Source organism: Triticum aestivum, chromosome 2D, assembly GCF_018294505.1.
Source record: "Triticum aestivum cultivar Chinese Spring chromosome 2D, IWGSC CS RefSeq v2.1, whole genome shotgun sequence".
NCBI lineage: Eukaryota > Viridiplantae > Streptophyta > Magnoliopsida > Poales > Poaceae > Triticum > Triticum aestivum.
Window position 1 is genome coordinate 537,066,385 of NC_057799.1, and position 69,459 is coordinate 537,135,843.

The 69,459-nt window shown below is 47.1% G+C and overlaps 7 protein-coding genes, 2 long non-coding RNA genes and 1 pseudogene across 10 annotated transcripts; 5 read left to right on the forward strand and 5 right to left on the reverse strand.

Annotated features, from left to right (window-relative positions):
* The first annotated feature begins 7,145 nt into the window (after window positions 1-7,145).
* On the forward strand, window positions 7,146-8,232 carry LOC123055899 (uncharacterized). The gene has a single exon (XM_044479712.1). It carries the CDS (start codon window positions 7,146-7,148, stop codon window positions 8,088-8,090), a length of 945 nt encoding a protein of 314 aa, XP_044335647.1. The 3' UTR covers window positions 8,091-8,232.
* A 6,193-nt stretch (window positions 8,233-14,425) lies between these two features.
* Window positions 14,426-16,553, forward strand: LOC123049841 (uncharacterized; annotated as a pseudogene).
* A 1,593-nt stretch (window positions 16,554-18,146) lies between these two features.
* Window positions 18,147-19,987, reverse strand: LOC123049842 (uncharacterized). Its single transcript, XR_006423660.1, has 2 exons — window positions 19,447-19,987; window positions 18,147-18,535 (listed from the first exon to the last, which is right to left on the reverse strand). It is a non-coding gene; the product is annotated as an uncharacterized lncRNA (long non-coding RNA).
* A 1,421-nt stretch (window positions 19,988-21,408) lies between these two features.
* On the reverse strand, window positions 21,409-23,517 carry LOC123054296 (protein CELLULOSE SYNTHASE INTERACTIVE 1). The gene has a single exon (XM_044478029.1). It carries the CDS (start codon window positions 23,257-23,259, stop codon window positions 21,658-21,660), a length of 1,602 nt encoding a protein of 533 aa, XP_044333964.1. The 5' UTR covers window positions 23,260-23,517; the 3' UTR covers window positions 21,409-21,657.
* Window positions 23,518-26,931: 3,414 nt separating this feature from the next.
* LOC123049843 (uncharacterized) lies at window positions 26,932-27,930 on the forward strand. Its single transcript, XM_044472710.1, has 2 exons — window positions 26,932-27,249; window positions 27,366-27,930. The coding sequence occupies exons 1-2, from the start codon at window positions 27,160-27,162 to the stop codon at window positions 27,750-27,752; spliced, it is 477 nt and encodes a 158-aa protein (XP_044328645.1). The 5' UTR covers window positions 26,932-27,159; the 3' UTR covers window positions 27,753-27,930.
* Window positions 27,931-28,253: 323 nt separating this feature from the next.
* LOC123054298 (uncharacterized) lies at window positions 28,254-31,903 on the forward strand. 2 transcript variants are annotated; one of them, XM_044478032.1, is made up of 10 exons: window positions 28,254-28,425; window positions 28,536-29,330; window positions 29,450-29,602; window positions 29,709-29,954; window positions 30,056-30,269; window positions 30,367-30,453; window positions 30,577-30,925; window positions 31,087-31,282; window positions 31,399-31,497; window positions 31,648-31,903. In XM_044478032.1, the coding sequence occupies exons 1-6, from the start codon at window positions 28,423-28,425 to the stop codon at window positions 30,420-30,422; spliced, it is 1,467 nt and encodes a 488-aa protein (XP_044333967.1). In that variant the 5' UTR covers window positions 28,254-28,422; the 3' UTR covers window positions 30,423-30,453; window positions 30,577-30,925; window positions 31,087-31,282; window positions 31,399-31,497; window positions 31,648-31,903. The 2 variants fall into 2 exon arrangements, with proteins under 2 accessions (XP_044333967.1, XP_044333968.1); XM_044478033.1 differs by having other exon boundaries at window positions 31,685-31,897.
* A 132-nt stretch (window positions 31,904-32,035) lies between these two features.
* On the forward strand, window positions 32,036-38,465 carry LOC123054299 (uncharacterized). The gene is made up of 6 exons (XR_006426100.1): window positions 32,036-32,114; window positions 32,246-32,382; window positions 35,225-36,045; window positions 36,288-36,353; window positions 36,440-36,493; window positions 38,193-38,465. It is a non-coding gene; the product is annotated as an uncharacterized lncRNA (long non-coding RNA).
* Window positions 33,532-40,117, reverse strand: LOC123054297 (uncharacterized). The gene is made up of 21 exons (XM_044478031.1): window positions 39,976-40,117; window positions 39,657-39,828; window positions 38,664-39,503; window positions 38,387-38,521; window positions 38,180-38,264; window positions 37,803-38,075; window positions 37,638-37,712; window positions 37,366-37,554; window positions 37,089-37,259; window positions 36,955-37,014; window positions 36,573-36,839; window positions 36,407-36,481; window positions 36,172-36,333; window positions 35,802-36,023; window positions 35,401-35,706; window positions 35,007-35,313; window positions 34,728-34,920; window positions 34,529-34,627; window positions 34,192-34,444; window positions 34,029-34,104; window positions 33,532-33,902 (listed from the first exon to the last, which is right to left on the reverse strand). The coding sequence occupies exons 6-19, from the start codon at window positions 37,993-37,995 to the stop codon at window positions 34,253-34,255; spliced, it is 2,511 nt and encodes an 836-aa protein (XP_044333966.1). The 5' UTR covers window positions 37,996-38,075; window positions 38,180-38,264; window positions 38,387-38,521; window positions 38,664-39,503; window positions 39,657-39,828; window positions 39,976-40,117; the 3' UTR covers window positions 33,532-33,902; window positions 34,029-34,104; window positions 34,192-34,252.
* A 2,138-nt stretch (window positions 40,118-42,255) lies between these two features.
* On the reverse strand, window positions 42,256-47,585 carry LOC123054300 (protein FAR1-RELATED SEQUENCE 5). The gene is made up of 7 exons (XM_044478034.1): window positions 46,071-47,585; window positions 45,714-45,968; window positions 45,063-45,327; window positions 44,258-44,948; window positions 43,629-44,086; window positions 43,242-43,529; window positions 42,256-43,143 (listed from the first exon to the last, which is right to left on the reverse strand). The coding sequence occupies exons 1-7, from the start codon at window positions 46,118-46,120 to the stop codon at window positions 42,481-42,483; spliced, it is 2,670 nt and encodes an 889-aa protein (XP_044333969.1). The 5' UTR covers window positions 46,121-47,585; the 3' UTR covers window positions 42,256-42,480.
* An 8,658-nt stretch (window positions 47,586-56,243) lies between these two features.
* LOC123049844 (uncharacterized) lies at window positions 56,244-57,693 on the reverse strand. The gene has a single exon (XM_044472711.1). It carries the CDS (start codon window positions 57,635-57,637, stop codon window positions 56,273-56,275), a length of 1,365 nt encoding a protein of 454 aa, XP_044328646.1. The 5' UTR covers window positions 57,638-57,693; the 3' UTR covers window positions 56,244-56,272.
* Window positions 57,694-69,459: the final 11,766 nt, after the last annotated feature.

Here is a 69,459-nt window from a genome sequence, read left to right on the forward strand (position 1 = left end):
GTCGACGCCCCGGCCCGTCGTCGCCGTCTCGCCGCCGCACCGTCGCCGTCGCCGCCCCCATCGCCTCGTCGTGCCCCGGCCCGTCACCCCGCTGTAAGAACCCCAGCCGCCATGCATATGGCCGGCCGACCCCAAGCCCGGCCACGCGCGCACACACACACACACACTTAGATGTGTTTTTCTGTTTTTAGTTTTTTGTTTCTAGTTTTAGTTTTTTTTGTTTTTCTGTTTTTTATATATAAAGGTTTTAGATGAATTAATTATTTAGATTAGATTAATGTCTAATGTCGAAGGTTTTAAATGAATTAATTAATTAGATTAATGTCAAATGTTAGATGAAATTAGCTAGATATATTATTGTTAGATGAATTATTGTTTTATACTTTTAGTTCGATAAATTAGATATATTAATTAATGTTAGATGAATTAGCTAGCTAGATATATATAAGAAATCACAATCCAATCATTTAAAAAATGTTATGTTTGCATATAGTATTTGTTCTCGATGATGCCCGGCCCGCATCCTCACCGTCGACCCGTTCGTGACGACGTCCTGCTTCAGAGGACCCATGTCCGGGACTGGGCTCCGCCGGGCTGGCACTGGGAGGTGCTACCTTCAGGGGCTCGCCGCTTGGTGAGGAACCCGGCCCCGGGTCCCGTCGTCGACCCTGAGCTCCTTTGGTGGCGTTCGCATGGGCCACGTTCGGTGCAGAGGGAGCCGGCCCCGCCGGAGGTGGTGCGTCGCCGTGTCAGGGAGGAGGACGAGCACGTCCATCGCTACATGGCTGCTATGGACGTCAGGTTCTCCAATACCTGGCAGGTTCTTTGGGGAGATGGTCGGAGCTATGATCCTGTGATGGTTCCTTCTCTTTGGATGTCCACCGCCCACGCCTCAGGAACCGTGAGTGTCCTAGATTCTTCTGTAGTATTCGATATTTATTAGCTAGCTAGCTAGTGATGTATTCGATATATAATATTCGAGACAATGTATTTGAGATTATATATATTATTCGAGACGATGTATTCGAGATTATGTACTATGATTCAGTTTTTACTTATTGATTGCATGCATGCATTGTAATTTGAATACTAAATTGTTTTATATTTCTTCTGGATTAGTTAAATAAAAGCTATGGTGGACAATACCGGCAGAGAGGGAGAAGAGGCCCTGTTCGAGATCATACGCTCCCCTCGCGGGCCAGATGATCAGAATGAAGAAGATGACGGCTCCCAATATCTGAACAATACCGGGGAGGGTGATGATATGATATTCGATCGCGACGACCGAATTGATGAAGTCATGAACTATGATTATGATAACGCCGAAAATGTTGATCTTGAAATAACAAAGACCGGCCATTGCATTCAACAACCATAAGAAAACTGTATGGGCCAACTACGTCAAAGGAGGAAAGAAGACTCCAGAATTCAAGGGAACACTGGAGAAGCAAAGAGAACATTGGCCCGCTTTCATGAAATTCAAGGAATCATAATTATCTAAGGAACGGTTGAGAAAAAACAAGGCCAATGCCGCAAAAAAGGAGTAGTTCCATAGGCTGGGGCCAGGTGGCTACGCGGTGGCAATGCCTAAGTGGGATAAGTCTGAGCAAGAGATGCTGGATGCAGAGGTCACTCCAGTTACTAAGAGCTGGCCCCCCAGATGCAGAACTTGGTTCTATGCGCATGGGGGGGCGTTGGACCCGAAGACAGGCCAGGTTTCGAAGAAGGCATGTCTTAAAGGAGCCGAAGATAAGTTACTTGATGCAATAGAAGATGCTCTAAAGGGGGTGTTCACGCCCAGCAGAGAGAACAACGAGCTTACGCGCGCCCTGGGAAATCCTGAACACCCGGGAAGAACACGAGGCAAGGGCGTTGTTCCGTGGTATGAGGGCTTTTCGGACTGGAACGCTGACTACAGAAGCCGTGCGAGAAGGAAGAAGCTGGAGGAGGAGCAGAGGAAGCAGGAAGCACAACGCCTTCAAGGCCTAGAATCAGCGCAGGCGGACTTGGCACTAACATTCCAGCGGCGGCAGCAGCAGATCGACTCCCTTAGCCAGGAAATGGGGTCTCAGCAGCGGCAGCAGCTAGCGGATGATCCAGCATTGGATAGCACCGTCCCATCCTTGCCGAGAAGCAGCGTGGGTTCCGCCCCGGGCGACGCACTGCTGGATAGATACCCTGTGGATGACAGCATGGAGAACACTAACTGTGAGCTACACTTCAAAATGAAGAACATGTCCATGAAGGTGGCGGGTGCCATTGCTTATACAAATCCCCCCGAAGCAACCTTCCATTGCAACCCGATTCCAAACGGCTATGCTCCTGTCATGGTTGATGAGGTGGTGGACCAATATTCGGGGCTAGAGCTTGACATTCCTGGAGGTGACGAGGAGCACACACTGGGAGAGGCCAAACATCATATCATCCTATGGAGAAAGGATTGCATCATCTTTTGAAGGCCACCGACACCGCGTTAGCCGACTCCTCCTCGAAGTCCGCCACCGCGTCAGCAGACTCCCGCTCCTCCAAGTCCACCAACGCGTCAGGCCACTCCTCTTCCTCCAAGTCCGGCACAGCGTCAGGCCACTCCTCCTGCTTCAAGTCCGGCACAGCGTCAGGCCACTCCTCCTCCTTCAAGTCCGACACCGCGTCAGGCCACTCCTCCTGCTTCAAGTCCGGCACAGCGTCAGGCCACTCTTCCTGCTCCAACTCAGCCACGTCAGCCGTCTCCGCCGCCTCAGCAATTGCGGAAGAGAGCCGCCGCAGCTATGGTGCGTAGCGGTACGAGTCGAGGTAGTACAGGAGGTACGGGCGGAGACAAGCGATATCAATATGGTCCAAGCCTCACTCCTCGTCCTCAGAGGCCTTACGACATGACCGAGGAGCAAAGCACAACCATAGTGCAGGCCCAAGTGGACGCCCATTTTGGACCGAAACCGGTACCGCCGCCCAAGGAGAAAGTGCCTGAGAAAGTCGTTGACCACTTTATTCATATGGAAAGAAAACCAGCTCCCAAGCCTGTTGACTCAGACTATGAGCGCCAAATCGGGAAGGCACATCGAGCACGACTACAGAAGGATTCGAGCTCGAGCTCGAGCCAAGCAGCTGGCAAAAAATGCGGGAAAACCGTTCCCCAGCTGGGAGAATAGGCGGCGCAATCGACCCCCCGCTTGTTGTACCAACACATGAGAGTACCGACGCCGGTCAGCTGGTAATTACGGACGAGCATAGAAGGCGGGCTGAAATGCTCGGTATCACTGTTGGACAACTCCTCGAGATCGAGCCCATGTCTCCGCTTAGAGAGGAGGACATAAAAAGGAAATATGTCTGCGGCAAACCTTTGGTCAAGCCTGAGGAGGTCAAGAACCTCCTAACAAGAACGTATGAATTGCATCAATGGTACATGGAAATTTGCAAGACCCACAATCGAGAGTCCCTCATGGTGAAAGTCAAGGAAGAGGATTACTTCCATGAGACAGCTCTGTCTATTGACTATACAGAACTGTTTCAGTTATTCAATTATGACGCAATCGACAAATCTATCGTCAGTTGTTATTGTCTGTAAGTGATTTCTTTCTGTAATTTAAGTCTCAAGCGAGCTGTAGTGCTCTCGTTGGTCATTACCTGTAATTATCCTCACTATATTCTTTTCTATGGTATTATGTAGGATGAAGATGTCCGAAATGAGAAAAGTTGTACGCTATGGCATTGGATTCATTGACCCAAATACCATTAATGAAGAGACATTGTCATATGAATATTATAAACGAGAAGTAGAGAGAAACATGCTAGAGTTCTTGAAGCGCCTCAATACCAATGCAGATATACTACTTCCTTACAACTTCTAGTGAGTCACATTGTCTTGCACTACAAATTCTGTTTTTGCTTACTAGCTAGATGTTAATAAGTGTATAGGGTTTTGGGTTAGTTGATGAGTGTTATGCACATGCCCGCTTAATTTATACATGCAAACGTATGCGCATGCAGGTACCACTGGATCTTGTTAGACATTCAAGTTGAAGAAGAAAAAGTTGAAGTACTGGACTCACTGCTTAAAAAACCTAAAGAGTACTTAATCGTGAAGGGGATAGTCAACAAGTAATTTCAATCATTATATATATGTCCTGATATCAACTAATTAATAACTCATTTATTCATTTTTTTTGCCGACGGGCCGGCAGGGCTTGGCAAAAGTTCATCAAAGACGTTTCAGGCCCGTTCAGAGAAAATCTGTATTGGTATCGACCCACGGTAATTAATTAAGTAGTACTAGCTAGCTAGCTACCAATCTCTTTAATTCTAGTTTCAATACCGTTAATTATATATCATGCTTGATTAATTATTATCTGATTGAACTCTATTCTCGTACAGGCCATGAAGCAGGAGCTGGGGAATGATTTATGTGCATACTACGTTTGCGAGAACATTCGCATGATGACGTCCGAAAGGAGCACATCTGCTAGACAGCTATGGGTACGTTTGCCAGAACACTATACACAATTTTTACATCATCATCGATATCTAGTCACACGACTAATGCATATTGATTTCCTTCTTAACAGTTCAATGAGGTGCGGGAGAAGCTCCTACCGATGGATCGTATACGAGCAATTGCAGAGGAAATAGCGGGATTTTTGCTCGACCAGGTCATAGATCCCACAGGAGAATTCCATTACTCGCTACCGCAGTAATGCCTCCATGTAGGAGGAATTGTATATACCAAATTGTATATATATACGTACATGTGTATGTGTGAATGGTGGTGTGAGACATTCGATGATATATATATAGTACAATGATTCCTACAAGCAGTGGTAGTTATCACCATTTGCGTTTTGTATGTTGTATGTAGTATCTGTCGAAATCGAGAGTATGTACGTGTAGTATGTAGTATATAACAATGATCAGGTAGTATATATACTAACTTTTATGTAGTATGTACCATGTTTTGAGTATGCTCTTTTTTACGTACAAATATGTACGTATTTCACAAATATAACAAAAACTATGGGCTCATATGTAATTTTTTTCATGTAACTTGTTTTGAAATATCTTAGATATAGTATATGAAAATATTTAAAATAATAAAATAGTATGTATAGTACCACATGGTAGTATATGAGACATGTGGGGTAACTACCACCGGGTGGTAGGATGGATTTTCCCTATATATATATATATATATATATATATATATATATATATATATATATATATATATATATATATATATATATATATATATGATCGGTTCTATGAGAAATTCTATATATATATATATATATATGCATAACGTGTATAATATGTAGTATCGTAAAATACCAGCAAAAGAAAAAGAATTAAATGAAAAACACAAAATTAAAGGAAAAAGAAATCATGAATCCAAAACCCCACAAACATTTTACTACCGGTTGGTGTTACCAACCGGTACTAAAGGGCTCCCCGCCCCCGGCGCTGGCTCGTGCCACGTGGTGGCCCTTTAGCGGCGGTTCGTGCAGAACCGGTACTAAAGGGGGAGACCTCTAGTCTCCACCCTTTAGTGCCGGTTACAGAACCGGCACTAAAGCCCCTTACAAACCGGTGCTATAGCCCGGTTCTGCACTAGTGTTGTTGCAAACGACAATGGGCTTTTCAACCACGCGAGACCGATGGCATCACGCCGCGGCCTCCTCCTTGTGCGGGTCTTCCTCCCTCAACCCGTAGGTGACTACCGTGAGCTTCATCTTGTTGTATGCCACCCACCGATTGATAGGTGGGACACACGTCTTCTTCCACCACCTCCCTTCAATATGATTGGACGATGGAGCCGTGCCCAAAATCTAACTGGCTATGCAATTCTCACTGACGCTGATCATGACGTTGGTGGTAACATGGATCAGCAACACCAGAAGCCAACATTTCAAGTGATCTTGACTTATAGGGGGGATTGTGGATACGTGCGTGCGTGCGTGCACATACTCCTCTGTCACTAATAGTTGGAACACGCCCATCAAGTATTGTGAGGCTTCTGAGTTCCATAAATGTGGACCGCTCGCCGGTGTCGTTGTTGGCGACACCGCATACTGGTTGTACAAAGACAGACATAACTTCTACACCCTCGGCATAAGTTGCTCCACATCACATGAGTTATTTACTAGGATTCCAATCAAAATTAACAAGAGCGAGCACTGGCCTCGGCCGCGACCGCCATTCCCATGCATTGCCGGAGAAGGAAGGCTTTCATTTCTTAATTTCCAACACCACGGCGTGCTAGAGCTTTGGACCAAGAAACAACATGATGGCGGTGATCTTGACTATGAGTGTGATGATGGATGGCTACACTCTCAGCTCGCGGACCTTGGGAGCGAGGAAAAGATAGATCTTATTTTCTTTGCTGAGAGCAAGGGTGCTTTGCTCATCAAGCAAGGCAATGCCTTCTTCACCATCAACCTCAAGAGTAAGGAAAAATCGTCGACAAACCTCGATGAAGAGGAAATAGAACATGTCATGGGCACAGAGGTGTTTAAAAAAGGGCATTGTAGTAGTAGTACTACTAGTTGTTGTGGTTGGGGTGTACACTCGAGCATGGAATGCCTATACAATCCGCCGGTGCTCTACGAGATGGATTTTGTATTTAATTAGTTGTTGTATGTTTTCACATCTCATCTTCGAGGTATAAGATAAGAGGAGTTAATTCAGGGCCTTCTAATGATTTCATAGTACATGCATAATATATCTAAAGTTCTACTGTTTATAGAACAAATCTTACCTCGAATGAGCCTTGTACATGTGTTGCTATTTTACTAGTATCTTTTTTCAGGGGAAGGATACCATTTTTTCCACAATGTGAGCTTTGTTGACTTGTGCACCGAAACCGCTAGATCAAAGGGCGAGGTGGGTTTTGCCAAAACACATCATGTCCAATGAGCTTTGTTGACTTGTTGTAATGTTTTACAGTATTCCCCTGCCCAATCTCTCGTACACGGGACAGACAAGCCAAGCAAACCAGGGGATGGAACCGATACGTACCGACTGAGATTAGAACGCGTAGAGCCATTGAGGAGCCGTACGTGCCGGCCCACGACACACGCGATTCTACGTAGGATGGGCCGATCGGTCGGGTGTACGTCGTGATCTGCAGATCCAGATCTACCTAGCGGATCAGCATGGCCAGGCCACGCGTACGCCACGCCGGCGGCGGCATCGCCGACGACGTCCTCCGCGAAGTCTTCGCGCGCCTGCCGGGCTACCAGGACCTTCTCCGGTGCGCGGCGACCTGCAAGCGATGGTACCGACTCATCACGGACCGGGCCTTTCTTCGGCAGGTCGGCCTCTGGCCGGAGACGGCGCGCCGCCCGTCCGTCCTCGTCGGGATCTTCTCCCAGAGAACAGAGCCCGGAACACCGATCCAGCCCTTGAAGAGAAAACCGTCTACCCCTCCGGAGTTCTTAAGCCTTGTGGCCGGCGGCGCGCACCTGACGTTCAACTCGTTCGTCGACGACGACGACGGGCTCTTCAACCTCGCGAGGCCACTGGCGTCGCGCCGCGGTTTCCTCCTCGTGCGCGTCTTGCTGCCTGACCGTGAGAAGCTCCATCTAGCGGTGTGCCGCCCTCTGATCGACACGCGGGGCACACATCTTCTCCCGGAGCCGCCCTTCCACCCAAGCCCTACGTCCCTGGATAGAGATGCAGTTGGCTGGGCGCTTCTCACAAGCGCAGACAATGGCGACGATGGCTATGCAAATTCAGACGACCGGCTCCAATCTACTTTCCAAGTTCTTCTGATTTACACGGATGACGACGGACTTATGTACACATGCTCCTACTCCTCGTCCTTGCGTGTTTGGAGCGTGCCTACCGAGTGTTGCCGAGCTCCAGATCTCACTAGGTGTGGGCCGCGCGCTGGCGTTGTCACCCACGGCGACGGCGGCACTGCGCATTGGTTGTACAGAGACGGTACAAGCTTCTACGCAGTCGGTGTAAGCAGCGCCACGGCACGTGCCTCTTTGACCAAGATACCAATCGAATTCCGCCATGGCCGTCTAAAGCCGCCATTACTATGCACTGTCGAGGAAGGCGGAAGTATCTCGTTTGTCAATAGACCCAGTTGAAAGAATTCGTGCGTGAGGAGGGGATCGACGTAGTTGGCTTGCAGGAAACCATCAAGACAGATTTTTCCCATCGGGACCTGCTAGCCGTCGATCCGCTCGAGCGCTTTGCATGGCACTGGGTGCCTGCGGTGGGTCACTCGGGGGGCCTGCTACTTGGCATCAACCAAGTTTGCTGCAAGGTGGTGGCGTGGGATGCCGGTAGATTCTTTCTGTCGGCACATGTTCGTCAGCGTGCAGACTCTAAACGAGTGGGAGGTCATTGTGGTGTATGGCCCGGCCGACCACTCGCCCTCGCAAGAGTTTTTGGGTGAACTACAGGCAAAGGTTGCGGCCCTGAGCGTGCGTAACCTACCCGTGCTGGTGGGCGGCGATTTTAACTTAATCCGCTCGGGAGCGGATAAGAACAATGGTATCATTAACTGGACAAGGGTGTCCCTGTTTAATAACGCGATAGCTTCTATGGCCCTTAGGAAAGTGGCCCGCGTGGGCGCACGCTACACTTGGACCAACAAATAGTTAACGCCGGTGCGGTCTGTGCTGGATCGGATTTTCATGTCCGCGGAGTGGGAAATGCTTTTCCCATGTGCTCACTCCATGCGGAAACAAAGATTGGTTCGGATCATATTCCCTTAATCCTGTCCTCAGGGGAGGACAAGTTAAAGCGTAGCCCTCATTTCTATTTTGAAACGGCGTGGTTTGAGGTCCTGGATTTTGAGCAAATTTTCCTCTCCAAATGGGAGACATGTGTAGCTCGGATCAGACAACCACGCGAGCCAATAGAGTTTTGGATTGCCGCAGGAGCGGGAATGCGTGCGGCCCTCAAAGGCTGGGGGGCCAACCAAGGCCGAGAGGATAAGCAGCTCCGAGTGCGTCTGACCGCGGACCTCGCCCGTATGGACGCGGTTGCGGATACGCAGGGCTTCTCGGAACTTGAATGGGTCCAGCGCTATGCGGTTGAAGCACAAGTTGAGTCCCTCCTAAGGGCCGAGGAGGAGTACTGGCGTAGACGCGGGGGCATTAAGTGGACGCTCAAGGGTGACGCGAACAGTAAGTACTTCCACGCGTACGCTAACGGTAGACGCCGTAAGTGCGCCATCCTGCGTCTGCAATCCGAGCAGGGGCTCCTTTTGCGCCAATAGGACATCGTTCGTCACATTTACGACTTCTATATCCAGCTGATGGGCTCCAGGGAGGAGTCGCGTGCCCGGCTGAGGGCGGACGTATGGGACCCTGCGCTGCGGGTCACGGACGTGGAGAATGAGGGCCTGGGGCTGGCCTTCCTCCCCCAGGAGATTAGATTGACACTGCTCCGGGTCCGGATGGGTGGCCGGTGGCGATGTTCAAACGCTTTTGGCAAGTGCTTAAAGGGCCAATTTTCGATGTCTGCAATGGGTTCATGCGCGGTACTGTAGATATCTCTCGCCTAAACTTTGGGGTTCTATCTTTGATCCCCAAAGTACGGGGAGCGGACCGTATTAGTTTATTTCGTCCGATCGCCCTCATTAATATCCCTTTTAAAATTTGCGCTAAGGCTTGTTCCACTCGTTTGTCTCCGATAACTCAACGAATTATTAGTAGGAACCAATCGGCCTTCATTCGTGGTCGAAACATTCTGGAGGGGCCGTTGGCCCTTCAGGAGATCATTCACTCGCTTAAACGCTCTCGACAACCTGCCATTCTTTTGAAATTAGACTTTGAGAAGGCGTACGATAGAGTGAACTGGGAGTTTCTCCGACAAGTCCTTCTGGACAGAGGATTTTCGTCGGTCTGGGTTCACCGCATGATGCAATTGGTCTCGGGGGGCCAAACGGCGATTGCGGTGAATGGAAAAGTAGGGAACTTCTTCCGCAACAAGCGTGGGCTGCGTCAAGGGGACCCGGCTTCGCCGTTGCTTTTTAACTTTGTGGCAGACGCCCTAGGCGCCATGCTAGACAAAGCTCGGATTGCGGGCCATATCAGGGGAGTGGTTGGTAATCTGATCCCGGGAGGCGTGTCACACCTTCAGTACGCTGATGACACCCTTCTCCTCTTCGAGCCGGACCTTCACAGCATCGCCACAATAAAGGCCATTCTGCTTTGTTTCGAGCTCATGTCCGGGCTAAAAATAAATTTTCACAAGTGTGAAGTGGTGTCCATAGGGATGGATGCGGCCGAAAGCGTGCGGGTAGCCAATTTGCTTAACTGCAAATTGGGAAAACTGCCTTTCACCTACCTTGGCCTCCTGATCGCTGAGAAAAAATGCTCGATTGCCGATTGGGAACCTCTCAGCACTAAGGTGGCGGGCAGGGTTTGCCCGTGGAGAGGTCGGTTTATGTCTTCTGGGGCTAGACTCATCCTAACTAATTCCAGCCTATCGTCCCTGCCCATGTTTGCCATGGGCCTGTTCCTGCTGGCTGACGGGGTCCACACCAAAATGGACACCCCGCGGGCCCATTTCTTTTGGGAAGGAGCGGGACCAAAGCGTAAATATCACATGGTTAAATGGCAGGCCGTGTGTAGACCTAAAGCCCGGGGGGGCTCGGGATCATCAACTCTAAGTTGATGAATATTGCACTTATGTGCAAGTGGATTTGGAAGCTGTCTCAGGGAGAGACCGGCCTCTGGATGGATCTCCTGCGTGCCAAATACTTCCCGGAGGGGAATTTCTTCGAGGCGGCGGCACACGGATCGCCATTCTGGAACTCCATCCAATCCCTAAAACCGTTCTTCGCCAGGGGTGCGAGGTTTTCGGTAAATAATGGACGCTCCACGCGTTTCTGGCTCGACACTTGGATAGGCCAACAACCTCTTTGGTCGGAATTCCGCCAACTATACTCCATCGTTGTCTAGCCCAACCAATTGGTTGCTTCGGCTCTTTGCTCCTCCCCGCCCCTTATCCACTTTAGACGGGAGCTCTCGGGGCCAGAGCGGGAGGATTGGGACCGCCTTTGGGCTATGATAGCCGACGTTCGCTTGTCGAACAGCGCGGACACGGTGTCCTGGAGACTTTCGGGCTCAGGCAAATTTACTGTCAAGTCCCTTTACAGTGAGTTATCCCGGGGCCATGTCCCTATGGCTGCCGCGGGGCTTTGGAAGGCTCGAATTCCTCTCAAGATCAAGGTGTTCCTCTGGCAACTTTGTCAAGACCGCCTTCCTACTTCCATCAATATTGCCAAACGCAATGGCCCGGCCGCTGGGCCTTGTGCGTTGTGTGGCGTTCCGGAAGACGCTGACCATGTGTTCTTCCGTTGCTCCTTGGCGCGCTTTGCCTGGAGCGCGGTCCGGGAGGCCGCGGGGGTGGATTGGGATCCACACTCCCGCCCAGAGCTAGTGTCGTCTTTGTCCTCAGTCCAGGGTTCTTCGCGTCGTGTTATGTGGACAAGTGCGGCAGCCATGTTGTGGGCTTTGTGGCACATTCGTAACAAGTTTACTATTGAGGGTGTGTTCCCCTCTCACCCTGCTGACGTAATCTACAAATGCATCTTGTTCTTGCAGCAATGGGCCCCGCTGGGAAGGCAACAGGACTCTGATCTACATCTTCTGGCTCTAGCTCGCCTGCGTTCCGTCTACTCCACATCGCGAGCCCCGACGCCTCCTTCCGCTGTCTCATAGGGATGGGTGGCCCTTTTGGAAGTGTTTCCTCCGAGCCTGCGTGCTCTTAAGTTGGTTGGACATGCCATGTAATGCTCCTTTCGTTTCGTTTCGGGTATGTCTAAGACTCCGGGAGACTAGGTCTCTTTTTGTTCGCTTGGTTGTTTGGTTGTGCACGCTGCCTGAGTTGAGGGCTTTATTAATTTAAAGCCGGACGTCCCTGACGTCTATGTTCTATATATACGGCAACATGGCATGCTAGAGCTTTGGACCAAGCAAGAACATGATGCTAGGAGCCGTGATCATGGCCGTGAGGGTGACTGGCTACACTCCGACTTGGCGAATCTGGGTGACGAGAGAGTAGACTTCGTCTTCTTTGCAGAGAAAAGAGGCGCTTTACTTGTGCGGCAGGGTGGCGATTTCTTCACTATCGACCTCAGGAGTAAGGAGAAGATGTCGGTTGAGCTCAAGGACAAGAAATCGAGACGTGACGCGACCAAGTATGTGAGATGGACTTTTTGTACTAGTACTTGGTGCAGTAGTATATTTCAAACACTATGTAATTTTACCACCCCTGTGCTGTACGAGATGGACTGCCTATTTGACCCATGCCTTTTCTCGCTAGGCGGGGTCCAAGGCGGGAGAAGAGCAAGAGATTAATAAACAGTTTTTGCTAAAGCATATCATGATGTGCTTTACGTATTGTACATCTAAATTCTATGTCATAGATTTTACGCTTAGATTCGCGCATGTATTTTCTTTTGTCTTTCTTTTTTTTTAGTTTGTTTGAGTCACTTAGATGTGCAATAATTAGGGTACATCTAGATGTGATGTGCCCTAGACATACCCTAATTTAATTTACACACATCGAGAAAATAGCAAAGAACAATCATTCTACCTTCTACGGTCCTTAGGTAAGAGAAAAAACAGTTGACGAACATCAAACAGATTTAACCCAATGGGAATTAAGCTATGGTTTCCATGAGCATTACCCCGAACAGTTAAGCCAAATAAAACACATGCACCAATGCACTCACAAAGGAGTCTACCGAAGGATCGGATGCAAAACAAGCGATCAAATGAAAATAAGTATGTCATCCAAAATATATATACAAAGATCAGATTTCACGTCCATGAGCATCAAATTTTGAAGCTAAGATTAAGAAAGCAAATCGGGTTGTACTACTAGATCAAGTCAACCTCATTAGTCTAAGGTAAAGAAAACAATTTACCAAAGCTCAGCCTGAAAACATCGAGGTGTCCTGCATGCAAAAGATCAAACAACTTATCAGAACGTTCTTCATGACAATACAAAAGTTGTGGTAAAATTTTGCTCGGAAGCCACTAATCCAGGAGTTTTGTTGTGCTCGCCTCCTCTTCGGAGAAAGGGGGTGTTGGTTTTCAATGCCTAAAACCTGGGGAATATCCTCTATGCAAGACTCATCAGGAGAGAGAAGTTACCTTCTCATGGAGCCATGAAAACACTTCTATAGTACTCCATAAAGAAATATAAAAGCAGAGTGATCTAAACGCTCTTATTGAGAGTATTTTGCTATGTACATCTTGAGCTGCGCTTGATTCTCAATCATGCCCTCTCGTCTGGTTGGAGACGGTACATGCTCAGTGCCCTAGGCAAAACAATCAATCGCATTAGTATCAACCAACCTTCAGATGTTGGTTGAGATGTACTCCAATCAGGGTCATTTAGAAAACAGTTTGTCTAATTCACATCTATATGTTTTTTAAGGATGTCACATCTAAGCTCCCATAAATATATAATGCAGCAAAAAAACAAAAAAAAACTAAGACAAAAAATAGACCACAAACAGAGTGGACATCAGTTTAGATGTGACAAAACTATGTCACATCTAGATGTGTCCTAGACAGACCCGAAAACAGTTTGTCTAATTCACATCTATATACCTTTAATATATATACCTTCAATATATCAGTACACCGCAGAGCGGACAACCTACCTGTGCATTTTGAAACCGAACCGGAAGACATATTTACCTTACCGAACTATGCATGTCGTAGTTACCGAAAAAACGTATTTATCAAACCGAATGCTGCAATATAAGAGGATGACGAGCGCAGCTCAGGAACCAAGTTGCTAGGTCCATCACGAAGTTTCAATTATTCTGAGAAAATAGAACCATACGTTGGAATGCGAACAGAATTGATAAAACATCATATGAGGTTTCAGCTATTCTGAGGCAAACATAACCCCTAGAAACTCAGATGGAATCGACACACGTAGCCAAAGAGCAATGGAATGATCTTCCGCTACATTCTTTTGGCGATGACCCAACATTGAATGATTCATCGGCACATCTCAAAATTAGCTACGTGGATATATACCATTAAATCATGCATGTCATCCATGAATAATTCTTGATATGCTTTAGCAAAACTGATTAAATTATGTACAAGAAATGAATAAAAGGAAATATTCCTGTGATAAAGGACTAACTGGTTTCATGACAACGTACTAGCACTGTCTATCTCTGGTTAGTGATTAGGTCATTGTTCAATACTGTTGTTGATAACTTGCTATCGCTCTCGGTTGGACTTGCCATATACACCCTAGGTCATTGTTCAATATTAGTGTCATTGTTCAATACTATAGTAGATAGATAACCTTATATACGCTTCAAATCTCAGTCCATGATTGATACGGGCCACCGTAAGCCGATTGTTTCTGTGGAAGTTACCCGCCGCCTCGACAAACAAACACACAGATCGATCCGTCACCAAGCAGATCGATGGCGCGCGCACGATTACGCCTCGCCGGCGGCGAGATCGCGGACGACGACATCCTCCGCGAAGTCTTCGCGCGCCTGCCAGGCTTCCAGGACCTTCTCCGGTGCGCCGCGACGTGCAAGCGATGATTCCGCCTCATCATGGATCGGGCCTTTCTTCGGCAGGTCGGCCTCTGGCCGAAGACGGCGCGCCGCCCGTCAGTCCTCGTCGGGATCTTCTCCCAGAACGCGTACCCAACCAGCAAGCACCTGCCTCTGAACGACAGCCCTCCGAGCTTCCTGAGCCTTCAGGCCGGCGGCGCCCATCTCACCTTCGACTCCTTCGTCCCCACCGGCGATGGGCTCTTCAACCTGGCAAGACCACTCGCGTCGCGACGCGGCCTTCTCCTCGTGCGCATCATGCCGCCTACCCAGGTCGACTGCTACAGCCATGAAGTCCGTGAAAAGCTCCATCTGGTGGTATGCCGCCCTCTGATCGACAAGCAGCGCAGGCTTCTACCGCCGATTTCCTTCCACACGAACCATGGATATGGGTACTTCGACAGAGACTTGGACTTAGACTTGGACTGGCATCTAACCGGCTGCGCGCTTCTTACCGACGAGGATCATGGTGCCATTGACGATTTGGATCAGCGACGACGACGACGACAACCGGCGTTTCATGTGCTCTTGACTTACACCGGCAGCAGCGGCATCTTGTATGTCTACACGTACTCCTCTGCCACAGACAGTTGGAGCGCGCCCACCGTGTGTCGACCGGCTTCATACCTCACCAGGTGCGGACCGTTTGCTGGTGTCGTCGCCCGTGGCACCGTGCACTGGTTGTACATGGACGAGACAAGTTTCTACACGCTCAATGTCTGCGCTGCCACGACACATCTTTCTTTCACCAAGATCCCCATCAATATCCACGCCGGTGAGCAGCGGCGGCCACCGTTTTCCATGTGTCACCGAAGAAGGAAGGCTTTCGTTTGTTAGTATACGAGACCATGGCGTGCTAGAGCTTTGGACCAAGCAAGGACAAGACGATGACAATAGTGGTTTCAAGAATGGCAGGGGAGGGTGGTTGCGCTCCGACCTGATAAATCTCGGAAGCGAGGAGAGAATAAACCTGGTCTTCTTTGCGGAGAGGAGAGCTACGCTGCTCGTTGAGCAGCGCGGTGCGTTTTTCATCATCGATCTCAAGAATAAGAAAAAGGCATCCATTGATCTCAAGGGCAAGGAAACGGAGCATTTCAAAGGCACATACAGGTTTCCAGCGAATCTGTGTAGTAGTAGCTGGTGTAGTGGATTACACCACGGCCTGAAAATGTGCGGGTATAACAAGCCTGTCTTGTACGAGGTGGATTGGTCCATTCCTGTCGTCGGGGAGGCGAGATGAGGACAGGTTTATGCATGAATTTGTGAAGGACATGTACTGATGTTTGTTGATGGATCGCGGGCACAGGATTCGATGCAAAAGGATGCACCGGAAGAACATTCCGTAGTTTCTTTCTGGGTACATGCGTTAATTTATCTGTATTCATTCACTCTGATGGTTCTATTTGGTGCAGTGAAACTGAAAATGTCTACTGTAAATCCCGTGCAGCAGCGTTGCGTTGTCAGAACATAATAACTAAGAACCACATGTCTTCAGGTTAGAATGATGTGTGAGCGTGCACGTATGCTGTTTTCGGCGGTGATGTGCATTAGATCTACTATAAGGCTAAAAATATGACAATAGTTCTGATGCTTCAGTTAATATCGAAGGCGATCGTGTGTTCCGCTACAGTCAGGTTGGCAAGGATGCAGAGGACGTATGAGAGGAGAAACGGGATTGCAGCACGGCCCTTCAGTCTGATGAAGCGGAGGAAGAAGAAAGGGCTGATGAAATGGTGCATCGCGAAGAAGGTTGCTGCTGAAAAGTCGCCGTAAAGGTTGCTCGGGGCTTTGAAAACAGGGGTCATTTCTACACTTCTGTATGAAGGCTGTTAGAGACATTAGACAGGTCGGCCGGAGTACCTGGAGCTCTGAATTCCATAAAGCAATCCGGTGCGGTTAGACACATGGCCATATAAAATCTGCATGTTCTTTAGTGAATTTATGCATGAATTTTGTAAAGGACATGTAGAGATGTTCGTTGATGGATCGTGGGCGCTGTATTTTCAATACAAAAGGATGCACCGGAAGAACATTCCGTTGTTTCTTTCTTTCTGGGCACATGTGTTGATTTATCTGTATTCACTCTGATGGTTCTATTTGGTGCAGTAAGACTGAAAATTTCTACTTGAAATCCCGTGCAGCGTTCGTTGTCAACTCAGAATAGAATAACTAAGAACCAAATGTCTTCAGTAGTGAATGATGTGTGAGTGTGCGCATATGCTGTTTTCAGTAGTGTTGAAAATGATCATGTGTTTCAGTATTGTCAGGTTGACAAAGATGAAGAGGACGTATGACAGAAGATACGGTTGCGGCTCGGCCCTTCAGAGCGTCTCTAGCAGATCCCTTAAAAACTCGCCGGTCCGTTATTTTCCGGCGGATTTACAGTTCATGTTAAAAAACAGGTCCGAATATACCTTGTAAAAACGGCCCGGCGCGGGCGGCCTATAAACCGCCCTCGATTCCCGCATATATATACCGGAGCTCACTCGTTTTAGGGTTCGCGTCTGGCATTTCCCCTAGCCCCCTCCGCCGCAAGTCGACATCTCTAGCGACAAATCTCCTTTCCTCTGGCAGCTTTTTGCAGCGCTTGTAGCCACCCAAATCCCGCCCCTATGTCGAGCGCGGGTCGCGGGAGGGGTGGCCGAGGGGAGCTCGGCGGCCACCGCGGCTCGCCGCCTAGCAAGCCCTGCAACGATGATGAGGCTGGGAGCTCCTCCCTCCGCCCGCCAGTGGAGGAGTGGCGCAAGGAGAAGGCGCGGAAACCCGACGCGCAGTCCCGCAGCTCCGGCCGACGGGCGTAGAGCATCTTCAACCGCCTCGACCGGACATTGTCGCTTGCGCTCCAGCGACTCCGGGCGGCGGAGGGTGCGTGGTTCCACACGAAGGAGGCGGCCGCCGCCGAAGACGAAGCTGCAACGGCGCGGGTGGCGGCGCTGAAGGAGGAATACGACATGGCGTTCATCCTCTCCAACTCGCTGATGGAGTACCACCTCCACGTCAAGAAGCCCGATGATGATGATTAGTCGATCTAGGTTTAATTTCGTTTATGCTAGTATGAACTCGGTTTTCGTATGAACTCCGGTGATATAATATGTGGCGCGAACCACTAGTTTAAATTGTGCCGTATGTATTTGAATTTGTTTTCGGTTCTTTTCTTTCTAACGGTCCGTGGTACCGCAAATTTCGTTTACGGTCGCGGACCGTAAATTCCGTTTACGGGATACCGTAAACAAATTTTGCAGGACCACGGTTTGCCAGACCTGCTAGAGATGCTCTCAGTCTGATGAATGGAAGGAAGAAATGACTGATGAAACGGTGCATCGCCAAGTTGTCTGAAATTAGCGTTGCCCGTGAAAAGACGCCGTAAAGTTTGCCCAGGGTCCTGAAAGGACGCGGCCTGCCTGCGGCCTTGGCGTGCGACCATCGGTGCAACGCAGCCATCGCACGGCTGTGCGTGAGCCCCCTCCCGCTGCGGATTTTCTCTCGAAAAAAAAACAGAATACAGATCGTGATACCGGACGTCCCGTGATACCTATTTGGTTCCGTAATACTCTCGCATCATTAAGACTAAACAAAAATCAAGTGAAAAAAACTAATCGCTTGTGAAACATATCCACAAAATGCCCACGAAACAGATCCGCATATGCAGAAAAGCGCGCCAAAATATACTCCTGGAGGCGAGAGAGACCTACAACCTCGGCAGAACAATCAATGGCGGCTTGACCAGGGAAGCACAGGTAAATTCTCCTCTTAAATTGGGCAGCCAAGGAATCCCGTCCCTGATGTCTTCTTCGAGTCTCACGTCCCCGGTGGCTTCTCCAAGAAGTGGTCCGGGGAACCAGGATGCTCCAGATGATTCTCAGTCACCAAAAGTAAGAAATCGCACTCTGTTCTTCATGATGAATCACTGGCAAATTCTCCTACTGTACCGTTTTAGAACTTGTACAGGAAACCATGACTAGTGACCACAATCTGCAGATGTGAAACAACGACAAGAAGTTAGTTCTGTTGCATTTGGAAAAACAAAGTAGGAGCATGTACAGTACCCCGATTTCACATTTAGTTGGATGAGAAGACGTTCTTGCACAAACCGTATAAAATAGAACAAGGATTGCAGAGTCCATCTTGATCTCTCCTCTAAACCTTAAGACTACTACAGTATTGATCCCTCAATGCACTGCATGTTTCCCAAGACAAATATGATTGCAAGACAGATAAATATGATTCGTGAATCGGTTGATCAAAACTTGTGGTAGGAAAATATGATTGCCATTTGCCATGTATGTGGATTAACTAAATTGAATCCTAATTGATACAGGATTCGCAAAACATGATCTATTTTGTTGTCGCGAGTTTTATCTCATGTGTGTTTTGACTTCAAAGTTGCAAATAATTTTTGTTAGAACTTGTATGTACCATCAACTGAATGCTACTAAATGTCCCCAATCAAATATACTAGTTCACATATATTTTTTGAATTGTGTACTAATTCATAGAATTAGCTATGAACAATTTTCCACAAGCATCGTGCTCATATGAGCCTCTAAGCTATCCTTCTCTCGTTTTAAGTTAAGATGACCGGGATCCCAATGATCCATTTCAATTATGCATAATATATGTAACTGAACCATCTATCTGAATGTCATGCTTAGAGGCATAGAGCGAGGATAAAACAAATTGACAATCAGTCCGAATTTAGCATGTAAGGAATCTTAATTTAACTGAATGAAAGCAAAGTACTGGAATTGCTATTAGCTCTCCCTTCTCTGAATTTAACATGCATCTTAACTGAATGAAAGCAGATTAATGGAATTGCTAATAGCTCTCCTTCTCTGAATTTAACACGCATGAGACTGAATGGCACAAGAAGAAGAGGAAATTACCTGTGTGTATGCGGAGATAATACTGCATGTATGAGCTGCAGTCCCTTTCTTCTTCCTCTCTGACTACCAAATTGCTGGCGCTGATGCTGATTCTCGACGTCCTTCCCCTCGATACTCGGCCCCTCCTCCACAAGCCCGAGCACCCGCCAAGGACACGCCAACCTCTTGCGTGGCCGTCCCACATGCTCCCGCTAGGCTCCGCATCTCAGACCAGCAAGGACGGCGCCGCGGAGGATCCCGTCCCCACCGAACTGATGTGCGACTAGGTCGAGCAGGCGGACCACGACGGCGGCCAGCCGGGCTAGGGATGCTGATTCAGCAGGCGGACCACGGCGGCGGTCAGCCGAGCCGGGGATGCTGATTCAGCAGGCGCACGCGGGTGGCGGCCAGCCGGGATGGGGTGAGATGCGTGAGTGCGCACGCCCGAGTAGAAGCTGCACGGCAGCGCGACGAGATCCGGTCGATGGGCAGGAAGTGCTTGGAGGCTCGAGGTGCAGGAGAAGGACATGGGAAGCTTCAGCTGAGCTTAAGTTCCGACCAAGGAAAGGGATGTGGATAAGGGATGTATCCATACAGACGGCAATCAGTATTAGGATCTATATTCTGTTTTTTTCCGAGAGAAAATCCGCAGCGGGAGGGGGCTCACGCACAGCCGTGCGATGGCTGCGTCGCACCGATGGTCGCACGCCAAGGCCGCAGGCAAGCCGTGAAAACAGGGGCCGTTTCTGCACTTTTGTATGAAGCAGTTAGAGAGACATTTAGACATGTCGGCCGGAGTACCTGGAGCTCTGAACACCATAAAGCAATCCGGTGCTGTTAGACAGACAACACGGCCATATAAAATCTGCATGTTCTTTATCGAAATAAAGAAAAATCGATACCTGTTGAGGGCACGGCACATGATTGTGCGCCAAAAGGCAACAGCGAACGGCGACGGCGAGGTCGATCCGAGGGAAGGTTCGGTGGCATCATTCTCTAATCTACAGGAGGGAGAGAACATGCCATGTTCTCCTCTCCCCGGAGCCCCTGCTGTCCCGCACTGTGGATCATTCCCCTCGCAGCCAGCAATGACCTGCCCCTACCACCCCACCGAACCATGGCCAGGTCCATCCATGTGACCACCCAACTGCGCGTCATGCAGCAATACCTATTGCGTTGTTGTCAACAGTTGAGCAGCATGGAGACCAGGATTATGCATGCATGCATGCATGGATCATAATGCAGATTCTTTCCTGCATGATTAGTCGCTGCAAGCAAGAAATGCTCCTCAGACGGTACGCCCAAATCTGAATCTGACATGTTCATGAATGAACCAGCCAGACTGTTTGTGTGTTTATCCCACCAGGCCCCATCTTTCCTCTCTTTTTGTTTACTTTTGTTACCCTGGAACGACGATTATCTGGCATGGTTAAAGGCTTGTTTATTTACTGGTAGAGCAGAAAGTTACAGCAAGGGAGAACAGTTGTGGTACCGGCGATCACGGTCAGGAAAGGGGGACATGAGGGAGTGGGTAGGGGTACTGAAGAACCGTGCACGCATCTACTCCCATCTTTACAAGTTATTGCAGCCTCTGCCAACCTGTAGCTAATGTGTATGCACAACTACAAGCTTGACCCATTTCCTTTCCTCCTCTCAGTAGTCAGTAGGTAGCAGGTACCATATCAGTCTACACACTCCATTGAATTATCAGTGATGAGCCTGTCCACTAGCGTACACCTCCCTAGCAATCAGCTCGTAATAACCACCAAAAACAACCTACTGCGGTACTGCTGACTGCTGACCAGACCTCCAACACGCAACAGCCAACAGGATGGATGAGCTTAACCACAATCGTTAGCAACAAATACTGATTATAATTCGTGATGTCGCAGTTGCCGGCTGGTATTATACACTTGGTTTAATTGGACAATGACAGTGTTCAGAGATCAGAATCGTGTGCTCCAGAGGTGTTTTGTTCGTCAGTTGGTCACAAAACAACAACTGATTCGATTCATTTCTTCAGAAGCTCACATCAGAGATTAGTTACAATCTTGGCCGTGTTCTTATTGGGTTTAACCACACTCACTAAAGCACTCCTCGTCGTCGTCTCAATCTAAGCTATGAATTATGAAACACAACAACATATACAGAGATTCCTTCATACAGAGAAGGAGAACCGTGGGTTGAAGCGCATAGGTACAAGGCTCAGCCAATGATCGCCGGCATGTCATGTCATGTCCGGGGGAACACGCCGAGCATCTTGCCCCGGCCGAGGCACTCGGAGAGCTTCTTGGCGCCGTCCACCTCCGCGGCCAGGAGCCCCTGCAGGAACCCGCACGCGCCGGCGGCCACCATCTGCTTCCGGCACCGCCGGGACTGCGCCACGGCCAGCAAAAGGGAAACGGGGAACCGCTTGTCGGCGCCCCGGACGGCCGGGTCCAGCAGCTGGACCGCGTTCACGATGCCCATCTCGTCCTTCTTGAACGCCTTCCGGTGGCTGCTCGCCGCCACCACCAGCGTCGCCAGCGCCCTCGCCGCGGCGTCCCTCTCGGCCACGGCCTTGGCCTCCAGCATCCAGATCAGCCTCGGCATCGCGCCCCCGGCCTCCTTCCTCGCCTTGCTGCTGCTGCTCACGCTGCAGAGTTCTGCTAGCGCCATGGCGGCCTCTGTGCGGGTGCTGGCCCTGTCGCTGCCCAGCGCGGCCAGGACGTGGCTGACGAAGCCGGCGGACACGGCTATCTCCGCGATGTAGCGGAAGGTGGCCATGTTGCGGAGGAGCCCGAATGCCGGCGCGAGGCCCGGCGCGTCGCCGCGGCAGGACTCCAGGAAGTCCTTGACGCAGCCGAGCGCGCCTTCTTGGAAAGCCTCGACCTTGAGCCTCTGCCCCTCGTCGCCGTCGCTGGCCGTCAGGTTCTGGAGGCAGCCAAGCGCGAGCTCCTGCGTCCGCGGCGTGCCGAGTGAGACGAGCTGCACGATCAGCGGGAGCGCGCCCTCGTCGCGGAACGCGGGGAGCAGGTCCGGGAACGCGGCGATGTTCCGGAGCACGCCCGCGGCGGCGGCCTGCGACGCCGGGGTGCCGGCGGCGCAGGCCACGAGGAGCGCGGCCACGCCGCCGCGCGCCGAGACGGCGGCCGCCGCGTCCCGCGACGAGGCGGTGAGCGGCTCCAGCGCGACGCACGCCTGCTCTGCGCTGGCACCGCCGGACTCCAGCGCGCGGCAGAGGTGGGGCACGACGGTGCCCGACTCCTGGGCCAGGAACAGGCAGCCGGCGTCGGAGGACGCGAAGGCGGCGAGCACGGACACGGCCTTGTCGCGGGAGGCCGGGAGGAGGTCGCCGTTGTCGAGCATCGCGGCGACCGCGGAGACGGCGGCGGCGGAGTGCGACGCCGGGAGGGACCCGACGGACTCGGCGAGCGAGTCCAGCGCCGCGGCGCGGGAGACGGCCGACCCGAGCCGGAGGCGGGGGAGCAGGCTGTCGGACCCGCCGCCTTCGCCCCCGGCGGGGGACGGGGAGACGAGCAGGCGCGCGTCGGCCGCGAGCTGGGAGAGCGAGGCGGCGGAGGAGGAGAGGAGCGAGACGGTGTGGAGGTGGCCGAGGGGAGGGCCGCCGCAGACGGAGAGGAGGGCCCCGAGGGCGGAGAAGAGGGGGGAGAGCAGCGGCGCGGAGGGCGGGAAGGCGGGGTGGGAGAGGGAGGCGGAGAGCGAGGAGACGGAGGCGGAGAGCGAGGGCCAGTGGCGGCGGAAGGCCGGGGAGGAGGCGGCCGCGGCGGGGAGCTCGGCCAGGAGGCGGAGGCACTCGGCGAGCGCGTCGCCGGTGGCCGGCGGCGGTTGCATGGTGTGGTGGACTGGAGGGGAATGGGAGGGGGGAGGGAACTGAAATGCCGAAATGCTGGGCGCGTGTAGTGCGAAACTGCGCTGGATCTGCGCGCCACTAGCGGAGCCAACCACTCTATACTGTATAGTACTTCTAGAAGCCTACACGACTGCTAAGCCATCGTCCAATATTGCATTCAGACATTGAGCTGAAGGTCTGTCTACTCTGCAGTATGTCAGTACGTGGGTCCTAACCGAATTATGTAAACTCTTTTATCTTCGTTTTTTTTTTTTTGCAAGTTTGATGATGACTTTGAATTCACAAGCTCACGAACTAAAAATGTTCCCGCCAAACAAGTTCATGGACCTCCGGTGCAATTGCCTCTTGAGATGCATATGGTAGTTGCAGTCGCATTTTTTAATACTCACGGTCAGGTGATTGTTTTTGTGGAATTAACCATTGGAAAATTGCTCTCGCATGTAGAAACTATGATTCTGACACCAGAATATATATCATTTTTTTGCATTAGGGTGTCCAACCATATACGTTGCTAGGTAGCCCATGAACTATTGTAAATTTTGATAATTCTAGTGTTCTTTTGATTGTCATGACAAATAATAAATAGATTGAAAGTTTTCTTCACGAAAAAAAAGCATGAATCCATACGTAAGAATCCTTCCTCGTGTACAACACTAGCTGTCAATACTCCGACTCGAAGGTTACCCTTGTTCATATCGCCCCAAGCGCGTCATCTCTATTCTCGCATCAGATGGGTCACCTTTCACTGTTGATTTTCTACCGCATTCCTTATTGTTCCCCTTCCCCACGTGTCCTCGAGCTATCATTTGGAGATCGTCTAACTATCACATAGGCTTAAAAAGCAAACATCGTTTCATGTTGCTTAATTATTCTTGTTTTGCGTTGAAATTTCAATAACCATCTCGGAAAGATTGCCTTCCTGGCCTACAATTCAAAATCAGACATCAACATGTCCAGCTTAGAGGTATGTGTAAGTTGAGTAAGTCGAGTGATACATTGAAAAGGAAATCGGTTGAAATCCAACAACGGATTGACTTAAGGGTGCGGCGGCATGTTGATAATTGAAACCTTCTAATTCACAGTTTGAAAGTTGTGTCTCATGAGCTCGAACAGAAAATACAATATTTTGAGTTTGAAGTGGGAGAACAATGACCAGAGATGCGAGATCACAAATCGGATCTATGGATGTTCAGAGAGGGTGGATTTGCAGGACCGGTGATGTAGTATGCCATTTCTTACAATCTCCTATACTTGAGAAAAAAAACACAAGGTTCTGTTGCCCGGTTGTTCTTCGTCCAACCTTACATATGTTTTTCATCTCTTTCCCTTCCCTCTCTTCCTTTTGAATTTTTCTTTTCATCTCCAGTTTTTTCCATTGGTGAAAATCGCATCAACTGCCCATCTTTATTGACTTAGCAAACAAAAATTTGTTTCCTTAGGTAAACCAATAAATATTTATGTTTTTTTTACAAAATCGTACTAATGGTAAGGTGAAAAAAAACTAATGGTAAGGTAGGTAATCACTGGCTAAGCTACTAGAATAGATTACCCTGTAGTACTATAGATGACTGGCGTGCACAGTTTTGCTTGTGAAGCAATACAAGCTTGGCTCGTTGCAATACAGTGCTGCTTCACTGTCATCAAGCGGACAGCAACCAGCACTCCACGTATTCTACAGTATCCTGACATGCAACAGCTCCCGCCATTACTGGCCCCACAAGCAACGCGGCAAACTTGACAAATTTGACTTGTGGACGAAATCAAATCACAGAATGAACTGCCCGTGAAATTATTTCACGCGGCTGACCTTTTTGTGTGACGCCCGACACAAAGGCGCCACACTATATTGTGCAACGCCTCACAGATAGGCGCTACACGCCTGGCCAGCGTTGCACCCCAGACTGCCTAAAAATTGCTAAGTCATTGTGCAGAGCCTAAGAGCTAGGCGCTGCACTGTATAGTGTGGCGCCTAACTCTCAGGCGCTGCACTAGTGGTTGCACTACAAAATGAAGCAACCACTAGTGCAACGCCTAGAAGCTAGAAGCTACACTGTATAGTGTGGCGCCTAGCTCTCAGGGGCTGCACACTGACTTAGTAATTTTCGGATCACACGGGTGCGACGCTGGCCAGGCATGTAGCGCCTATCTATGAGGCGTTGCACAGTGTAGTGTGGCGCCTTCGTGTCGGGCGTCACACAAAAAGGTCAGCCGTGTGAAATAGTTTCACGAACAGTTCATTCTGTGATTTGATTTCGTCCATAGGTCAAATTTGTCAATTTTGCGAAGCAACGCTGCTTCCTCCTTTTCATGGGCGAACATGCATGCCCTCCGTATTTTAATCTCCTGAAGACATGATAGAGGGGGTAGGCCAACTGCTTGCCATACGGACAGAAAGATGGCGAGGTGAGGTGAGGACAAGAGAAAGACAGGAGAAAGTCGGGAGCTGCAAAGATTTCAGCTTTGAAGCTGTTTCCTTGGATGTGTGGTTCACGTGTCTTTTCTTTTGCGAAATAACTCTTTATTACTCATAATTAGGGATTACACTCTCGTAAGACAATATCTAAGACCTCACTAGGAGCCGAACCAAGCCAAACCATGGTACGACCCTGGCCTCTACCAAAATTTGCCATAGCATGACTAGCACCATTGCCTGTACGATGAATATGAGTAATAGAAGAGTCACGTTCCCTCATACGTTGCTTTATCTCTTTGATCAAAAAGGAATATTTAGAAAAGTTGCTCCCAATACTTTTCACCATGGATACCGCTTCCAAACAGTCAGATTCAACATCAAATGGCAGAAGACTCCATTGCAGTGCCAAACTAACTCCCTCTCGAATCGCAAGGATTTCTGATTCCAGAACATCTGTACAGACATCAAGATATCTGCAGGCACTAAAAATGATATTTCCCAGGTGGTCCCGAAGCACCATACCGACTCCCGCCTTTCCATTAAGTACCAATCCGTCTGTATTTAATTTCACCCGCCCTTGACATGGAGGATGCCACGGGGTGCTAGCAATTGCAGTACTATCACAAGTGGATCGCACCATTGGAAAAACAGTGGCTGACCTCCATTTTGCCTTTGACGAAATCTGCATTAGGATCCAGCTTAATATTGACGAGCGACTCAAGATAACTTGCCAAGAACCTCGTTGAGACGTCAATGGGCGGAGCTGGTTTTGCGTGAACCACTTCGTTCCGTACGTACCACACTCTCCGGAGGAGCATGAGCACACGGACCCGGGCATGAACATCTACGTCACGCATGAGCTGAATGAACCAGTCGTCATGGTGTTTAATACTAGTTAGTTCTGGCAGTTCCCAAATCTTAGACATGGCCTTCCATAGACGCTGGGCATTGTCACAGGCACATAAAAACATGAAAAGAATCGAAAATCTGCTTCTGTGCTCGGGCTCAGCTGATCCCGCAATCCACACCGATCAGTTTGCATTAGGATTCGTGCGTATCTCTGTATTTTCTGTCGTATGCCTCTTTCTCTGGAGTGGAGCACAGTAAGCATTTATTGCGTCGGATCGTTTCGCTGGCTTTGCGGGACAGATAGAGGCTGGATGGCTCGTTTTCTTATCGGTGCTAACGTCGCCCGGGGACAGCTACACCATTGATGGCTCGCCACTTTATCTGAGCCACCCTGAGCCGTATGGGCTAACTCCTCCCATGGACGGCGTCAACACGTCTGCAAACATAAAATGCATCCCCACACAGACCATCTGCCCATAGCTCTCATTAACTTCCCCATCTACCTCCAACATCTATTTTTCTCCCCCATATCCTCCTCCGTCCTCGTCTCCGGCGACATGTCCGCTTCATCTTCATCATCTCTCCCTGTCCCGGCGGACTGGTTGCTACCCCTGATGGCATGTCCACTCTGCGGCCACGAGTTAGTGACAGCCGTCGCAAGGAGTGGGAACAATGTTGGCACCGATTCTACAAGTGCATCCGCTACGATGTAAGTACTTTTTGATCCGATTTTGCCAGATTTTCCTTATTGAATCAACTCTTCGCACGCATTTCGACCCTTTCACGTTCTCATGCGAACTTGTTGTCCCTTCCATGTTCTTTCAGTCAAGGCAGTGCCGTTTCTTTGAGTTCCAGCGTGCGTACAACATGAGGATGACTCATGAGCAGATCCTGGCTATGCAGCACCAGGCCGGATGGCACCCACCCGGGTTTGGATTCGCGCCCCAGCAGGGAAATGGTCCTTCTCAGATGGTTCGTGCTACCATCCAACCCCAGATCCAGGCGCAGTTGCAGCCGCAGATGCAGCCGCAGACGCAGCCTCAGATCCAGTCTCCGATGCAGCAGCTTCCCCCGGCGGGCAACAATATGATAGCTGACGCCGGAGTCGGAGCAGCATATGGAGCACAAGGCCTAGGTGCAGTCGCTGTTCTTATGGCTGCAGTGAACATCATGCTAACTGTTGTGCTGTTGATGGTTGTGTTAGCTAAGTAATCTCCGTAGGTATTCTAGGGCACTCCTTTATTAATAGCGCTATGCAAGTGCTAACTATTTTAGTGTAACCAATGGTGGCTCCCTTTACCGCTCAGCCTATTTGAGACGACGAGCCAGGTTTTGAGCTGTTGTGCTATTCGACAACCAACTATGTAATGCTTTATCAGACCTTCATTAAGCTCCCTTTTTTATTATTTTGCTGGGTTCAGATTGTATGAATTTTTACATCTCCCCCTATGCAACGGGGTTAGTTGAGCTAACACTCTCAGAAACACATCATGTGTGCGAATCAGCAGCTCAACGAAGCTGCCATGTTTTCTCATCACAAACCATTAATCTCTAGCGTGCACGTCCATCCACACCCAGTATAAATGCTGAACCATGTTTGACATATCAACGTCTAGGAGAGGTTCACCGTTTCGTTATGCCACACGTCCCAATACACGCGTCTCCCCTCGCCGCACCGTTTCCTTTATTTTTTTGGATTCGCGAGGGCAGAATCGTCATCACGCATTATATCCCTATCCCACGGTTCCACCCACACCACCACTCATATCCTGCCCATTTCTTCCCCACCCGCCGCCGGAGAGCAGTACCAGCTATTCTACCGGTCGATCCCGGCGCAAATTCAGCTCTTGCATGATTCAGGCCCCTCATCGGTCATACCACCATGGTAAGCTGTAGATTTTACCTTTTTTTTATAGCTCTTCTGTATCTAGCGTCATAGATTGTATGCCTGGATCTGAATCTTGTCCGGGTCTCCCCTTTTTTTCTTCCTCGCAGGATGATAGTAGTTCGCAGTTCGGCAGCTGCGGAGCAACGGACGCTCGTTATGTTAAGGACGTCGCTCAGGCAGCTGCGCCTTGCCCTCTTGTTCACCCAGAGGGCTCATCTTCAAGTGCTAAGTCGGTAGATCCACCTGCACCAACATCACGCATCTCCATCAAGCATGCAGCTTGTGTCATTCAGAAGTTTGACGACTACAAGAAATGGTTAGTAGAGCAGATTGGTTTTGGTGGTATGCTGAAGCTCCCAGCCGTGCAGAAGCTGAGTTTGAAGTGCAGCGCTTGGATAATGAGTAGAGTCAGCGTTAGCCGTAGGGAGATTAAACTTAGGGATAACAAGGTACTCAGGTTTTTCACCGAGGATGTGCACAAGGTTTTTGGGATCCCATGCGGTCACCGCAGTGTGAAAGGCAGGGATGCAATCATCAATCCTGAAGCTGTTCATTTCATAAAGACAACACTTCAAATGGATAAAACCGGCGTGCATAGCTTGCGGGCTGCCGAAAATTTTCTGTTGCGCGATATCAATGAGAATTCAAGCAAGTTGGAGAAGGATTGTTTCCAGATTGCATTTGTCATCTTTGTTACGGGCCATGTACTAGCACCAACTACTAAGCACAACTATGCCACCATCGACTACTGGGGGGCGATTGCAAATACGGAGGCCATAGTTCAGTTCAATTGGTGTGAGTATGTTCTGTTACAACTTCTGGATGCAGTCAAGAAGCTGAAGAGCGACATGCTGGACAACAATCAGTCCACCAATCTAACCGGTTGCCATTTTTTCTTCCAGGCAAGTGAACAATTTAACATACAAGCGCAACTTTTCTGAATCAGACGATGCACAGCAAGTTATGTCAGATTTTCTTTTTGTTATATGTTCCATTGAACGACATATTTTTTGCTATGCAGATTTTCTTGTTAGACAACCTTGATCTCGGCATTTTAAACAAGCCTCATAATGTGCTCCCAAGGATATCTGACTTCGACCCAGAGTCATTTCGTAAAATGTTGATTATGGCTGCCGATCCAGTGAAAGGAGCTACGTCATATTCTCATGCAAATGTAGTACAATTTTTACTGGATCAACACCCTTTTTCTGATATTTTTATGAGTTCTGATGTAATGTTCAAAATGCTAATCGGCCCCCACATTCTTTTATCTAACACAGCTGAGAGATGCGTCGACGGTCTGCTACATACGGCAGAAGTTTCCCTCATCTGTTCCGTCGTCAACAACTAGTAGAAGGCTGCCGAGGGGATGTGCCACGCCTGCAATAGGAAACCTTCAATTCACAACTCCCCTACCACATTGCGATGCTGGTCATCAGGTTAACACTGACGGAGCAATGCCATCTGCTGCAGCTCCTGGTCCATTGGATTTCGCAAAGTACTTACGTGAGAAGTACCCACAGCTTGTATGTTTTTCATCATTTTTGGCTTGGTTATTTGTACACTACTTATTCTTCCTCGCCCATGCTAGTAATCCGTATCGTCACCTCCTGTGTCGGCTTCGCAGGTAGCAGACGAGATCACAATGATTATAAAACAGCAGTACGCAAGGGGCCTTATGCAGTTGACACAAGCCAGCAATTCTATCCAGCAGGCCTTGTTACAAGCAAGAAATGGTTTGCAACTGGATATGTACAAGTTTTCAGACCAAGTAATCAACTCAGTGTCTACCCGCTGTGTATGTTGTCGTGTGCGTGGTTTCACTGGTTGCCCTGCCTCAGGTCGTCATAAAACCCTATGCATGTTATGCATTTTATGCCTGTGTTATCTCTCGATATGCCATGCAATATAATTGCTTTTTACTGTTTCCACCATCAGGCACTACTAATTCCAAATCGGTACGTTTTACCACGCCGGTGGCTCACAAAATTTAGGGGAAAAGGCTAGAATTATCTGAATCCGAAGGTTAGGCTCCACTTGATATTCTGCCTTGTTGGTTTGTCCCTTCCTTATATTGTAGCCTTTCTAGTATTTGCTGATCTCAGATCAATCCATACTCACTCCATTTTTTCCGATTAATTGTGGCAGCTACATCGCCCGCAGCACAAAATGTTTCGTCGCGCAAGAGATCCGCTAATATGGAGGACTCCGTATCTAGCAGCAAAAAAACCACGTCAGCGGCATCTTGCAATGTCCTCAATCACTTCAAGTCTTGCCTCATGTTCCTCGCTGAAATGTATGCTGACCTTCCTGCCAACACCCCTATAACTGTATTTGGCCAATGTTCCAAGAACCTTGAGAAGAGGAAATACATATTCCAGCATGGGTTCGCAACTGATCCGTGGTGCAGGGGAGTTGCGCCGCATCCCCCACATCCACCAACCACGGACCTTATTGCAGCTCATTTCTTGGAGCTGTCACATCAAGATCTGCGGAGGTGAGTCATTGTATCCGTGTGGGGCTCATTTTTGTTTTGTTTCTGTAGAGTTGCGCTCATTTTCCTTTTTAAACTTTCTCCATACTTTTTCTCCAACATATTCAATGCTGATTCTCATAGCCCAATATGTTCACCCATCTAAGTATACTTGTCATAAGCAGGCACTACATTGTACACGCCAGTCCTAGGCTTATCCGCATTACTGGGAAGGCTATGCTTGATTAGCTAATTGGGTCGCGCCCCCTTCAGCACGAGCTTGCCTCTATAATCATGAGAAGGTATTCTCAGTCTGATCAAGAAGCCAATTCGGAGTGCCCCTACATGAATTGGAGGCACAATATCGAACCTGAATTTGCGGTATAACAGCCAGCCACACGTTTGTTGTGTAGTTTAGTATTTTACTTCTTTTGTCCAGAAAAACATGCTGACACTGCCTGTATTCATGTTTTTTCGCATGCAATTTTCCATTAAAGACCATCGTTCTTGCCGACCAAGAATACTTGACAAACATCTCAATTCAGAAGCAGCTTGTTGGAAACGACATCCCATATGACATTACATCATGCCAGATGGTATGTCTACACTGCTTTTCCCCCAATCATAATATTATGCAGTACTAATTTTCATGTTTTTGTTGACTTCCTACTTGACTTAACAATTGCCTTATCAAACTTATCTCATTTAAACGTATGTTGGTTTCAAACACCTGTTTATTGACTCAGTTCTTCCTGCCTGTCCCCCTCGAGGACGGCTGGATAGTGATCATGTGGGACATGATGTCAAGGAAGCTCCATGTACTTGACCCGCTCATCAGGGGAGAAGGTCCGCATGACGCAACGAGAGATAAGCATGAGATATTGCCTGGAAGCTACATCATGCACTTTTCCAATGCCTTAACGAGTATTATGCTGGGTGGCCAACGCAAGACGGACAATGGTCAACCAAATACCCAGTAATAGCTGAAGAAACATTCTGCAGGCAAGCTTGTTTCTGCTGTTCCTAATCACACACTCAGAGCTACATGGCAGCACGAAATCTACTTCAGTTTTCTGAAATTAAACTTGTTTTTATCTTTCCAATTTTCTGATCAATTTTTCACTATCTTACGAACAGAGATGAAAGTGGTGGGTGTGCTCTCCACATAATTAGGCACTACGATGGCCAGAAGCTCAAAATCCCCCTGACCAAGGTGACGCCTTTTTCCTATTTTTCGTTTTTTGTTTTATTAATTTATTTCCACTGTAGTCGATACGGCTCCACCATTGTTGATTTCTGTATCACATCCTGAAGCAAAATACAATTTTCCGTATTTTTTTACAGTACAACGCTGGCAGAACAAAAAGGCAAGCACTTCATGAGTGCATCAAGCTGCAGGGGAACTCATCAAAGTTGGCGCATGAGGCTCTGTGGACTGTCCTGGCGCCAACGGACTCATGGGTTGATTCAATCCACTCCGGGTAAAGGCCACATCGATTTTTTTATAAATAAAGTTGCCACTATGGTATGTGCGGTAACAACTGTGAAATCTGAACATTCGAACCTAGTTCTACGAAATCATGTACCCTAAGTACTTTTTTTCATTCATCAAGAACCAGGACCCCAAACAATGTAACGCTCGAGCCCGTTTTGCGTTAAGCCATGCTCGTTTCGTAGTTTTTCGGACAGCAACTATGTTTTCTTAACATAGTACGGACCATTTATCTTTGCTCCTCAATCGCCGAGCCTTTTTTTCTTTTATATCCGGCGATAGTTTTTGGTTACTAGCATACTATGTGCATCCATACGGTTAGTTACCGCCTGTTGTCAAACATCTGAATTTGTTACCTCATCCGGCCCAAAATGTTGCCTTAATCGAAGCTCACGAGCCAAACACAAAGTACAACTCTTTTCTTCCCGCGAATCTATACAATCAAACCTTTTTAGGTCACGTTGTCTTACCAAACCAAACATGGCATATTATGTCGATAGCACAGAAAATAAAAAATAAAAAATCATGTACAATCCCGTTTTACACTTAGAGTATCGAAAAAGGCAATCGCCATTATTTACAGTTAGACAAAATCAATCCGCACCTTGTTTCCCACAGTTCATGCAAGTTTTTTAATGATCCAGCACGTACAGTTCTCATTAGGAGCTAGAAAATCGATTCTGTCTTCCTTTTTCTTATAATAAACTACATTTTTTTCTAGCTCAACTATGATCACAATGATATTAATCTAGTAGCAAAAGTCCTACTTTGCCGACAAGCCCGCATGAGCTGCAGTCGGGTTAATGAGTATTACTCGCCCAAAATCGGCACTGAAGATCGAGTCACTTACTACTCCACAATGCAGTGTACCAAGGCCCGAAGTTCCAGGCGATTGTCTTCTATTCAATACTTATTTCAATTATAATCCGCTTCAAGGCCAAATGCTTCTTAAGTAGCAACGTATTAGTTTTTCCCTATGGCCAAGTATATTTGAATATATTTCGTAGCATGCAGTCATATAGTTTTGAACTCGTTTAACCTTGCCGTCTCGCGCGCACATAATGCATTTAGCCCAACTTAATCTCAACAACTCACGCACACAGCTAGAATGCAAATTTTGATCCACAAGGCACAGATGTGCATCAAGCTACTCAGTTCATTCATACATGACATTCGTTCCACTTAGGTCTTAATCCGTACTTAGGTTTTACATACCTTTCGTTGCTAACTACACCTATAGATCACTCAAATCATGCTAGGTTTTTCCAGTCCATTAGATTATATTCGAACCAAAATGATACGGTGGCGCACTCGTTGCGAAATTAGTTCTACCACGTTCACATCCAAAAGGTCTTCTCAGACTGCGTTCGCTCTTCCATAGTCACACAAATGCTTTGCCGCTCCTCAATCTATGATCACGTCGTACACGAACTCTGGGATGTCCCCTTTGTTCCCTTTCATTGTCACAATCTCGTAAGCTAGCTTCGCCCGTAGACGGTCTATCTGCCCCTAAAAGAAAGGAATCAAAGCAGCATGAGTTCTGTTTTTTTTCATATGTTCACTGAATAACTTAGATATCCTCAATTGGATCGTTGCACAAGGCAATTACATTTGTTTTTTTTTGCAACAACTAACCTGGTTCAGTGATGAACGGAGGTACAGGCCGGTGAATTCAGTGTAGTAGTGTGCGATGTAGATCCCACTTTCCTCCCTGTCATTTTAAAATTTCTTGTCAGTACTCCATAACTAGTAATTTTCAACGTTTTTAATACACTCATCAGGTAGGGCGCGAACAGGCCTGCTGCAAGGCGCATGTTGTGCCACTAGTGGATACTTCAATGTCCATCCTTTAGTTTCAATCAAGCCGTTGCCGAAGAAATTGTTGAACAGACAACAGAACCTGCGCTGGAACTTTTTTGCACGGCCTTATGTTTGATTTTCATCTCATCCATTTCATCTGTCTCCGTTGGGTCCAGGACCATCACCGTTTTTTCATCCTTATCCAGCAGGTACATTGACCAGCAGTCCATAAAATCGACTGGGAACCAGAACTGTCCAGCAATTTCTTTTTGTCACAAATAGGTTATGACAAGAACTTATAATATTTACGTGTCCAGATGTTAGTGGAAATTCACCTTTTTCAGCCAGTCAATCCTGTACCCAGCCTTTTCTGAATTCATCATATCCTCGATGTAATCCCAGTCAGTTTCTCCATCATCCCTGCAGACCTCATCCTGTAATTTGAAAAGTACATTTTTTCATCAGTGCCTTTCGATAGTACAGAAATTAATACTCACATCCAATTCAGACTTTTTAAGTTTTATTTTTACTCACAACAAATTTGGGGTCGAACAGCCCTCTGAATCTATCCAGCCACCCGCGGTATATGCCATTATCTTTCTCGCGTAGCATGCGTTGAACACACCTCCACATGTTCATTGTTACCTCACCACCTGGCGTCAATTCATCTTTCATATCTTGCCCAGATGCAACTGCCAGTATTGGATCGTAATGCTTAACCCATTTCCTGCATTTCAATGTTCCTTCATTTATCAGTATTTTTCTTCTGTTTATGCACCCAACGAATGACACCCAGTAATATTAAATGCTTACCTATTCAGTATCGGTCCCTCGCATGCAAGCAAATTAGAGTTGAATTTGAAAATGCATTCATCGCTGGGCTCTGAGTGGTTCAACCCAATTGAGGGAGGGTATTTATCACCCCAATCCTTCCTGTCAGTGATATGCCCAGTTTTGTGTCCATCGATATGTGATGGATTCAGTATCTTCCCCCTGTTACTAACCGTGTGTTTGATGCCGCACTTCCGCAGATATTCCAGGACAACTTGTTGGAACTGCGTCAGCCGAACATCACTTCGTGTTTCGAAACCTTTTGCTCTCCCCTGGCCGTCACCGCCATCTGTGCGACATAGTCAGGTGCAACAATCATTAAGATGGACGACGAAATTCATAGTGGGATATCAGGTTCTCATTTATGGACATTTACCTCCATCATCCCGACGGAAAGAAGGACCAGGATGGCAGTTTGTTTGGACATCCAACACATGTGCTCGATCTGGTTCTGGCTGCTCTGTATGGGCAACGTCTCTGGGAGTTGTAGGAGGCGCTGCAATTACATCCGAGGAGGTCAGCTGGCACGCATTACTCCTATGTCCACCTGTAGTCCTTCTTCCACCCTCGTTGGCACCGCTACAGCTGTGAAGGTACATGAGGGCAGCTTGCTGTAATGTGGATGCCGAACCATCACCCACAGTGCGCAATCCGCTTCTACGAGGTTCACCGTCATCCGTATCTGTGTCAGATGACCAAATGATCATTTTTCATTAGAACTCAAATAAATGACAAGAGGGAGACAGTAAATGCACAGTGTAATTTTGCGGCAATTACCTCCGTTTTCACGATGAAAGGAAAGACCAGGACGACAGGTTGCAGCAATATCAAAGGCACGTGCACGTGCCCTCCGTTGCTCAAGGGAACGGTTCTCATTTCCGTCGCGTTCACCACCTGAATTGTCATCAACGCCATGCCAGCCTAGCAAGATGAGGCCGTTCAATGGTGGGTCTTCGTCCAACTCATCTCCTTCCCTTCCGCTTCCAACTACCAACACGGCTGCATTATGCACAAAAACCAGGTAAGTTCTCTCCACTATAGTCTAAATAATTTGTTTCAAGTGTGAACATCATGTTTTCGAAATGTCTAAATACTTTGTTTCAAGTGTGAACAACATGTTTTCGAAATATATGATAGTAGTAATCACCTTCGATCCACGCAATCCACCGGATGCATGTGTTCAATGAAGCTAGTAAATCAGTTAAATTATATAACCCCACCAAATTTGATCCATCCTCCCTTTGCTCATCTTCTTCCATGTAGTCGATCGGCACTTGTGACGCCACGGCAAGGAACTCTTCATCCAAGTCTGGAACAAACATACTATCGGTGATCATCTTGCGTACTTTTAAATTATATATTATTTCTTTTTACCATCATACCCGTTGATTCATCTTCATCGATTATGTATTCAGTAGGCACCCCCGGTGGAACATATGACAACTCGTCGTCTACATCTGCAAAACCAGGTCAACATTTTACTTGAATCGAAGCAAAATGTTCTTTGCATTTCATTCTATACATTACTTAAGATGAGCAATCAATTACCATCCTCGTCAAACAAGGGCAGTAGATTCCTTCCATCTATGTTGTTAAATTTCTCATAAAACGGACTCCGACTCGTCACTGCCTGCTCACTTGCTTTCACAAGTGCTCCCAGGTTGCTGTCAGTGACAATCAATGCCCCCACACCCTGACTACTGATCTGCTGACGGTGTTCCTGGCTGCTATGTTCCAGCTCTTCCCAGTTTATGCGATCATCATCATCTCTCTGTGGCGTGTTGTTCCCATTTGCGTCAACTCCCATTCCATGATCTGCATGATTGAAGATTTTGGTATCAATGCCAATTTTTGGTTTTTTAGCTACTATGTATCCCAAAACAAATTCAGAAAGACCCACTGCATCCATTATTATTTTTAACGACATTACCTTCGTTGTACCCTTCCACTCCTAGGTCTGATAGCATCACCCGAGCCTGCTCAAAGATGCCTGTGTACACGCAACCAAGCTGGTTCATATGATGTCAGCCTTCAACCATCAGCTTAAACACGAATGCTATGTACCTTCAAAAAGTTCTGGATTGCCAATTGCTTGTTCTACCACAGCTAGTGCAGCGGCAGATAAGCTCCGCACGCGCTCCCTCCTTTCTCGTTCAGACTCTCCCTCAGCATTCATGTCAAATGCGGCAGACGATGATCCTCTACGAGATGGTAGAATTCCATGAATTGCCCCGTCTGTCAAAAACAGTGCAACACAAATAATTTTTTCGAAACGCATTAGTGCTGACTGGTTCATACTTGCACCTTCAACTAAGTACAAGGATCAAGTTTCTGAACTCACATTCAAGTTCTGCTTTAGCTTTATCCTCGAGTTCTTGTAGCTCGGCTCTGAGGTAGTCCCCCCTGCTACGAAGCATTGCAGCTCTGCATGACGTCTGAGTAGAGAATCGGGCCATGTTTGACACAGTTTCACCACCATTGCTGATCCTAGGCTGTAGGCGTTGCCTGTGTCGGTTGATGCTACGTGGTCCTGTAATGTTACCAATCTTATCATCAGGCTAATGGAACATCCGGCATTATACTTACTGTCGAGACGCAATTTTTTTAGCATACCTGTAATGCGGGCTCGGCTTAGATCATCTCCAATCGTAATGCCGGTGGGCGCGTTCTGTGCTAGGTTGGGTCCCCCTGCAATTTTGTTTCAGCAATTTAGTACCGGCACACTAAGGACATCCTTTTGGTTTGTATGATGCTAATGTAAATCCATCTTCCACAAACCTCTCCTGTCAGCCCTCATCAAATTAATGCCAAGCCGAACACTAGGGTCCATCGTTTCATCATCGCTATCGCTGTTTGATGGATCTGAACTTTCTTCTGCTATCCCTTTTCCTTTGGCATCAGCTTGTTTCGCTGTAGCCCTTACTACTGAGCTTTCGGTTTGCCATTCTGGTGCTTGCATTTCTCCACCCATATCGATGCGCTGCTCGTAGCGGGGTGCTCTGCTGCTGCAGTCATCTACCTGCCGTGCTGCTCGCAGCGCCTCCAATTGCACTGTTTGCATCAAATAGACAGCAACTAGTTTGTCAGCTAGTTCTTTTTACAAACCAATATCTCTACTTTTTATTATGCATGACTAATGCTGCTGCCTCTCTTACCCGGATGTCACAGGATTCCTCCAGGACCCCCAACCACAGCATGCCAGACATTGTTATCCTGGCCGAATGCATCAGAAGGCCTTGTCTGACGGGTATTAACACATCAAGTTAAAATTAATATCAGTTCCCATGATCGCCAAGTATTTTTTTCATAGCTCCAATTGGTTTTCATTTGCTACTTAATTGCAAGAACACAGCAGCACTTACAGGGAATATAGTTGGGTACTCTCTTGTAAGGTAGATTAGCCTCCTGAACACCTACCCGGTGTAAACGCTGATCCGGGGGAGAGTGTATGGCTCTGCACTATCTGGTCCAAAGTCCATCCAGTCGAAGAACCATGGCTGCAAACAATCCTGGGTAACAATTAGTTACATAACTATCAAATGCAGTGCCCTATTGGTTTCATGTTAACATAAGACATGTGTTTTTCGATAGACTTATAATGAGAGCCAAATGGCAGCCTCCTACTATCAGTGTTCTTACCCCAGCTGCCAGATCTTTATGTATTTTTTTCACAGCTGCTCTGATGATCTCAAATACCCAGTCGGCTAGGTCGTACTCGCCAGTCCCATGATTGCATAGGACACAAGCTAGCAGCTCCCAATTGATCGACGTGTACGACTGTCTGGGGCCAACATATGTACCACCGGCTAACAGCAAGAACGCTATCTCGAAAGCCCTGATTTGATGTGGGTAAACACCAGTCCTCATCATACTACTTATAGCATCAGCAACTGCACTAATAGTCAACCCCCCATCCCTGGCATGGCTCCGTGTCTCTATTCCAAGGATTGTCCTGATTCTGAGAGCTAAATTCTGTCTCTCTTTTGCTTTTATTTTAACCAAACTCACTTTACGGCCGCTGTTTCTCAGACCCAAAGTTCTAACGATGGATCCGGGGGTGAAATATCTAATCTGGCCGTCAGGGAAAGTGAAGCTCATGTCTTCCCACCTAAATCTACTAAGTAGCCAGGCGTAGAACCTCCTGTCAGCCTCACCATCAAATGCAGTGGTTAACAAGCTCGCCATGCCAGTCTTATGAACTTCTGCGTAGTACCTCATACCTATGCGCTGGATCTGATGGCAGCTCCAGGTACATTTAACTACCCTACCACGAAGCAAGTGAGTTTCTGCAGAAAGGACTGGCGGCACAACTGGAATCACTTCCCCACCAGCGGCTGGATCTCCGGGCACAAGTACGAGCGTACGCCTACGCCGACATCTGCGCATGTCCGCCCCTACTGTCGTGTTGTCATTGACCAGGCCCCGCATCCTTTTCCGGCCAGCACGGCTGACCATCTCCGGTTCTTCGGCAGCCGTGTCCTGCATCCAAAAATTGACCCAGCCGCACAAGTCAGCCCTCTTTTCTTTACGGCCCAATGAAAGACAAATGAGAAAGAGTAAGAAAAGATGGAACCAGCAGATGGCAATACAGATGTATGCCCAAATCATTTTCTATCTACTAAACGAGCTTACCGATGCATTGGCGGCGCCGAGTGGAGTGCCGTCGGCACCAGTAGCGTCGCCATCGATGGATCCTTCCATTTTGCCACTGGATGGTGGCTTTTTGTTCTGTCCGTCACCACCACATTGTCCACATGGCAGATCCCCTTTTCGTGGTGGATCCGGTGGTTCCATGCTCACTAATCTGGAAAGGCAATCATGGACGGGAGTTAGAAAAAGACATCACCATCCAGTAGAACCCCACTCACAAAGCCGAGGTGATGGATAACAAAAAAGCTAGCCAAGAAAGCAGCGCCTCCGAATATTCGATCGCCATATCGGGAAACCTCACCTCTAGCTGTTTGGCTGCTGACGCAGATGAACCGGTCGCCGTCTTCACCCGTCCGCCTCCAGATCTGGTTTGCCTTCAACAGTGTATACTAGACGGGGTGGGGATAGAGTTGTGGTGGAGAGGACGAAGTGAGCAGTGGCTGGTGGGGGGGGGGAGTAGTACTACTTTTGCTGGGGGGCTGCGAGCTACCTCCTGGTAAATGAGGCGTCGAGCTGTCTCTCGCTAGCGCACAGCGACGAGTCAAGTCTTTGTTACTGCTAGCTGACCCGCGCAGCCCAAGACTACTTTACCCCCGCTGTCTATCATTGTGCCCAGTTTTTTTGGTATCCTTTAGCTCCGGAGCCGCGTTACATGATTCACACGGTCGTTTTGCGTGCATTCTTCTCGTGTGTGCATTTTTTTTACGTGCGTCAAACTTTCTTAGCACAACAGGCTGCACGTAGATATGATCCTGCACGTAGATATGACCCGTCACAGAGAGCAGATGCTCACTTTTTTTTAGTCATACACCTGCTTTTTTAGCGTGGCCCATCTGAGGCCGCATAATAAATCAGCTCGCCGGCGCATAGGAGATGAAGCCATGTACTTTTCTCCGCCAAAACAGATGATCCAAGCTGAAATGCCTCCGGTCGGAACAGTACAATCACTGTTCGATGCGGTCCATGCCAAAAGGAGAGAATATTACCCAGTGCGGGGCTGCCTCGCCTGCATGTCTCGGTGGGCACGGCATGCATGCCAACAACCACCACCCTTGCATTGAATTGGCTTGCCCATTCTTGGTTCGCTCGTTGGTCCAGCTGCCTAATCCATTAGTGATTAAACACAGCCCGCACCAGACGTACGAATCCTTTTTGCCACGTAATGTATGAAATATAGTTCGGTTTCCTAATCCATCTTATACTAATTTACCCATTTCATTTTTTTTAATTTTTTTTGTGACGTTCTGCAAATGATGAATTCCACATAATGTCAGACTAAAAAAATACGGAAATTATGTAATTTTAACTAGCCCGACAAATATGTCGCCCGTCAAAGGGACCACACATTTTAATTAATGCAACACGAAGGTAATTGACACAGTACATTACATCTCACATAACTCCACCTATCGAAGCTAGTTCCTAGAGAGTACTCCTGCTAGATCTACTCTATCATGCGGCGTCTCTTACTGAAACGGCTGGTAGTTGCATCCTCATCGAAAGAATCTTCCCCCTCCTGCGCGCCCCGGATTTCAGGTATGGCGTTGATGACCAAGCCTCCATTGCTGTTCGTCGATTCGACAGCACCAACTGAATCATAATCGCCGAATCCTTCCTCCATTGATTCTTGCTTGTCCTCTGCCCCTTCTAACTGGTTCAGTGACAGAATCATGCGCTTATCCCCTTGGACGACATCGCCCTGCATAACGAGATTGCAGGCCTTTGAATGAAAATCTATCCTCACTGCACATTTAATTCTAATTGCCAGCAGCGCAACTCACCGCCCCGTTGCCGCCGCCGTCTTCGTCCGGCAGATCTGTGGTGCTCCAAGCGCTAGCTGCCGACTCAACATAGGAAGGAGACGACGGCTGCAGTACCCGAAAACTCATTCAGAAACAATGCCGCCGAGATTTTATCGATACATCACAGACGAGCAAGAAACGCACTGATGGGTGGGAAAACTTACCGGATCAGGCAACGTCGGTAACGCATCGTCATCTTCACCTCTGGTCGTCCCACTAGTCCCTGATTCAGCAAGAGATCGCCCCATCGAATCCAGGGCAGTGATTTTTTTCAAATCAATCTTAGCTAGTTGGGCAAGGAGAAGGCGAAGGAAAGCAGCTCGCCCATCGCCCCTGTTTTTATACCACACCATGGTGACGGAACAGGGCGCCTATACATGCAGTTATTTCACCTATTTGAATTTTGAATCCTGAAGAGGGGCGGGGAGACCACCACGCGTTCTGTCCATGCGTTCTACCGTCCGCACCTGACAGGATTTTTATATTGCACCAGGATACTGTAAAAACAAAGCCCTCAAGTTCTCAACGACGCTGCTACTACGGTTCTGCATCACATACAGTTAAAATGTTCAACTGAAGTTGCTCCCTCCCTAGAAACATATTCAATAAACCATGATCATCGATAGATATGTCCTCCCCTGAAAACTATATATGATTCAAACGAACATACGTCTGGAATATTTTTTTTACATATTAAATATTGCAAAAAATCCAAAAAATGGTAACATGCCTCATTGTCACGCACCTATACGAGAGCAAAACAGTTCTTCTAAATAACATATTAGCTACCAAATTATTCAAAAACCGATAAATTCTTATCTATGCTCAAGGACACAAATATCCATCTCTACAAACATAGAAAGTACATCTCACACTAAATAACATTTTCTCCGCACAACATGTCTTCTTTTTTCTGCTTGCAACATGAAAGCAAGATCAGGAAAATAAGACATACAACTCATGAAAAACTAGAATACATACTCATCGAACGAAAATTGCACCGCTCAGCTCTCGGCAAACCCAAGAGGCCTCTTGCATGTGTTCCGCCGGTGTCCCTCTATTCCGCAGTTCTTGCATTTGCCTGGTTTCCGTGGCTTCTTCGGAGCATCCCCTCGGTCTGGACATGTTGTCCTCTTGTGCCCCTCGCGGCGGCAAATGCTGCAGAACCTGGTTCTCTTACTCAGCCCTTCGTATGGTGCCTTCTCCCTGCTGCTCGTCGGCCTGCCAGCAGCTCTACGCTTTTCTGGTGCTGCGAGGCAGCGAAGTTCATTCATGCCCACAGAATTCACAGCACTATTGCATTGCTCATCCTCCTGATCTGCAATAGCAATCTGGTCCTTGCACGCTGCACCACCATTCCCACTGTCAAGGAGATTATCCTCGAATGCCAATCCATCCCGCACGACCGCCAGAAGCGCTCCACCCCGCAGCAGGGAGTCCAGTCCAGAATTCATATACTCATAGCATGCAGCACTTGCGTCCCCCATCCGAACAGCTTCCATGGCTTTAAAATATAATGTTGAATGCCTGTAAGTGAATGACAAATTATGCAATTTGTTGTTCTGGTACTGAGCCAGGTGCTCCGGGAGTACATCCCTAGCATCTCTTGTCCACCTTTTCAGGATATGGTACTTAGGGACTTCATCCAGATGCAAAATCTCCATCACCTACAATTTTCCACATGCCACAAATGTTGCCGAGTCATTGCCTGTTTTTTTGGGTGCCAAGAATAAATTCTTCACATCAGTAAATTCATGCAGCTTACCCTCAAAGCATGGCAGCAAAGCATGCCTGTATGCTCAAACTGTCCACACTCGCACGTGAATATTGATTTGTCTTCGTTAACTGTCACCTCGTACTCCACCCTGCACCACTTCTCTCGTTTGGCTGCATTATTGTGAGTTGTTATATATTTTTTCATATTTTCTTTTTCAGAAACATTGTATGCAGTTCCTTCTATTAGTAGGCGGCCAAATTCCTCAAACATATTCCTAGTATATATTTTGCTTGCATGCCGCTCTATTGCAAGGTTAGTCCGCCGCACAGCCCCGCCCTGCCACAATGAAAGCAATCAAATGAACGAGATCAGTTCATTGTTCAGATATCATGAAAAACTTAAAACAATCTACTAGGATGGGAGCAACTTATTTACAATCATTGTTCTCTTCTCCTCGTAGCTTTCATCACGCTCACGGTCGAATTGTAGCCTCATGTATTGACGGACGAAAACATGCATCGGGCTTGCAGGGGGCATGTAAGACTTCAGCATGTGGTTTGCGCTCTCACTCCTCTGTGTACTTGTCATCTTTGCACAAAACACTCCTCTGAAGTATGGTTTTGCCCATTTATGTCTTGTCTCATATATTTGGGTCATATAGTTATGCGCCCTCAAGTTGTACTTATCAAGCAGCCCCGCCCAGGCTGTTTCAAATTCTTCCTCAGTTAACATGTGATTAACAACTTTGTGAAATTCAGCCTGGAAATCACTTTTCTTCGTGTAAAGCGGCCCAAGTGTTTCCTTCGCCTTCTTCAGAACATGCCACTTACACCAACGGTGGACAGTGTTTGGAAAAACTTTCTTGATTGCAACCTCCATAGCCCTACATTGGTCTGCTCATTGAAAAAACATTCTGAATCAGAACTAAAACATTGAATAAACGGGGGACACTGTGTCCGTATCATTTTTTCATGTCATAAATCATTTTTTCTTCCAATCCATCTTGGGTGGGGATAGAAACAACTTATCTACAAGCAAGTTACATTTAGCGCTAAATCATTCACCTGTGAGTATTGTTTTTGGAGCAGGTCCGCCCATCATGCGAATGAATTCTGTAAACACCCATTCGAAGCTTTCTTCTTGCTCGTCACGCATCAAAACTCCTGCCAGGATGATACTCTGATAGTGATTGTTAACTCCGACGAAAAGACCGAATGGCATATCATACAGATTTGTCCTGTACGTGGTGTCGAATGTCACCACATCACCAAAGAACCTGTACTGCATCCTGCTGCTCCCATTTGCCCACATGAGATTCTTCACCTTGCTGTCCTTCTCAGCCAGAACCACATACGAGAAGTCGGGGTCATTCGACCGGATGTCGGTGAACACCTGGAGTGTTTTCCGTACATCATCTTCGGCCTGCTCGCGACTTATCTTCCCACATATGTTCCTTAGTGTTCTTTTAGTGAAAGGAACATTCTCAACCGATCCAAAGAAGCTCCCAATTATGCTGTAAACCTTGCCTAGGTTCACGTTGTTCTGCCTCAACTGCCTTATCAAGTCTTTGGTGTAGACGTCTATGTGTTTATGAGATGGCCAGTGCACTTTCTCTCCCATTGTAAGCGACATAGAATGATTGTGGCTTGCTCGGTGCTCCGTTATGTACCAACTGTTGTCTGATGAACGAAGCAGTCTGATTAGAGCCGGGCACTCGCACCTGCAGGACCTGCTGTTTTCGGCGTCTGCTTTTCCCTGCAGACAATCCAAGAAAGCTAGTCAACTATCTTCCCAGCAGTTTCATATATGCAACCAAAGCTCGCTTTGTAATCTACTTTTCACGGTAGTTGGATCTGATAGCCCACTTACCGAACATCCACATACTATCTCCTGCATTGTTTTCGTCCTCTCGGCATTTAGCCTGCTTTTTCCATATCTTATTCCGAAACCAAATTCCCAGGAGTACAAGTTGTAGAAATCATACGCCTCGCCTAGTGAATCAAAACTAAGACCTAGCTCAGGTCGCACCACACTCTTGTCTGGTTCCTCTGCGTATTTACGCATTGATAGCTCCAGGGCGCTCATCCTTGATGGACAAGGCACACGGTCTAGTGGCGCACTCCCCAGACGAAGCCTGAACCAAGTTGCAAACCCAAAATCTTAAATTGTTGAATTCTTTGTAACACTATAAAACCACACAATAGACAGTTCCCCCACTACATTCGTCAACATCCCAGCTTATGAACTTTTTTCTAGAACCATAATTTTTTCTTATTCCCAAATTCAAATCATAGTTCATCAACTAACAAGTTTACAAGACCCAACTCTTACAGAAAACACCCGTACCCTGATGGTTTACTAGGCTTTTATTTATTGATCTTTTTCAGACGTTTTTGCCGCAAATAATTCCCCCCGCCCAACAACACACACACTCAATGTTTGCATCATATCAATATCAATCGAAAATCTAACTGACGTCTACTTGCAACGGCAGTAACACTAGATTCAGGAGAGGGTCACCTTTTAGTCCAGCCGGGGGCCTGTGGATTTACTCTGCCAGTCGATTGGGCAGACCTCGTTGGCGATTCTTCGCGCCTACGCTGCCCACTCAGCTGACCCTCGGTGAGCAAACCATCTCCCACCATCTCAGCTTCCGCAGAATCAACATCCGCGTGGTCAACATCCTGATTAGCAGTAACCTTACCCAGTAGGTACATCAGCGGGACTGGATCTGGGTGTTCAAGATTGTCGGCAAACTCCTCCCGCACCGGGAACCTGCATACACAACGGCGATTTCAGTCCGACATAAATTTCGCATCGATCACATGATAATAGGCTGCTTGGAGGAAAACATAACAGATCTGCGCGGAAACGAACCTGTCGACCGCATCTAGTAGGAATTCCATTCCCTCGCTCTCCCCCTGCATCCAACTGTACGGTCAACCACCGTTGACGGGCAGCCGCCCCGCAAACCCGCTACAGCAGCCACGGCGAACTCTGTCCTCTGTTCTTCTTCCATGGCGGCGAGGGATGTCTAGAACGGACGACGGGAAGGGAATCATATATCTAATTTTTTAATAACACGCGCACGGGGGTGCCCCGCCGGCCGACAAGCGGCTCAGACAGCGTACTCTATCATGGACTCCTTATCTGTTCCAGGCTCAGACAAAAAGACTAACGTCCTGGTCCACGGACTATTATAGAACGAACGTTCCTAGCCCACGGCCCATTCAGAGGAGCCGCGACGTCCGTCCCACCCCACTGGGCCAGCCCCACTCGTCGTGCACTGTTTGCTACCGTATTGCCAGGTTATCTACATTTACAAACTTTCGCACAGGACAAGCCAGCTGGCTTTCTCCAGATCCCCAGGCTGCAGCGAACGACCCAGATTATGGGTGCAGCTGAGCTCGAGCACCAAATCGACGCACTCGAAAAGAATCCTCTTCTCCGCAGACTAGGCATGTACTAAAAACCTCCAGAGATCTCCATTTTTTTTTCTCGAATATGCACGAGCGTGCATATTATATATTAAAGAAGAAAGGCAAAGGTTGCCTCCACCATGTTTTACAAAGCTTCCGTTACAATTACCCTTCCCTACGCGCCCACCTCTCTAAGCTACCAAAGAAGGGTCCAATGTCCTCCTTGAACTTGCCGGCTAGCGACCATATCTTCCCTTCAGACTTGACCCTAGCAATAAGCACATCCATCGAAGGAGATGCTCCCTCGAACACAATAGCATTGCGATGCTTCCACAGCTCCCAAATAGTGAGGATGAAGATAGTATGAAGATCCTTGCGCCGCAAGTTATTCGGTCCTTGTTTATCCCGAAGCCAAACGCCAAGCGTGTCTTGTGCCGTCGGTGTCCAATCTAGCTTGCCCAATGCCTCACAGACCACAGCCCATATGGACCTAGCGGACACACATGTTAGCAGCACATGGTTGATCATTTCGTCCTCCTGGTCACAAAGAGGGCAAGGGTCCTGATGCGGTAACCCTCTTCGTGCAAGTCTATCCGAGGTCCAGCACCGATCTCGTAGTGCTAGCCAAGTGAAGAACTTGCAGTTGGAGGGGGCTCGGGACGTCCAGGTCAGCTCCGCCATAGGTGCCACCTCTCGGCCCCAAAACCCTGCCGCATATGCCGACCTCACCGAGTAGCGTCCGTTCGTCTCCCAGGACCATGCTATCATATCAGGCACATCCGCCTCCGGCTCCCACGTGTGCACACACAGCCATAGGGATAAGAATTCCCTCAAGGCTTGCTCTCCAAGGTCCGGGCCAACATCCATAGCCCAAGAACCATCCTCAATGGCCGATGCCACATGCTTCATAGATCTGACGCGCCGAGGGATCATGCCATATATAGTTGGTGCTATTTCCTGTACCCTCATCCCATTGATCCAACGGTCTTCCCAAAAAAAGGGTGCTTCCTCCACAATGCGCCTCGCTCTTGGTGGCTGCCTGGAACAGAAGTTGTGCATCTGTTGGAACTTGAATTGTGAACTCACTCCAAGGTCTGCTCGAGTCCACCCGTTGTAGCCATGACCACCTAGCTTGCATGGCCACATTCAGCCATTTGAGGTTTGGTATTCCTAGTCCGCCAGCCTATTTTGGAGCACATACTGCGTCCCAGGCGACAGCGCAATTGCCTTCATTCGCATTAGCTCGCTCCAAGATCTCCGTTTTTTATTCCGTCAAGTTGCTAGTGAATTTGTAGCAGCACGCCATGCAAAGGAGAGCACTTTGGGTGGTGCTGGACAAGACCAAATCAATTTCCAGATATCTCTTCGACCGTCCGGAGAGATGCTCGTAGATGGAATTAAGGAGCTATTAACCTCATCAGCAGCTAGCCAGTAGGCGCTGCGCACAGAAAAAAGACCACTGCGTTCAGGGGCCCAGGCTAGAAAATCCTCTCCCAAACGGGGTGAAGGATGAATCTTACAAATCTCATGTATGTCCACGGGCAAAAAAAACTGTTGTAACTTCACCATATCCCAGTGACCATTATGATCCAGCAAGTCAGATACCCATTTGAGCCGGCATCTTCCCCTGTTTGAAATAAGCGAACCCATGTTACCATGGACAAACCAACGGTCACGCCAGATTCGGACCTTCTACCCATTAGCAATACGCCAGATCAATCCTTTCTGTAAGAGCTCGAGCCCGTAAGAGACACCTTGCCAAGACTGAGAAGGATTCCCTGAGAACACCGTGTCCTCCAACCGTCCACTTGGGTAATACTTGGCTTTGAGCAGCCTTGCACAGAGGCTATCCGGAAAGGCTAAGAGGCGCCAAGCCTGTCTCGCCAGTAGTGCCTGATTGAAAATCCGGAAATCCCTAAAACCGAGGCCGCCTTGTTATTTAGGACGGGTCATCTTGTGCCAAGCATACCATTGAGTCTTTCTTTTACCCTTCTCCGCTCCCCAATAATAGTTCCGAACCATACGATTCAGGTCATCGCAAATAGCAAGAGGAATCTTGAACACACTCATAATAAAGGTAGGAATTGATTGAGCAACTGACTTAACCAAAACTTCTTTACCAGCCTGTGTGGGATGTCCATCAAAAGCAAATAAGCGCTTACTCATCTTGACTTGCAAATTTTGAAGCTTACCCTTAGTTAGCCGCCCATCAGGGGTGGGTAAGCCTAGGTACTTCTCCTTAAAACCAGAAGCGGTGACACCCAAAAGATTTTTGATCGCTTCCATGGTATCTTCCGGGCAGGAGGCCCCAAACAGAATGGATGATTTAGCGGGGTTTAATAGTTGATCAATGGCATGCCCATAATCTTGCAATAATTGCCTCACGTATTGAGCTTGCTGCACATTAGCTTTGAAGAATAAAAGCATACCATCGGCGAACAGAAGATGAGAGATTCCTGGTGCTCTTCTGGTAATCTTCAGAGGGCACAAATCACCTGAGGCAATGCCCTTATTGAATAGAGCAGAGAGACCATCAGCAACAAAGAGAAACAAGTATGGGGACAAAGGGTCACCTTGCCGTAGCCCACGCGACGGTGCAAAAGAATCCAAGATGGCTTCATTAAATTTCACGGAATATCTCACCGAGGTTACACATGACATAATCCAATCAACCCAACGGTGAGCAAAGCCAAGCTTTTGCATCATTTGCTTAAGGTAGTTCCAATCAACCCTGTCATAAGCTTTAGAGAGATCTAGCTTGTAAGCACAAAAACTCTTTGTGGGGTCTTTCTCCTGTTTAATATGATGAATACACTCAAAAGCGATCAACGAATTATCAGTGATCATCCGTCCCGGGATGAAAGCACTTTGAGTAGGAGAAATAATACCATCAAGCACCGGTCTCAGCCGGTTGACCATACATTTTGAGACCACCTTGTAAATTACATTGCACAAACTAATTGGACGGAAGTATGTGATTTTGATCGGTTTTGGGATTTTAGGGACTAAAACTACTGTAGTGTTGTTTACCTCGGGTGGCATTATACCAGTACGGAAGAAGTCCTTCACTGCAGCAACAATACTCTCCTTCACGGTCCCCCAGTTACGCTGAAAGAAACGAGCGGGAAACCCATTGGGGCCCGGTGCCTCAGAGGACAAATTTGAAACAACGCATCAGATATCTCCTTCTCAGTGAACTCAGCACATAACATCTCATTTGTTTCATTGTTTATAATAGGATCAACTAGATGAATAATGGGGGTTGCGTCCAACGATGGATCAACAGAGAAAATATGTTTGAAGTACCCTGTAGCCGCCTGCCCCATCTCATCATTTTTTGTAAACACGTTGCCACTAGTGTCCTCCAATTTCCTTATTTTATTCTTTCGTGCTCGCCACACAGATTTGGACTGGAAAATTTTTGTGTTTCGGTCCCCGTCTTTGAGCCAAGTGACACGGGAACTCTGCATCCACATTAGCTCCTCCCGATAGAGCAGCTCATTCGTCCTATCTGTTACTCTATGGATCTCACATCTGCCCGCATTCATTAACATAAGTTCCTCCAATTGTGTACGGGATTTCTCTATTTCTTTGGCCACATTGCCAAAGTTTTCCTTACTCCAGCCGCATAGTTTTCTCATGGTGCCCCTAAGGGCTGCATGCACATCTCCAAGAGAATTCTTCTCACCCGCTTCTTGCCAAGCATTCGCAATAACCGCCTGTAGAGCTGGCTCTCGCTCCCACATAATCTCATACTGTATAAGTTTAGGTTTAATTGGCATATCTACCTCCGAATCACAAGAAACATGGATGGGCACATGGTCCGAACAAGGAGAAATTAAGTGGCGAACAGTAGCATTGACAAAAGAATTCCTCCAAGCTGGGCTTGCCACCGCTCTGTCGAGCCGAACTCTCATGTTCTGAGTTACCACTCCGCGTATTGTCGTATGTGTGGGGAACACCAGTGAACCCCAAATCGGCCAAGTCACATGTCTCCAAAACATCCCTGAATGCTTGCATCTGACTCGGTGCCCTTGCTGACAACGAAAAGTGTTCAAAGTCCCACATACACTCGTTGAAATCCCCGACCACAAGCCATGGTAGGTCCGAACTAGCACACATGTTCTTTAAAAGTGACCACATCAAGTGGCGATACTCCACTCTCGGTTCTCCGTATACACATGTTAATCTCCATGGTGGAACATCCGGGCCTGCATTTACAACTGCATCAATGCATCGTGCGTTGGAAAACTTCACCTCCACAGTTAAACTTTCATGCCAATATAAGGCCAGACCACCGCTATTTCCATTTGAGTCCACACCATCGAAGCCCTGCAGACCCAACCTTGCTCGGTATCTCTTCATCTTACTCACTGATTGTCTAGTTTCACATAAAAACACAATTGTGGGGGAATGCGACTTTACTAGCGTCGCCAAATCTCGAACTGTCCAGGAGTTCCCTCCCCCCCGGCAGTTCCAACTGAGTAGATTCATTGCACCCGACGGTCCTCCCCCGAGGAGGCCGCCGATTTGCTTGTTGAAGTGTTGTCTATGGCCACGCCATCATCTGCCTTCAGTTTCTTCCGGTTCGCATTCTTCTGTGGTGTTCCAGCATTAGAGCTGCCAGGAGGTTCTGAACCCTCAAACTGTCCAACCATATCCGTTGTATTACCAGCTGGTACAATGGCACCAGTATTCACGTACAGGCCACCATCAACAGTGGGTGTATTAGTTGTGATTGAGTCAACAGCAGCCCTCTTACCCAGAACGTTTGGGTCTGCATTTTGTGCCACATGGGAGTCGAATTCACCATGGGCCAGCTCAACACCAGGATCATATAGTGCATTAAGAGCATTAAAACGCCAACTCTTCTGTAGTTGTAGACCGGGACTAAGGTTAAATTCTGTAGCTTGAGCACCAGGCATGTGCCTGTGTTGCTTATCAGGAGGACCAAACAAACCATGTTCCACACCCTGGCCTCTACCCTCTGCTCGCGCAGTACCTCTGCCCCTACCAAAGGCTCCGCCTCCACCATCCTCGGCAAAAATCCCAGCATCACGGCTCGAGCTTCGGCCTGAACCTCTCCCCGAGCTTCGACTCCCACCTACACCCCTCTTTGCAGCAAGAAGAAAGGGTCCCCATTCCATGTCTTGCTCGGCATGTTCTCCCGAACCACACTCCTCATACCAATGACCTAATAGTCCGCACATGTAACAGAAAACTGGGAGCTTCTCGAACTTAACTTGATAGAACTCAGTTTCTCCAGCCTTTGTGAAGCTAACAAACCTTGTCAACTTCTTTGTAACATCAAGCTTGACTCGGACCCGAACGAACTCCCCAACGAAACCATTAGGGAGAACAATCTGAACTTCCATCACTTCCCCAATGCGTTGCGCCGTATTCTTCACGAATTTCTCTCTCTTAAGCACCATATCTGGGAGCTTATGGATCTGGCACCATGTCTCTATCTTGTCCAGTTTAACTGATTCAGGATTTTTGAAACCATCATACTCTGCTATAATAAGGGCCATGCCCTTAAAATCCCAAGGGCCTTGATGTAGCGCCTTGTTCCAGTCCCCTAGGCAATTGAATTGCACCGAGAACAAATTTGGGTTTATCCTCCGCCAAATTACCTCCCGAGCAGGATTCCATGCGGCCTTCATATCTGCAATCAGGGCATCCTGCCCAAAGGACTTGTTCGTCAGAACCCTAGCCAAAGCGAGCCACTTTGGTTGTTCATCCGGATCATCTGCCTCTTCTTCCCAAACAAGGTTATCCAGTTCATCTTCTTCCAGATGCAATTGTTCCAACAAAGTACTGGGGTCGACAGTACCTTTAGATCGTGAACCACCAACCTCAGGGGGCGTAGTCATCCCGCAGCACAACCCAATCCCGACCCTAGCACAGCCAAGACCGAGGAGGGCGTCGCGCGGTAGCCAAGGCACAGGGAGCGACCGCCGCTAGGAGCGAACGGACTCAGATTGAAAACTCTCGGCGGCGAGCGCCGGAGGACAGGGGAACCCTAAGCCTGGAGCATTAGGGGAAAAAAATCTGGCCTACTGCGGCTAAAATTTTCAATTGGAGAGAACAATGAGAAGTACGAGACGTGTTTGTTTGTTGGCAATGCAGCCCATATAGGACTTGTGAAGTGTGATGCAAAATCGGCCTATTTGGTGGCTCGTCCAGTATGCATGAAGAGGTGACGACACGTCAATATGTCATGGCTGACGAAGAGTTTATCTAGAGTTTAAAATATGCAGTAGAATAATAATATAATTATTCAGTTTGGGATGGAACAAGGGTTCTTCCTAATTAACTGAGCCAGTCGATTTGACCTTGCGAGCTTTGATTACTGGGCTAGCGGTGATCACTGATGAAGCACCCGGTGCACGATTAGTTTAAGAAACAGTGGCTGCTCACAACCTTTCGATGTCGCTGACCGCCTGATTTAGGCTCATTATATGTAATAAGATTATACTAGCAAAAGGGCCCATGTGCTGCAACAGAAGAAAAAAAATACCACATGCTCTTAATTTACAAAAAAAAAGTCTATAATCTGAGTATTTGTAGCTACGGTCCAAATAAAGATGGTCTTTGACTACAAAGCGCAAGTTCAAGATTTCACATGTCTTCTATTTAAACACGGCTTGCATGTAGATTTAATGCATACAAAGAAACGAGCAAGTGATCTTCAATTTCGTCTCCGATCCTGATTTTGCTGAGATGTTCATCCACAATCCGAATCAATACCGATATGAAAGAAAGATAGATAATGCATTGTTTATTAAGATTGCACCCTAGATAGTATTTTTTTAAATAGTTAATAGGTAAAAGCAACATCATATTCAGATTCTATATATTTTTCTAATCAAATTTCATATATAACATGTTAAATTTGGAGTTACGTTTTAGAATATATGAGTATTTTTAAGAACATTTGATATGTACTGCGGGTTTAATGTAAAAAATAACAGGTTTTTTTTCATAAAATATTAAGAATACCTATTTCTTTTATTAGTAGGTAATGGATAATAGATATAATTTAGACTTATCATGGGCTACTGCTCATCCTGGACCTGGACTACTGGTAGGCACCGACTCATCTTTCCCGCGAACCTCTACCTACGGAACAACCCCACATTTTTTTATTTTTTGTTTTTGTTTTATTACATGTTAAAACAATTCAAGTTTAGAAAAGGGTTCTAAATTTCAAAAAATTGTGAATTGTCAAAAGCAGTTCTTGAATTCAATAATGTTCGTGATTTCAAAACAATGAAAATTTTATAAATTTAAATGAACATTTTTTAATTTTGATGAACAACTTTTTATGAGAATTTTTTAATAACGGTGAACATTGCATTGTATTTGATGAACATTTTTTGAACTTGATTAACAAAATTAGTATTAAAGAACATTTTTTAAAAATGGATGAACTAATTTGAATACAATGTAATTTTTCCCAATTCAATGAACACATTTTGAATTTGATGAAAATTCTTTTAATTTTACGAACATTTTTTAAATTTTACGAACAACAAAAATTGAATTCGATGAACATTTTTTAATTGATGAACATTTTTTGAATTGATGAACATTTTTAATATTTATGGTTTTTTAATACATGATCAACAATTTTTTATATGTTCAGCATTTTTCGAATGCTTGATTAACATTTTGCAAATTGTTGTTCAACATTTTTCAAATGTTTTATATATAATGTTTTTTAATATATAAATTTAGAATATTTTTAAACAAAAGTGCAAAAATAAAGCAAATAACCAAAAACAGAAAATGTAGAAAAAAATCAGGTTAAAAGAGGTTGTGGCATCCCGGGGGCGTGAGCCGGCCCATCTCACTTGCCCGTTCAACAAGTTGGAAGCTAGACTCGTTGAATGCGTGATATAGGGGCGCCCTGGGTAATGTGACTTATTGGATAGGAAATGTGAATTTGCTTAATGCATTTCACATGGCTGCTTACATTAGAGCGTGTGCAATGAACACGTACAACACACAAGATTGTGACTCATATAACATGTGCGTTGTGTAAAACGTGGTGATTCATGTCAACCCTCTAGAGGAGAGTCCGCATGGTATATATTGATTGTACAGGCAAAACCCCTCGTAGGTGTTACACCATCGGTTTAAAATAGGAGACAGAAACAGAAGGAAAGATAGAAACTTAAACAGATAGAATATTTAACCAACTCTATATATCCCTATAGATAAGACTTGGACAGCTTGTTTGGCAATCCAAGGGAAAGGAAAGGGAATGAGAGTTAAATGCTAATTCCCTTTCCCCATCTGAATTATCAGGCCGCCCCCAGGTAAGTGATTTGAGGGAGTTTAATACGTGAATTCTCCTCCCTATTCCCTCTTTTAACTCCCATCACCCCAAAACAATCACAGCGTGTCTGGTAATCTTACGGAAGAGGTATGGGAATTAATGGTGGGAGTTTGCTATGGGATTTGGACGTGGGAAATAGACTTTTAATCCCAACTAGAAGAACGCCCGTGCGTTGCAACGGGGCCACCTTAACTTTAAGAATTCAATATTAATATTCTCATACATATCAAGTGATATTGGCGACCTCTTTTACCATCAAATCCTCACACACACTCTCTCTCCCTCCCTCTTCCTCACTCTCTCTCCCCCTCTCCCTCTCTCTCTGTAACACACACACACACACATCCATCTTATTGGGTACGGGACCATAATCCATCTATTTCACACACACACACACGCGCTAGTGCATAACAATATGGATTATGTGTATTATATTTGCCACCACAACTGAGGAAATTAATTTTATGTAAATCGGCCAACCACAGCTTCAAGAATACGCAGAGGAGGTGGCCCGGGTCGGCGTCGGCGCCATCCGGCGCGGGCCACGGGCCCGCTTCCAAGTGCGTCTGCGCGCCGGCCACCCACGCCGGGTCCTTCAAGTGCCGCTTCCACCGCACCAACTCTCAGGGCCACGGCCACGGCCAGGGAAGCCGCCCTTCTTCGCCCCCTTCACCGGCCGCGGCCAACGCGGTGCCGCGGCACCCGGCCTCGCCGTCCTCGTCCTCCAGCACCGTCGCGACCCAGTGACGCAGCCCAAGCATCGGCCTCGAGAATCAAGAACGCTCGACAACTGAGAGGGAAGGGAAGATCATATACATGTCATAAGAAAGGGAGTTTATTTACTGCTCCCTCGATGTATTGTTTGTTTGGAGATTGATTACCATCCGAAAGTTAAGGTGGTTAATGTGATTGAGCGATTTTTCTGAAAATCAATTATTTGTTTTCTAATTAATGTGATTGAGTGATTTAAGGTAAGGTTAATTAATTTAGATTTGATCTTTAGAGATTGCTCGTGATTAATTCTACATTACTAAATAACTTGCGCCAGTATGGAAAGTTCTGATCTGTTCAGATTTCTTTCATTGTGTGAGAGGGTGACGCGAAAATAAACCGATGAAGCGGGGGGAGGGGACGAAAAAAATCTACGAAAAAACCAGCGAAGGTGGGAGGAGGTATAAAAAAATCATGAGAGGTGAGACGAAAAACCCCCTGAAAGTGAGAATACCAATTGCTTCATTAGGAGTAGATATCCGTTGTTTGGTGCTTGACGAAGGATGGTGCGTGGTTTTGACATGGAAAAAGCATTAAACCTGCCCTCATCGCACCTCCCCGACAACGGGAGTGGACCAATCCACCTCGTACAACACAGGCTTATTATACCCACACATTTTCAGGCCGTGGTGCAATCCACTACACCAACTACTACTACATAGATTCGCTGGAAACCTGTATGTGCCTTTGAAATGCTCCATTTCCTCGCCCTTGAGATCAATGGATGCCTTTTTCTTACTCTTGAGGTCGACGGTGAAAAATGCACCGCGCTGCTCCACGAGCAGCGCAGCTCTCCTCTCTGCAAAGAAGATGAGGTTTATTCTCTCCTCGCTTCCTAGATTTACCAGGTCGGAGCGCAACCACCCTCCCCCGCCAATCTCGCAGCCACGATCGTCGTCATCTTGTCCTTGCTTGGTCCAAAGCTCTAGCACGCCATGGTCTCGTATATTAACTAACGAAAGCCTCCCTTCTCCAGTGACACATGGAAACGGTGGCCGCCGCTGCTCACCGGCGCGGACCTTGATGGGGATCTTGGTCCAAGAAACATGTGTCGTGGCAGCGCATACATTGAGCGTGTAGAAACTTGTCTTGTCCATGTATAACCAGTGCGCGATGCCACGGGTGACAACACCAGCGAACGGTCCGCACCTGGTGAGGTATGAATATGATGCCCGGCGACACATGGTGGGCGCGCTCCAAATGCCTGTGGCAGAGGAGTACGTGTAGACATACACGATGCCGCTGTTGCTGGTGTAAGTCAAGAGCACCTGAAACGCCGGTTGTCGTCGCCGATCCAAATCGTCAATGACACCATGATCCTCGTCGGTAAGAAGCACGCAGCCGGTTAGATGCCAGTCCAAGTCTAAGTCCAAGTACAAATATCCACGGTTCACGTGGAAGGAAAGCGGTGGTAGAAGCCTGCGCTGCTTGTCGATCAGAGGGCGGCACACCGCCAGATGGAGCTTTTCATGGACTTCATGGCTGCGGTAGCAGTCGACCCGGGTAGGCGGCATGATGCGCACGAGGAGAAGGCCGCGTCGCGACGCGAGTGGTCTTGCCAGGTTGAAGAGCCCATCGCCGTTGGGGACGAAGGAGTCGAAGGTGAGACGGGCGCCGCCGGCCTGAAGGCTCAGGAAGCTTGGAGGGCTGTCGTTCAGAGGCAGGTGCTTGCTGGTTGGGTACGCGTTCTGGGAGAAGATCCCGACGAGGACTGACGGGCGGCGCGCCGTCTCCGGCCAGAGGCCCACGCGTCGGAGGAAGGTCGGGTCGGTGACGAGGTGTAGCCATCGCTTGCACGTGGCTGCGCAGCGGAGGAGGTCCTGCAAGCCCGGCAGGCGCGCGAAGACCTCGCGGAGGATGTCGTCGTCCGCGATCTCGCCGCCGGCGTGGCGTACTCGTGCGCGCGCCATCGATCTGCTTGGTGACGGATCGATCTGTGTGTTTGTTTGTGGAGGCGGCGGGTAACTTCCACGGCCTAGCTAGTAAAGCGGACTCCACGGAAACAATCGGCTTATACGGCGGCCCGTATCAATCATTGACTAAGATCTTTTTTTTAGGATATCATGGACTGAGATTTGAAGCGTATATAAGGTTATCTATATCTACTAGCACTACACTGGCTAAATAACCATGTACACGATTTGAACCGCCAAAAAAACGTTTTATTTTAGGAATATAGCAAGTCCAACGGAGAGCGATAGCAAGTTATCAACGACAGGATTGAACAATGGACTTTGCTAAAGTCCTGCCGGCCCGAAAATAGCAATAGATCCGGACGACCTTCCTTAATCACGCATGCAGTTTCATACAATGCAAACTTCCCTCGCATGCGCGCATGTAGACTCCTTTCCCGTTGGACAATAGTTACATGCAGAAAAAACAAAAAAACTTGATGTCATCAAAGATTTTTTCTAAACATAAAATTCAAAATGTTTTCTAGCTCAAACCGTCGGTCCGTTTGAAATTTGTTTTCACATAAAAGATTCGTCACGACGAGACCTTCGAATCTAGATCCCATGTTCTATTGAAATTTGTTTGAAATTTGTTTTCACAAAATGTTTGCATTACTCCCTTTCTCCATGAACTTAATACACTAGATGCATGTTGGATAGCGGTCGATGTGTGGAGTAATAGTAGTAGATGCAGGCAGGAGTCCGTCTACTAATCTTGGACGTGATGCCTATGAAGGAAATATGCCCTAGAGGCGATAATAAAGTTGTTATTTATATTTCCTTATATCATGATAAATGTTTATTATTCATGCTAGAATTGTATTAACCGGAAACTTAGTACATGTGTGAATACATAGACAAATAGAGTGTCACTAGTATGCCTCTACTTGACTAGCTCGTTGAATCAAAGATGGTTATGTTTCCTAACCATAACATGAGTTGTCATTTGATTAACGGGATCACATCATTAGAGAATGATGTGATTGATTTGACCCATTCCGTTAGCTTAGCATTTGATCGTTTAGTATATTGCTATTGCTTTCTTCATGACTTATACATGTTCATATGACTATGAGATTATGCAACTCCCGAATACCGAGGAACACTTTGTGTGCTACCAAATGTCACAACATAACTGGGTGATTATAAAGGTGCTCTATAGGTGTCTCCGATGGTACTTGTTGAGTTGGCATAGATCGAGATTAGGATTTGTCACTCCGATTGTCGGAGAGGTATCTCTGGGCCCTCTCGGTAATGCACATCACTATAAGCTTTGCAAGCAATGTAACTAATGAGTTAGTTGCGGGATGATGCATTACGGAACTAGTAAAGAGACTTGACGGTAACGAGATTGAACAAGGTATTGAGATACCGACGATCGAATCTCGGGCAAGTAACATACCGATGACAAAGGGAACAACGTATGTTGTTATGCGGTTTGACCGATAAAGATCTTCGTAGAGTATGTAGGAGACAATATGAGCATCCAGGTTCCGCTGTTGGTTATTGACCGGAGATGAGTCTCGGTCATGTCTACATAGTTCTCGAACCCGTAGGGTCCGCACGCTTAACGTTCGGTGACGATCGGTATTATGAGTTTATGTGTTTTGATGTACCGAAGGTAGTTTGGAGTCCCGGATATGATCACGGACATGACGAGGAGTCTCGAAATGGTCGAGACATAAATATCGATATATTGGATGACTATGTTTGGACTTCGGAAGGGTTTCGAGTGAGTTTGGACGAATACCAGAGTACCGGGAGGTTACCGGAACCCCTCGGGGAGTGTAATGGGCCTCATGGGCCTTGGTTGAGAGAGGAAGGGGTGGCCAGGGTAGGCCGCGCGCCCCTCCCCCTCTAGTCTGAATTGGACAAGGAAGGGGGGGGGGCGCCCCCCCTTTTTCCTTCCCCCTCTCTCCTCCTTCCTTCCCTCCTACTCCTACTCTTGGAAGGGGTGGAATCCTACTCCCGGTGGGAGTAGGACTCCCCTTGGGGCGCACCTAGGAGGCCAGCCTCCTCCCCTGTGACGCCCCCGATTTGACCGTACACTAATGATGCACGCAAATGTGTACGATCAAGATCAGGGACTCACGGGAAGATATCACAACACAACTCTAAAACATAAATAAGTCATACAAGCATCATAATACAAGCCAGGGGCCTCGAGGGCTCGATACAAGTGCTCGATCATAGACGAGTCAGCGGAAGCAACAATATCTGAGTACAGACATAAGTTAAACAAGTTTGCCTTAAGAAGGCTAGCACAAAAGTAGTAACGATCGAAAAGGCAAGGCCTCCTGCCTGGGACCTCCTAACTACTCCTCGAAGCCGAACTCCACCTAGAATCATCCTCGGGGTCTCTAGCTCCTGGACTCCAGCATCTGGTTGCGACAATCAGGTATAGAAAGGGGGGAAAGAGGGATAAAAGCAACCGTGAGTACTCATCCAAAGTACTCGCAAGCAAGGAGCTACACTACATATGCATGAGTATATGTGTAAAGGGGCCATATCGGTGGACTGAACTGCAGAATGCCAGAATAAGAGGGGGATAGCTAATCCTGTCGAAGACTACGCTTCTGGCAGCCTCCATCTTGCAGCATGTAGAAGAGAGTAGATTAAAGTCCTCCAAGTAGCATCGCATAGCATAATCCTACCCGGCGATCCCCTCCTCGTCGCCCTGTTAGAGAGCGATCACCGGGTTATATCTGGCACTTGGAAGGGTGTGTTTTATTAAGTATCCAGTTCTAGTTGTCATAAGGTCAAGGTACAACTCCGGGTTGTCCTTTTACCGAGGGACACGGCTATTCGAATAGATAAACTTCCCTGTAGGGGTGCACCACATAACCCAACACGCTTGATCCCATTCGGCCGGACACACTTTCCTGGGTCATGCCCGGCCTCGGAAGATCAACACGTCGCAGCCCTACCTAAGCACAACAGAGCGGTCAGCACGCCGGTCTAATCCTAAGCGCACAGGGGTCTGGGCCCATCGCCCATAGCACACCTGCACGTTGCGAACGCGGCCGCGAGCAGACCTAGCAACCCACACGATCATGGCGGTTACGTCAAAGCGGTCCAACACGGCGCGCGCCACTCAGTCGCTGACGTCACGAAGGCTTCGGCTGATACCACGACGCCGGGATACCCATAACTACTCCCGCGTAGATGGTTAGTGCATATAGACCAAATGGCCAGACTCAGATCAAATACCAAGATCTCGTTAAGCGTGTTAAGTATCCGCGAACGCCGACCAGGGCCAGGCCCACCTCTCTCCTGGGTGGTCTCAACCTACCCTGTCGCTTCGCCACAAAGTAACAGTCGGGGGCCGTCAGGAACCCAGGCCCACCTCTACCGGGGTGGAGCCACCTGTCCTTTCAGCCCCCTCATCAGAATCACTTGCGGGTACTCCTCGAGCCGACCCGACTTTAGTCACCACATGTGTCATGTATATAATGTATATAGTATATACCCGTGACCACCTCCCGAAGTGATCACGGCCCAGTAGTATAGCATGGCAGACAGACAAGAGTGTAGGGCCACTGATGGAACACTAGCATCCTATACTAAGCAGTAGGATAGCAGGTAAGGGTAACAACTGTAGCAACAATGACAGACTATGCATCAGGATAGGATTAACGAAAGCAGTAACATGCTACACTACTCTAATGCAAGCAGTATAGAGAAGAATAGGCGATATCTGGTGATCAAGGGGGGGGCTTGCCTGGTTGCTCAGACAAGAAGGAGGGGTCGTCGGTGACGTAGTCGACCACAGGGGCATCAGCATCATCACGGGGTCTACCGAAGAGAAGAGGGGGGGGGGAGAAACAGTAAATACATAGCAAGCAAGTGCATAACAGGACAACAGGCAGAGCTAGACGTGTTCTAACGCGGTATGAGGTGATACCGGTGAAGGGGGAAAACATCCGGGAAAGTATCTCCGGTGTTTCACGTTTTCGGATAGATGAACCGGAGGTGAAATGTTGCAGGTTCACTATGCTAGGGACGCGTGGCGGACGAACGGACTGCGTATTCAGATTCGTCTCGTCGTTCTGAGCAACTTTCATGTAGAAATTATTTTCATCTGAGCTACGGTTTAAAAGATATGATTTTCTAAAGATTTACTAATTTCTGGAATTTATTTAATTATTTAATATATACATTATCCGAAACAGTGTTGCGATGACATCAGCATGACATCATGCTGACGTCAGTAGTCAACGTTGACCGCTGACCTGGTCAACCTGACAGATGGGTCCCACCTGTCAAGGCTGTTAGCTAATTAACTACTGTTTAATTTAATTAACTAACTAATTAGATTAATTTAAACAGGATTAATTAACTTAATTAATTAAATTTATTTTTATTTTTTTATTTTCTTTATTTATTTATTTATTTATTTTTATTAATTAATGTATTATTATTATTATTTATTTTTTTAATCATCATTTTTTTTCCGTTCTGTGGGCTGGGGCCTCCTAGTCAGTGGCTCCGGGGGAGGCTCACGGGCACTGGGCATGCGTGTTTCGGGCATCGCCCGAACGACGCAGGCGCACGGTGCTGGCCCCAGGCGCGGGCGCGCGGCCAGGCGGCGGAGCTCGGCCAGTCGGGCGGGGCTGGCGGCAGGGAGGCGGTGGCGCACAACGGTTGAGGCGGGGCGGTGCGGCAGTAGCGGCCAGAGGGAGCGGCGGGCACTGGCGGCAGGCTGTGCGGGGCCGACGAGGTAGGCGAGTAGCGGGGGCGCGCTGGGCACAGTGCGCAGCTGCGGGACGGCGAGGTCCGGCTGGCGAGCAGGGCAGCGGGCGCGGGGACATGCGCGCGCGGGCAGTGAACGGCGCCGACGACAGAGATCGAGGGGAAGAGGCCGATGGCCTCACCAGCGTTGAAGAGAAGCGTGGCGGCGAGGCTCGGGGGCGACCCATGGGGAGGAGATGAGGAGGCCACGGTGAGGTCGATCCGGCGCAGGGCGGCGGCGGTGGGGCAGCGCAGGCGAGGAGGCGCCTGGCGCCGGCGATGACGACGGGCGGCGTCGGGCTTGGCGAGGCGTCGGCGGGGGAGGGTTCTGGCGCGGGAGTGGCGTCGGAGGTGGGTGCAGGGGAGGGAGAGGCGAGCTCAGGGGAGAAGCAGGGCGTGGCCGGCGGGAGGAGCTGCGGGGTCGAGCGGGAGCGCTCTCGCTCGCCGCTGGCAGCGCGAGGTGGGAATGAGGGAGAGATGGGGATCGGGACGGGAGGGGTTAGGGTTAGTAGTTGACCCGATCTAGGTCACGGGGGGGAGTGGGCATTAAGGGGGCGCCGGCTGGGCCGGTTCGGTGGGCCGTGGCCCAGGAGCGGCAGGGGGCCTCTCTCACTTTTCTTCTTTCCCTTTTTTTAAGACTTTTCTGTTTCCTTATTTTTATTATTTTATTTCTTTACTATTTCCATGTCAACTTCCTTTTATTTTAGTTTTATAAAATGCCAAATGAGCACCTAAATTAGTATTACTAATTAGTCCACTGCCACAATTATTTTGGCGCATATTATTATATTAGTTATATTATTATAACTTTATAAAAGGCATTAAATTAATTGTTTTTGCTGCTGTTTTAATTGTTTTAGAGCCTTTAAACATTTTATCAAAGCTTGGTTTCTCCACCATAATTACTTACGACTTATTTGACACAACCCGAACATTTTAGTTTTGATATTTGAAAATTTTACTGTTTGCCTATATTTTAAATTTTAATTTGAATCGTTTTTGAACTAACTCGAGTTTATCAACAGTAACCGAGGTGACGTGGCACCATTAGCAGAGGTTTACTGTAGCTTGATTATCCAGGCGTCACAATTCTCCTCCACTACAAGAAATCTCGTCCCGAGATTTAAGAGGGAAGTAAAGGGGGAAGGTTCGGGTTACGAAATTCTAGGGAGTGTTCTTGGTCTTGGTTGTTCTTCTCGAAGAGGTTGATCCATTACATTGATGTCTTCATTCTGCTGTTTCAGGTCATCATGATGAAGTTGTCGTCCTTTCTTTGGGAACTCCATCGTACTTACGAAAGAATAAGGGGGTATTCTGGAAGAATGGGACCTCTGCAAGGTTGACTATCTGGTAGCTAACATCGGGGAAGGTGGCGGAAAGTAACTCTCGAACTGGAACTTTAAGAAAATATCGAGAGCAAAGTAAGAAGGTACCATGAGAAGTTTCAAGCGGGTAGGCAATCGTTCGATGCCTGAAACAAAGTGTAAAAGGGGTCCAGATCAATGGGAGTAAGTTTTGTGTCTCCAATGTCACCTCAAGTATCCGTCGGTATGATTATACGATATGCATCACACAATCTCAGATTCATCTATTCAACCAACACATAGAACCTCAAAGAGTGCCCCAAAATTTCTACCGGAGAGTCAAGACGAACGTGTGCCAACCCCTATGCATAGGTTCATGGGCGGAACCCGCAAGTTGATCACCAAAACATACATCAAGTGAATCAATAGAATAACCGATTGTCACCATGGTTATCCCACGCAAGACATACATCTAGTGTTCTCAAATCCTTAAAGACTCAATCCGATAAGATAACTTCAAAGGGAAAACTCAATCCATTACAAGAGAGTAGAGGGGGAAAACATCATAAGATCCAACTATAATTGCAAAGCTCGCGGTACATCAAGATCGTGTCAAATCAAGAACACGAGAGAGAGAGGGAGATCAAACACATAGCTACTGGTACATACCCTCAGCCCCGAGGGTGAACTACTCCCTCCTCGTCATGGAGAGCGCCGGGATGATGAAGATGGCCACCGGTGAGGGATCCCCCCTCCGGCAGGGTGCCGGAACAGGGTCCCGATTGGTTTTTGGTGGCTACAGAGGCTTGCGGCGGCGGAACTCCTGATCTATTCTGCTCCCCGAAGGTTTTAGGGTATAATGGTATATATAGGTGAAAGAAGTCGGTAAGGGGAGCCATGAGGGGCCCACGAGGGTGGAGGGCGCGCCCAAGGGGGGGTGGGCGCGCCCCCCTGCCTCGTGCTCTCCTCGTTGACCCCCTGACGTGCACTCCAAGTCTCCTGTATTGCTTTCTTTCCAAAAATAACTTTTCGGAAGGTTTCATTCCGTTTGGACTCCGTTTGATATTCCTTTTCTGCGAAACACTGAAACAAGGGAAAAGCATAAACTGGCACTGGGCTCTAGGTTAATAAGTTAGTCCCAAAAATAATATAAAAGTGCATAATAAAGCCCATAAACATCCAAAATAGATAATATAATAGCATGGAACAATAAAAAATTATAGATACGTTGGAGACGTATCAGCATCCCCAAGCTTAATTCCTGCTCGTCCTCGAGTAGGTAAATGATAAAAACAGAATTTTTGATGTGGAATGCTACTTGGCATAATTTCAATGTAATTCTTCTTAATTGTGGTATGAATATTCACATCTGAAAGATTCAAGATAAAAGTTCATATTGACATAAAAGTAATAATACTTCAAGCATACTAACAAAGCAATTATGTCCTCTCAAAATAACATGGCCAAAGAAAGTTCATCCCTACAAAATCATATAGTTTAGTCATGCTCCATTTTCGTCACACAAGAATGCTCTCATCATGCACAACCCCGATGACAAGCCAAGCAATTGTTTCATACTTTAGTAATCTCAAACTTTTTCAACCTTCACGCAATACATGAGCGTGAGCCATGGATATAGCACTATGGGTGGAATAGAATATGATGATGGGGGTTATGTGGAGAAGACAAAAGGGAGGAAGTCTCACATCAACGAGGCTAATCGATGAGCTATGGAGATGCCCATCGATTGATGTTAATGCAAGGAGTAGGGATTGCCATGCAATGGATGCACTAGAGCTATAAATATATGAAAGCTCAACAAAAGAAACTAAGTGGGTCCGCATCCAACTTGCTTGCTCACGAAGACCTAGGGCACTTGAGGAGGCCCATTGTTGGAATATACAAGCCAAGTTCTATAATGAAAAATTCCCACTAGTATATGAAAATGACAAAACAAGAGACTCTCATGAAGATCATGGCGCTACTTTGAAGCACAAGTGTGGTAAAAGGATAGTAACATTGTCCCTTCTCTCTTTTTCTCTCATTTTTTGGCCTTCTCCTTTTTTATGGCCTTTCTCTTTTTTTATTCCTCACTTGGGACAATGCTCTAGAAAATGATGATCGTCACACTTCTATTTATTTACAACTCAATGATTACAACTCGATACTAGAACAAAGTATGACTCTATATGAATGCCTCCGGCAGTGTACCGGGATATTCAATGAACCAAGAGTGACATGTATGAAAGAATTATGAATGGTGGCTTTGCCACAAATACTATGTCAACTACATGATCATGCAAAGCAATATGACAATGATGAACGTGTCATGATAAACGGAACGGTGGAAAGTTGCATGGCAATATATCTCAGAATGGCTATGGAAATGCCATAATAGGTAGGTATGGTGGCTGTTTTGAGGAAGATACAAGGAGGTTTATGTGTGAAAGAGCGTATCATATCACGGGCTTTGGATGCACCGGTGAAGTTTGCACCAACTCTCAATGTGAGAAAGGGTAATGCACGGTACCGAAGAGGCTAGCAATGATGGAAGGGTAAGAGTGCGTATAACCCATGGACTCAACATTAGTCATAAATAACTCACATACTTATTGCAAAAATCTACAAGTCATCAAAAACCAAGAATTACGCGCATGCTCCTAGGGGGATAGATTGGTAGGAAAAGAGCATCGCTCGTCCCCGACCGCCACTCATAAGGAGGACAATCAAAGAACACCTCATGTTTCAAATTTGTTACATAACATTTACCATACGTGCATGCTACGGGACTTGCAAACTTCAACACAAGTATTTCTCAAATTCACAACTACTCAACTAGCACAACTTTAATATCACTACCTCCATATCTCAAAACAATCATCAAGCATTAAACTTCTCTTAATATTCAACACACTCATAAGAAAGTTTTTACTAGTCTTGAATACCTAGCATATTAGGATTAAGCAAATTACCATGCTGTTTAAGACTCTCAAAATAATATAAGTGAAGCATGAGAGTTCATGTATTTCTTCAAAATAAAACCACCATTGTGCTCTAAAAGATATAAGTGAAGCACTAGAGCAAACGACAGACTACCCCGAAAGATATAAGTGAAGATCAATGAGTAGTTGAATAATTATGCAATTATGTGAAGACTCTCTAACATTTAAGGATTTCAGATCTTGGTACTTTATTCAAACAGCAAGCAAAGCTAAAGAAAATAAAATGACGCTCCAAGCAAAACACAAATCATGTGGTGAATAAAAATATAGCTCCAAGTAAAGTTACCAATGAACGAAGACGGAAGAGGGGATGCCTTCCGGGGCATCCCGAAGCTTAGGCTCTTGGTTGTCCTTGAATATTACCTTGGGGTGCCTTGGGCATCCCCAAGCTTAGGCTCTTGCCACTCCTTATTCCATAGTCCATCGAATCTTTACCCAAAACTTGAAAACTTGACAACACAAAACTCAACAGAAAACTCGTGAGCTCCGTTAGCGAAACAAAACAAAACACCACTTCAAGCTACTGTAATGAACTCATTCTTTATTTGTATTGGTGTTAAACCTACTGTATTCCAACTTCTCTATGGTTTATAAACTATTTTACTAGCCATAGATTCATCAAAATAAGCAAACAACACACGAAAAACAGAATCTGTCAAAAACAGAACAGTCTGTAGTAATCTGTAACTAACGCAAACTTTTGGAACTCAGAAAATTCTACCAAAATAGGAAGACCTAGATAATTTGATTATTGATGTGCTTCAATTGGAATCAGTATTTTATCACGTTATGGTGATTTTAAACAATTGTTTTTGTGAACAGAAAGTTTCTGGAATTTTCAGCAAGATCAAATAACTATCATCCAAGAAGATCCTATAGGTCTTACTTGGCACAAACACTAATTAAAACATAAAACCATATATAACCAGAGGCTAGATGATTTATTTATTACGAAACAGAACCAAAAAAGCAAGAAACTAAAATAAAATTGGGTTGCCTCCCAACAAGCGCTAACGTTTAATGCCCCTAGCTAGGCATGATGATTTCAATGATGCTCACATAAGACATAAGAATTGAAACATAAAAAGAGCATCATGAAGAATATGACTAGTACATTTAAGTCTAACCCACTTCCTATGCATAGGGATTTTGTGAGCAAACAACTTATGGGAACAATAATCAACTGCATAGGAAGGCAAAACAAGCATAACTTCAAAACTTTAAGCACATAGAGAGGAAGCTTGATATTATTGCAATTCATAGAAGCATATGATCCTCTCTCATAATAATTTTCAGTAGCATCATGAATGAATTCAACCATATAACCATCACATAAAGCATTCTTTTCATGATCTACATGCATAAATTTTTTATTACTCTCCACATAAGCAAATTTCTTCTCATTCGGAACAGTGGGAGTAAACTCAACAAAACAACTATCATGTGATTGAAAATTAAGATCAAGCATTATATCTAAGCTATTCATCAAATATATCATCTATTAACTTTTCTCATATACAATTGGACGTCTTCGGATCATGGTTATACAAATAAATCATGATCCAGAATGCATTTATCAAGTGCATGCTTTCAAATGGAGCATTATTTTATCATTAATTCTGCTCATCAAAGCTTGGTGGCAAAAAATATCATCTTCATCAAACATAGCATCCCCAAGCTTTGTGGCTTTGCATATGCATTAGCATCATGGGTATCCAAGAATTCATACTAACAACATTGGCAGAATCATGATCACCCATTCAAAGATTTAGTGCCAAACATTTTTAATGCATTCTTCCTCTCAAGCAATTGAGCAGCAATTATTGGAATCCTTATTTTCACGGTTTAAGACATTAAAAAAGATGAAGCATGATGAAGGCAACCTCAATTCCATATTTTTGGTAGTTTTATTAAAACTAAACTAGTGATAGAACAAGAAACTAAAAGATTCGATTGCAAGATCTAAAGATATCTTCAAGCACTCACCTCCCCGGCAACGTCGCGCAGAAAAGAGCTTGATGTCCTACCTACACAACCTTCTTCTTGTAGACGTTGTTGGGCCTCCAAGTGCAGAGGTTTGTAGGACAGTAGCAAATTTCCCTCAAGTGGATGACCTAAGGTTTATCAATCCGTGGGAGGCATAGGATGAAGATGGTCTCTCTCAAACAACCCTGCAACCAAATAACAAAGAGTCTCTTGTGTCCCCAACACACCCAATACAATGGTAAATTGTATAGGTGCACTAGTTCGGCGAAGAGATGGTGATACAAGTGCAATATGGATGGTAGATATAGGTTTTTGTAATCTGAAAATATAAAAACAGCAAGGTCGCAAGCAATAAAAGTGAGCGTAAACGGTATTGCAATGCTAGGAAACAAGGCCTAGGGTTCATACTTTCACTAGTGCAAGTTCTCTCAACAATAATAACATAATTGGATCATATAACTATCCCTCAACATGCAACGAAGAGTCACTCCAAAGCCACCAATAGCGGAGAACAAACGAAGAGATTATGGTAGGGTACGAAACCACCTCAAAGTTATTCTTTCCGATCAATCCATTGGGCTATTCCTATATGTGTCACAAATAGCCCTAGAGTTCATAGTAAAATAACACCTTAAGACACACATCAACCAAAACCCTAATGTCACCTAGATACTCCAATGTCACCTCAAGTATTCGTGGGTATGATTATACGATATGCATCACACAATCTCAGATTCATCTATTCAACCAACACATA

Coding starts and splice junctions, on each gene's coding strand:
- LOC123055899 (XM_044479712.1), top strand. CDS start 7,146: ATGGCCAGGCCACGCGTACGCCACGCCGGCGGCGGCATCGCCGACGAC.
- LOC123054296 (XM_044478029.1), bottom strand. CDS start 23,259: ATGCAACCGCCGCCGGCCACCGGCGACGCGCTCGCCGAGTGCCTCCGC.
- LOC123049843 (XM_044472710.1), top strand. CDS start 27,160: ATGTCCACTCTGCGGCCACGAGTTAGTGACAGCCGTCGCAAGGAGTGG. Junction 27,250..27,365: donor ACAAGTGCATCCGCTACGAT/GTAAGTACTTTT, acceptor ATGTTCTTTCAG/TCAAGGCAGTGCCGTTTCTT.
- LOC123054298 (XM_044478032.1), top strand. Junction 29,331..29,449: donor GTTGCCATTTTTTCTTCCAG/GCAAGTGAACAA, acceptor TTTGCTATGCAG/ATTTTCTTGTTAGACAACCT. Junction 29,955..30,055: donor GTGAGAAGTACCCACAGCTT/GTATGTTTTTCA, acceptor TCGGCTTCGCAG/GTAGCAGACGAGATCACAAT.
- LOC123054297 (XM_044478031.1), bottom strand. CDS start 37,995: ATGGGTGGAGAAATGCAAGCACCAGAATGGCAAACCGAAAGCTCAGTA. Junction 37,555..37,637: donor AAGCCGAGCCCGCATTACAG/GTATGCTAAAAA, acceptor GTAACATTACAG/GACCACGTAGCATCAACCGA. Junction 36,482..36,572: donor GCCCTTGTTTGACGAGGATG/GTAATTGATTGC, acceptor CTGGTTTTGCAG/ATGTAGACGACGAGTTGTCA.
- LOC123054300 (XM_044478034.1), bottom strand. CDS start 46,120: ATGCAGGGGGAGAGCGAGGGAATGGAATTCCTACTAGATGCGGTCGAC. Junction 45,969..46,070: donor CTACTAGATGCGGTCGACAG/GTTCGTTTCCGC, acceptor TTGTGTATGCAG/GTTCCCGGTGCGGGAGGAGT. Junction 44,949..45,062: donor AGATAGTATGTGGATGTTCG/GTAAGTGGGCTA, acceptor GATTGTCTGCAG/GGAAAAGCAGACGCCGAAAA.
- LOC123049844 (XM_044472711.1), bottom strand. CDS start 57,637: ATGGCGCGCGCACGAGTACGCCACGCCGGCGGCGAGATCGCGGACGAC.